The following is a 59,911-nucleotide window of genomic DNA, read 5'->3' as shown; positions in this document are numbered from 1 at the left end:
TGGTGAGATGGAGGTGGGTCAAGCCCGAGTGGCTTTAGCCTTTGGGTGAGAGAGAGGGCGAGGGTTTGTAGTTGAGGCAGTGTGTGTGGTCGGTGGCTTGGTGCCAGGGTGGATGAACTTGAGAGCGTAACGGGCTGCTGCAGTTTTGTGGTGATTCCACATTCCACTGACACTGGTTTATGCAGGTACAACCTTATAAAGTTGTTTCCCAACATCAGTTGGACTTGGACAGCACCGTGGACTTTCAGCCCAACTCACATTGGTCAGGTATTCATCCGTATCCTTGGCCTTAGGGCCCCACGGCCCATGCTTAGACTGTTTCTGAGGCCCACTATTAAAATTAAAATTAAAATTTGGAAGTTAGAACTAAATTGTTTCTGCGGGCCATCTCGCAATTTACCATATATTATGTTTATATCTCATGAATCAGTGTACTTCATAAAAGGGAAAAAAATTATATATATATTTGACAAAAGTGTTCACACTGTACATATAATGAATGATACAGAACGAACGTCTTCACAGAGTATGAGTATGGTGTGAATTCAACCTCTCCACAGTGAGGCCCAGCAAATTGAACTACAGTACAAAGCAACCCTTTAATCAACGATATCTACTTTGCTGGGAGTCTGGGACCCATTGAGAGTGAGACATATTCCAACATTGCTCTACATCTAATCTGCCCAACAAAATATTCTTGATATGTGCTGTATGATGCGTTTGTATTGGCTATGAGTTTGACAAACAACGTTTACCATTGCTTCAAATATTTATTTATTGGAGAGGGTTGGAACATACATGTTTCTTAATTTGGCAGAAAATCTCAACTCATTCTATTATGAGCTAAAAAGTGATTTTCTGGGCCCAAGCCTAGAAAGCTAAAACCAGCCTAGCCCGTTTATCCACTGTAATCCAGAATCCGAATGAACAAAAGAACTTTCCGACTTCCGTGTTCGATCGGTATAGTGAGTCGTACTGACTCGTTCAACTACCCCGGCCCTTTGATTTTTTTTTACCGGATTTTTAGAACTAACTTGTTTTGAAGGCTAGGTAGCAGAATAATGCGTTTGCGATCAACATCAACTACATCTGAATCTGATCTGCAACTGCAAGCAGAATTGATATTTCTATTCACAATAATGGGAAAGCATAATTAACACAATCCTGATAGAGTGCGGAGCATTATCTCTATCAGGTCAGGTTTAGTGACATCAAAACACATCTACATCCACATCCATCCACAAGAAAATTCTTCCACGCACTCACTCTACTTCTCCTCTCTTCAATAAAATAACAAACTCCCCATAAGAAACTCTTTCACGAGAAACAAATAAAACACCTTTTCTTCATGACCAATCAATCACATTTTATGTCCCAAGAGAAGGGCCATCCTTTAATTTACATCTAGCACTAGGAGAATGAACCATGAGAGAGATGTTTTAGGCCGTTATCTTCAACAGTTCAACAGCCCAATTAATTAGGGTTTTACTGTTGGCATCGGACAAGAAGTAAAGGATTTTTGTCCAAATTAATTAAGCCAAAACCTAGCAAAAGTTATTTGTTTTCAAGTTGTTCACAGGCCACAAGGAATTTGTGCAGATAACCATCCTCACAAGAGATGAATCATTCAAGGGAATGCTTTTATGTATGATGTGAATGTCACATTAACTTGGTTGGTTTTGATCTAGGGTTTTATGAAGAGGTATTTTGATCTTCTGTTTAATTGGATCAATCCTGAAGGTTTTTCAAACCTGAGTGGGCTCATATTTTTTATTAATGATTCACTTGATGAGTGGGCAATTTTAATGAGAGCAACTGAATGGCTTGACTTATTGCTTTGTCTTCTAATGGATTAAATAATTGAATAATAAATTAATGTCCAAACAAACCGCCATGATAACTTAGCCTAGATTTGGATAAGCTTCTTCTTTTGAGCTTTGGGCTGTGGTAACTGGTAAACAAAAATGTGACAAAAAGTCATTTTAATTAAAAATATAATAAAATCAAAACACTTTTAAGCTCCAAAACACAAAGCCTAAAATTGGGGCTTTGTGCTTTAGGGCTTTAAAAACACAAATTAATCCTGAAATTTATCCAAATGCAAGTTAAAGACAAAAGCCATAATTCTTTTAATTCAGCCACTTCAGCTGTTACCTAATAGCCCCTGAAATTCAAACCAGAACCCTAGCTATTCTAAGTGGAAACTAACAACAATGATATATATATATATAGTATCTTACACCATACATGAAAACTAACCTACTTGAATTCTAAACAGGATATATCATTCAATCGTGATAGGATACACTAAACTTGGTCTCTTACTGTCTCTATATAGATATCCTTGATTTATTGTTGTTTTTAGGTTTGTAAGGTACTAAAGATGAAGAAAAAAAAGGTACTAAAGAAGCCAATGGCCCCCTTTGCTTCAGTTCTCAGATGTACCAACTCCTAACCGAAGAGTACTCTATATTTAAGACCCATGGTTAACTTTTAGGGTGTGATCAGTGTCCCCATACGAGTAGTTGAGCTCTGGGAATGGACCCCTACTGCACATTGAGGCATGAACAGTTATAAATGGATAGTACCTACCTGTTCTGCTTTACACATCATGTCATATGTGGTCCTTCTTCACCTTGTTCTTTTTCCTTTTCTTTTGGATTAACTTTCTTGCTTAATCTGAACTCCCAGGAGCCAATTCAAGAACTTCATTCTCAACAGATAATAATAAATATAATGAGTACTTTATCCAGTCTTTTCTTTCAATTTTAATTTATTATCTTTTCATTGGCAGTCTGGCGTGTCCTGGTGGGTCCAGTTTTATGAATTTCATTCTGACCCAAAAGAAAAGTTTCTAAAATGAGATTTAAGTAACTGTTGCTCCCGTTATCAACTTTTCATAATAAGCTAGCTTGTCTACCTTGTCCTCATTCATGAACCTTTCTCACTTGTGTTGTCTAGCTGCAACGTACCTATCTCACAGTGCCTAACTGAGGAAACCTTTCTTGCTCGATTATAATGCTTGGCCACATTGGATATCTTTCAACTGTTACGTTTGGATGTAATACAACTTCTCCTTATTGGCGTCTAGCTCGGCCATTGTGGATCCTATGCGATTGTTAGAGAAAGTTATTTCACAAAGTCAAGTCTTCCACAATCACTTGATTGGGTGAAACTCACCCACAACAGTCATCATCTTTACATATTTCCATGTAGGTTAAAGTATGGGTTGATGGGTCGTTTACTATATTCATCTGTCATGCATCAATTTTTAAGCAATTTATGGAAGTGCTAGAACCCATCCACAGTCTTGAAGGGATATATAATTACTTGATTTGGTTTTTCGTTTTTCATAGATAGATGCTTTGGTCTTTCTAATTTGCTGCCAATTAATGTAATATAATTCTTTAGGCCCATCTATTATTTTTTTTTAATTTCTGATTTTACATTTTAATATAAGTTAGTTAGATAATTGATACAGCCAAAACCGACCATCAATCAAAAATCACCAACTGGTAGCAAGCTGAGGGCAAAGTTGTTAATTGATCAAACTTACTTAAGGCAGACTGACTTGGTCGAACTGACTTAACTTGGCCGAGCCAACCTAATCCCACCAAGTCGACCTAATAACAGATCATAACATGCACAAGGACCATATGGACATAAGTGTTATATGTGGTTGTGCTTATTAGAACATCAGTATTAATGCACATGCAAGCCCATTTTCTATCACATACACATAATGTATCAACCAAGGGCATAACAAGTGGACCGAGCTCTAACCACATGTGAGTGACGTATCGATTATTGAATGAAGCTTCTCTCCTATAAATAGGTGAACTCCTCATTTGTTTAATAATATTACATGACACTATTACGCATAGGACACACAATGGACACCTTGGCATACATCTCACATCACGTCTTACTAAGCTCTCTAGTTCATCTTCCTTCTTTTGATGTTACTAACTTAATTGTCTAAGATCACGCCCCTTGGATATCACTTCGAGGCTTTGAATATCTCTTCTAATCACATGTGCCCCTTAACAATTGATATTCCGAGCTGAAGTGACACCCTATCAACTGAGGTTTATAACAACTTTCCATTTCTATCTTTGTTGCAGATTTCAACGTCATCACAAGCCATATAAAGGATTAATTGCTACTTAAAGTTCCCAAAACTATCGAGCAAATGTCTTACTACCCTGGTCATAAAATTATATTCTAACTCTACGATAATAATATATAAAATGGTCATGTGGTGATGAGTCTCATTAAGGGAATGTAGTCAGTTACGAGTGCTTTGTATATATAAATACTTTTAATGAAAAAAAAGTGGGATGATGCAATTAGTTGCATCCTGATTTCTTATGACTGTTTTCCCACCCCCAAAACAGATGTTATGTTAAATTCCAAAACCACACAATTTAATAGTTTTATACCTAATTATTCTTCTTTATGCCTTCTAAGGAAATGATTGATTTAAAACTGATAGCCTTCTCTCATTGTCAATGGTTGGTTGGTAAAGTTGATATTTCTTTCTCGCATGATAACTGGACAGGTTCTGGACCTCTTATCTTTCAATTGGACGATTGTTCATGCCTTTTCTCTCAATCAAGTCTTACTTTATAATGCGGATTGGCATGTTGATTCTTACAACTCTGTCCCCCCTCACATCATTGACATGGCTAAAAACTTAGATATCTCTTTATGTGAAGAGAATGATAAAATTATCTGGAATGCAAATTCTGATGGATTGCTCTCTTTGTCATTAGTTTGGAATATCATTAGAACTTAGTCTCCTATGGTTAATTGGTACAAAATTGTGTGGAAATCAGGTCTTCCTACTAAAATTTCTATTTTCATGTGGAAATTTATACACGGAGCTATTCCTTTTGATGAGCTAATTAAAAAAAAGATGAATCTATCTTGCTTCAAAATGTTGTTGTTGTGCTCATAAAAGGTTTGAAAGTTTCAATCATTTGTTTTCTCATGGTGTTATGGCCAATAAAGTTTGGAATTATTTTGGAAGTTTGCTGGATTTACCAAAGTTGCCTATCTCACAACATTTTGGAGGTAGAGATTGAAAGTGATAATCAATGCTTAAATTGATATTCTCCTTGGAAAAATTCCCCACCCTTGGCATCTAACTTATATCCATTGGAAAATGGAGAAAACATGTGTGGTTATGCACCTTTCTTTCTCCCATACATTAAAAGAAGGGAACAAATGTGTCCACTCCTTTGCTAATGAGGGTATTAATGAAGGAAACTACTATGCTTACAATTCCATGAATGAGGTTCCAAGAGAGGCAAGATTACTTCTTAAAGAAGACTATTTTGGGATTCCTTTGCTTCGTATAGGTTAATGATCTTGTTTATTTTTTATTGGCTTGTAATTTTTTGTTTCTTGAAACTTATATTGGGTTGGGATGAGGGGGGTAAAGTTGTGTGTTTTTGTTGTTGGGTTTTGGGGCAAGGCAGGCTACGTCCTCCCTTGTTTTGATTTACCTCCCATTTGATAATGGCTAATAAAATTTTTAGGTGGCCACCTAGAGGTGTAAAGCATGGTCGGGCCTGGCACAGCCCGTAGATTGTCGTGCTGGGCCACGGGTGGCACAGCCTGATTTACACCTCTATGGCCACCCTTCCACCTAGAATAAACTTAGGGGTAAAAAAAGATAAAATAAAAGTATCTTTGAGGTCAATGATATTTTTAATAACTGTTTTCCAATTCTTTTAGCATTTGAAGCGAGTAGCCAAGTGATAGTGATGGTAACTTCTACAACAATCAGATGATAGAGATATTTGGAGACGGCATGGAGTCGAGTGCAACTTTCTTGGATCAAATGGTCACATATTGGTGGCTAAGTTTGATAGAGATGTATATAGGAGGCTAGGAGGAATAATGACAATGTACTGTGATAGTTTAAGCTTTTAGGTTGAATGATTTCTTAAGATGGTATTAAAGTTACTTTGACCAAATTATCTAGTGTTCGATCCTTATTGCCCCCATTTAATTATATTGGGCTTTCACATAGAAGGCCTGTTAAAGAATAAAAACCTATTAGAATTTTCAACTAACTTAAGCTTTTAGATTAAATGGTTCTTTGAGAGGTTCATCATATTATTTGATACTCTTTTTTTTTTTTTTCTTTACTTTCAAATCTTGTAGAGTGGATCAAGTCAAGGGTGATTGGGGGAAGAAGAAAGGCAAGCAGTGGGAAAGAACAAGGATTTTTTTTTTGTTAGTTTTAAACAAATTATCTTGCAATTCCAACGCATAGAAAATAGTAGTCTTGGGCTGCATCTCTGATGAAATGAAAATTCCTAATACAGTAGTCAGGGCTGCATCCCATGCATAGAATTGATGACACTATAACCATTAGGGATGTCAAACGGTTTGGGTTTAGTACATGTTTGCCTCTACTCTAACTTAACCCTCCAATGTTCCCACCCGGATACAACCCGACCCAAACTTATAGGCTTCAACCCGATGGCCGGGACGGAGTCGGGGGTGGCGGAGGTGAGCCATGTGCCCCCTCCCCTATGCCTTGAAAGTCTCCTTATTACCTATTTAAATCCCGCTTAGATTTTGGCCTCCCTACCATGCTTGCTAGCTTTTGACCCTCCTCAATATAAAATGCAGCCCTGCCCCTGCCTAATGGAATGGGTCAGCCAAACCCAAACCCAACTTGAGTTGAAGAAAGCCCTAACCTGACCCCACACTTGAATAAGCGTGACCTTGACCTAATTAAGTCAATTTGGATTTACCCGTTTGGGCCAACGTGGGTTATATTCTCCTCCATATTAACTACCCTCCCCTTTAATAATAGCTAATAAAATTTTAGGTTATCTTTGGTTTGAAGGAAAATGCAGAAAAAAGAAAGGAAATGTAGAGGAACCTTTACAAATCTTGTATAAATTCTTCTTTTTTTTCCTTCTTTTCCCTACCTTATCCTTTAAACCAAACATAGCCTTAAGATTACCACTCCACCTAGAGTAAAGTTAGGGATCTGGAAAATTTCTTTCACTCTCTATGGGAAGATAATAGATGTGCTAGCCTTGTAGCGAAAGGTCTTTTTGCCTATATGAAAGAGAGATTACCCTCCCTAGGGAGCTCGCTAATCTTCTCAAAGAAGACTGTACGAGTCTCTCAATCTTTTTTGTTTGTTATTTTTTTCTGTTAGGTTGTGTTTGATTGCAATGCAATTTTATTTGCACTAGTACAAATGCATGGGAATGCAAATTCTTATTTAATTTTGTTGTGTTTTACTTTATTCTGCTTCATGTCTTAATTACTTCATTTGTACTACAATCAAACAAGATAAGCTAAAATTTGAAACAAAAATAGGTCAGAATTTACATTCAAATCATTTTTATTGACATAGTTTTGCATTAGTGCAAATTTATTTGCATTGCAACCAAACACAACCTTAATGATTGTTTTTCTTTTTTCTTTGGGGTTTGGAGTGTGTGAAGAAGTGAATTTTGCATGTGTCTAGGGCAAGGCATGCTACATCCTCCCCTATACGTCTTTTAATTTTAGGGTGACCACCCTTTCGAAGTCACATCTCCCCCCCTACAGAATGCTCCCCAAAAACATCCCACAGCACATCCGAACCATGTATTATTGGGAGCATCTCCCAATGACAAGTATTGGAGATGTTCTTAATGCACGCTGAGATGTGCATGTGGGGCGTTTTTGGGTTGCATTCTGTGGGGGCAGAAAAAAAACTGCATATTATCTTCTATCATGTTGATATCCCAATTCCCACCAAAGAAGAAGCAAATTTGCTTCCTTCCTAATATACACCAACATCACCTCACATGGATCACACATCTCATGTATGATAAGTTCCACTTTTATGGTGGGTCCTAATTTTATAGTGAGATGTTTGGTGTTAGATTGCGTTGGTAGAGTGTTGGAACAGATTTTGTTGACAGGAGATCCCAACTCGAGTTTGGGTGTTAAAATGACAAATTAACAGTACCATACCATGTAGGATACTTGTTGGCACGTGAGACCACAGAGAGGAACAGGGAATCCTGCCATATTGACGTGTGAATGGATAGGATGCACAAGGGTGCAAGAGTAGCCATCTTCCGTCTTCCAATTCCAAGTGATGAACACAAGAGTATTTCTCCAAGTTGAAGTTTACTTTCTGTTGTTCAAATGTTTGACCCCAAAACTCATTAATTGCTAATTCAAATGCAAGTGGTTTGCTTCTTTTATGAGCACAAGTTCATTGTATAATGAATCAATTTTCAGTTGTTAAATTCTACAACTAAAATCAAATAATTTCCATCCACGTGGCCTTCCTAGTAGCAACACCCCCTTCAATGTTAATTTTATTCACCATCTACACCCAGGTGAGGGCCAGGGATGCAACATGGGCCAGAATTCTTCAAATCACATAGGTTGTCCGATTTGTAGCTATTGATAGTTATTTTCTTTTTCTTTTTTAGTGGTGGGGTAGCCGTTAGGTAGACCTGTTCATGGGTTGGGTAGTCCGTCGGCCTGTACTCGATTAGGCTTGAACATGTAATTAAACCCGTGAGCTTGACCTCGAGTCCAAAACATCAAACCCGATTGTGTATCGAGTTGGGCTCGGTATTTGTCAAAAAAGCCCAGCCCAGCCCGATTCATTTATATAATATATAATATTAATTATAATATATATACTAATAATTTAATATATACATTTTTTTAATATTTTTCTTTATAATTTCTCTCTCTATTCAGTTGCTTCAGCAGCAGCATGAACTATATACTTTGGGCTCAGGCCCAGGCTTCGGGCTTTTTATGAGGACCGAACACAGGCCCAAGTTATAGGCCCGACCTATGAACAGGTCTACCGATAGGTGAGGAGAGGTAAGTGGTAAGGAAGAGATTTGAAGTTAGCTAAGGTTTATTCCGCCGGGTGGGTATAGAAGATGAATGGCACGAGGGTAGCTAAGTTGAGACAAGTGAAGAATGATATCCAATATTTCCAAAGAATCATTAACTAGCATTATATATCATAAGGGTGCAACTTTTTTGGGTTAGGGTTTATATATACATATATATATGTGTGTGTGTGTGTGTATTTTGAGAAGTTGTTAAAGCCCACAACCCACTACCACCATTCAAACAAATTGATTTTTCATTTTCTGGAAAGTTAGATACATGGCAATTTTTGAGAAATTCCTACTAAAACCCACTACAACCCCCCACCATTCAGACATGTGGTTTTTTCATTTTTCTAGAAAACTAGACACATGACATTTTTTAAGAATTTGTTCCTAAAGCCCATAGCCCACTACCACCATTTAGAGACGTGGCATCCTATTAATTCAAGAAATAGGATTCAAAAAGTGGGTAGTTTCACTCCTAAACTTTCTCAATAGTCAATTATTCATTAACTTAACACATATTTATCCATAGGCTATTAAATACAAATGATGGATTCATTAAAAGATTACCATAAACCCATGTTTGTTTTCAAATGATTTTTTTTTTCAAAAAGAAAATATTTTATTAATTATAAACTTGATTTTAACTTTTAGGAAACAACCTAATTTAACTTTTAAAAATAAATAACTCAAAATAGATTTATTAGATAAATAATAAATACCAAATAAAGTGGTTATTGTTTACTAATAACATCTCATTTAATATCTTAAATCAAATTTAAAAAACATAAATTAATAACGAGTATCAAATAAAACATGTCAGAATAGATTGTCAATTATAAAGATGAAAAACCCATATTAGTTTTTATTTTTTAATTTAATTTTTGATAACTAAATAGTAAACTTCAAACTAAATTATACACACATTTAGTTATCACATACTTAGTATGGGGGTCATTCTCTAATCATATAATTAAAAGAATTCTTAGCTTATATATAATAAGAAACCAATAATAAATATGGCAAAAAATCGATCAAATAAATAAAATATAATAAAAGATCAACCCCAAGTACACATTCATGTTTAATACGTTGTTGTTCAACAAGTCGGAAGTAAAAAAATCTGTCATATTTTATAATACAAAATGTATATAAGATGTTAAGTACAGTTATAATGTATGATTTGTCTAAGTATGTTTATTACTAGATTGCTCAATGATGGAACGTTTATATATAAAAATCCAATTTTGAATTTGAGATTGAACATAATTGAATGAAAGTTGGATATGATCTGATTCAGTTTGATAAACATCTTATATATAATTTAGATTCAGTTTTCCTCATTGATCTCTTCTTTAACTCATTTGAATTGGCATTTTCTGCACCATGACTAGTAGTTCCTGGTAGAGAATTTGCAATTCTCCATGACTGGTAGTTAAAATGGTTCAGAGCCCATCTTTATTAAAAGTTGGATAGAGTAATCAGGATAAGCATCTTAACATCATTACATCCAACTACATGCCTAAATGCCCCTCCACTTATTAGGCTCTAGATAACAATACGTGATACACGTATCACGTCTCCATCAACGATGGATGGCAGAGAAAAATCGCAACGAAATACACGACTACTAACTCATAGAAATGTCAAAGAGCAATGTCACCGACTGTGTAGGAAGAAGAATTATTAGTGTCAACAAAATCTCTCTCTATCTCTTATAATTATCTTAGTTTAAGGCTGCAAATCGGGTCGATTCTAAGAATTTCAACTATGTCAAGTTCAGGTTAAGGTTTGGATCCATTAAAAATTTAATAATTTTTCTGTCCGATCAAAATTACACTTCTATTGTGGTTGCTGGTTTTAATAGACACAACTTTTAGTTTTTCTCCTATATCTTTTATTTTTTTTTTTTTTTTATCAAAGCAGCAAGCATAGGCTCAAGGAAATCATGGAAGAAGAATTGAAACGATTTAGAAATATCCTTTGCTTAATTATTGGAGATAATTTGCTGCAAGATTGAATGACTGACAACAGAATTATGTCACCTGAAAGAATAAACCAGAGGTGGAGCAGCCCACGGGCCCATTGTTTGATTTGTTCCGTTTGGCCTTCTTCTTCCCAAGAGATTGTTTGAAGATTGGGTTTGGTCAGGGTTATTCATTAGGGTACAACTTGCACGGTCTCAGGTTGAGAATTTGCTAAAATTTGAATAAGCCCCACCAATGGTCACTAAAAGAATAGGATTGTGGTCTCTCACAAATCACAATAATGGTTGGTAGATATCTAACTGCAGCATTAAGACAGTATTAATAAAGAGGTGGAGTAATGGGAGCTTGATCTTCCAAATCAACAAGTGAGAATGCCTTTTATTAGTCCAGGTGTAAGCCCAACGAAATCAATAAGCCTACAATCATCTACAAAGTCTAAAAATTATGAGATTTCACCTAATGGTTCAGAGCATTTGTTGGATTTATTTTAGACCGTGTCGGATTGAACCAATATCTAAGACCGTGTCAATAGACCAAATTTGTATTGGACCTAATCTAAATTAAAGCTATTTTGAACAGATTGGCTGGTTCAGAAAGTTGAATTATATTGGATCAGTCCAGAATGATTAAAGTAGTATTCATCGAATTAGATTGAACCTAATCCATCTGTAATTGACTCATATTGGATCAGGTCGGATTAAATCAATATTCAATATCGGTCCATTACAGCCCAACTCCTATATACTTAATCTAAAGTTTTATATAAATCTATAAGCATTGTATCAAATATCTACAATATATTATATATACACATTTATATAATGATCGATATAAACAATGAATTGCCTTTTTCATTGATCACACATTATACATGTCTTCTTATGGTTCCCACCTTGTCTTTAGGGCAAAGGAATCCAAAAGTTACACAAAGTCGTCGTTTACTGATTACTAGCAATTCTTGTATCTGACTCAGTCACAAACAAAATGCCTTCTGCTAAAAAAATTGTTATTGTCAAACCATGTTTTTTCTTCTTCTGTCTCTTTAACAAATAAATATTCCCTCATTAAAACTTTTCAAAGAAATTGTTCCATTATGCAAATTCCATGGCATTAACAAAACATGCCTAGGAAATATCATTATCCATAAGTCATTAATTTCTATTTTATTTTAAGTATTTTTTTTATAGGGCCATTTGATGACTGTTGAAGTTGATGAATTGAATGCCTTATCAGATGAAGCATGCAATAGTCACAACTTATTTAATGACTTAATTGCTAAAATATATATGTCAATAAATAGGAATGGAAATGGGGCGGGTTTGGGGCGGGCATTCATTCTCCATCGGGGATGGGGAATCCCTGAATTTTTCCCGTTTCAAGGTAATTTTTTAAAAGTTATCTATTTTATGAACAATTTATACATAAGATATAGGAATTTGGGGGTATTTTAGGAATTAAATTATAATACTTTAGAGGTAATTCAAAAATAAAATGATGGGATCCTAGGATTTTAATAATTTAGGGAAAACTTAGTGATATTTTAAATATCACTATTAAGCATAAAGATATTTTACTAATTTACCTTCATATTCGAGGCGAGTTCAGGGAATTATATATAAAACTCGTCCCCGGTTCAGGGAAAATATTTTTTCCCCATCCTTGTTTAGGATCAGGGAAAACCCGACCCATTATTTATGGGGGAAATTGTCATCCCTATCAATAGATCATCCAATTCAGCCATTTCAGCCATCCCTAAGTGTCCATTTGGGAGGGCTGAAAAGCAGCAGCTGGCTTTTCAAGATAGGCCTGACTTGGATGACCTATAAATTATGTTTGGTGAAAAATCTAAAGATCCCAAAATTAAGCTGATTGATGGACTATCTGCTTCGCTGAAGCCCTTCCAAGCAATTGAATTAGTGTTCAGTTTGATTAGATAGGGCTGAACATTATCTATACTATTACAAAAGTTGATACCATGATTTTGGTGTAGATCATAAAAATTAAATTTGTTAATATATTATTAATTAAAAATTAAATTTGATAATATATTATTAATTAATACATTTATCTTTACTTGCACACGTGCATAAGCATATGCCCCTATGCTAGTTCAGTTAAAATCGAAAAGTCAAGTAAAACATGTTGATTTTCGGTTTTGGTAAAAAAAAAAGGTTCAATTAATTTGGTTTTCAAATTTTTTGGTTTTTGATTTTTAGAATTGAAAATTCCGTTAACCAAAAAATCTAAAATAACCAAATCTTACTATTATATATATATATATATATATATATATATATATATATATATAACATTATAATGAAATTCTGTATTAATTGAAAATCAAACCAAAAAATTTGAGTTGATTTTTTTAATTTTAAGATATTTCAGCTTTTGATTCAATTTTTAACTAAATAAATCAAATGTCCACCCCTCCCACACGGACCTTAAGTTGTAAACAAGTAGACATTAAAGACAATAAATTACGCATACAGGATTTTTTTTTTTAGGTTGAAGCATAGAGGATTATAGAATATGGTTTATGAGGTAAATTAATTATCAAAACCTTAAATAAATGGTATTAAACATTACAAATCAACATTCAGAACGAACAAAAAATAAAATAAATAAATAAATAAAACAAAATGTCCCTGCGTGGAGATGAGTCATGGGTCAAGGAAGGGTGATGATGTATTGTCGAGGGTGGGAGGGCGGCTCTCATTCCACCACTCCATCCCTCTCACAGCAGATGGCTCAAAGTTAGAGGACACAGTTTTTGGTGATAGACATAGTAATCCGATTCATCCAAGCTACAAAAACGCCTCAACAAGAATGTTTTGATGAAAAAGAAATAAAAAATAAGGTAAAATACAAAAACCTCCTGATCTTTCTTACAATCATAAAAATCTTCCCTATAATTTCACTTTAACAAAAGTCTCCTTAATATTTTTTAAAAAAATTGACAAAAGCCTCCCTTCCGTCAATAATTATAACGGAAAATGTTAAACTGATGATTAAATCTTTTCAAGTACCTATTTTACCCTTTCCAAATACGCTTTGACGATTCCATCTGTTGGAACATTCCGCCATTGATCATCTGTTGGAACATTCCGCCATTGATCTCAATGCACTATAATTCCCTCCAAATGCTTCCAGCAGAGTCCGCAAATAAACGCCTTGCGCCTGTGCAAGCACCATTATTCCCTCAGCCTCTTTCTTCTTTGCATATAGTTCTGCGTCTGCAACTTGTTGGCGAGCATTAAAAAAAATGCCTCTGCAATTGCTTTCTGTACCTCGGCCTCTTTCTACTTCTTGTACAATACTGCAAAAGTACAAACATATATATATATATTTGGACGTTAATTCATCAGAAATCGTAGAAATTTCATCAAGAACAGTTGGATTTATTTAGAAAACAAAGAACATAAAGGACACGATTGGATTGATCGGCAATGCTCCATACCCGGGTTTCATACTCCACCACCGGCCTTACTCAGTAGCTCGGCTTCTCTGTACGGGTCAATGCGTTCATCCTCTCAACTTCTCTGCAACTCAGCCTCTCGTATGGTCACCACCTTTGCTGACTCCACTTCTGCCATCTGAGCCTGCCGAGTCCACTCCGCTTTCTTTGCCGCCAACTCCGCGTTGGCCTCTGCAACATCAGCCTCCTTCTGGTTCTCGTATATCCTCACATCTGTCTTCACCTTAATCTCTTCCTTCTTCCCTTCTTCTTGCCTTTGGGTTGATATGATCCTTGTCTGCCCTTCACGAAGCCTTGCTCCGATCTCACCTTTCATCTTGGCCTCAGCCACATCGATCTGAGCCTAGTTGGCAACCTTCATCTGGGCCTTCTGGCCAAGGTACGAGAAGTACTCATGACCAAGCATGTCAACCAACTACTTAACGTTGGCGTTGTAGATGAGAAGGCCAAACTGGTTGAGTTCCAGTTGAACTTTTTCGAACACTTTTTGCTTGAACTCCTTGGTTCCTCTGAAGATTTCCTCCATGGTCATCGACACTGCTAGAACTTGAGTCTCACCCTCGATGATCCCTTGAACAATCTCCTTAATGTGGCTAGAGAGATGGGATTGAAAATCTGGTTTTAGCCATTTATGACTTGCCAGTTATATGTGTAGTATTTCCTTTTTCAGTCAGTTTGTTTTCTTCCTATAAGCCATGACAATTTCTCTTCTGCAGGGATTGAAATTGATGATGAAGAACTTGCCCGTTTTGTGGAACATGTGGACAAGGATAACAATGGAATTATAACATTTGAAGAATGGAGAGATTTTCTTCTACTCTATCCCCATGAAGCTACTATTGAGAATATTTATCATTACCTGGAGAGGGTATTGTAGATATTGGGGAGCAGGCTGTTATTCCAGAAGGCATCAGCAAGCATGCCCATGCAAGCAGATATTTAATAGCAGGAGGTGTTACAGGAGCAACATCCCGTACTGCGACAATTCCTCTTGATCGCTTAAAGGTGGTTTTGCAAATCTAGACAACACGTGCTTGCATTATGCCTGCCATAAAAGGATTTATGGCGGAAATGTGGTTTTTTGGGATTTTTCCAAGGGAATGGATTAAAAGTTCTAAAGGTAGCATCTGAAAGTGCTTTAAGGTTTTATACTTATGAAATGCTGAAGAGTTTGATTGTCAATTCTAAAGGGGAAGAAAAGGATTATATTGGCACTTCCGAGCGCCTTGTTGCCAGTGGTATTGCAGGTGCAATTGCATAGCAGCTATTTGTCCAATGGATCTTGTAAAAACTCGATTGCGGACTTATGCTTGTGAAGGTGAAAAAGTTCCGAAACTCAGAGCTTTAACATAAGACATATGGATTCAAGAGAGGCCTCAAGCCTTCCTTATGCAGGAACAGACCTTGCTGCATATGAGACCTTGAAAGATATGTCAAAAAGTATATATTCTCCATGATAGTGAACACCGCCGGGAGAAAGAAGGGGATTTTTTCTGCGCTCATAGCCTCTACGTCGAACGTGTAGTTTACCGGAGAGATGTCGAAGACAGTGTAAAATTGCCCCGGAAGGATCTATGCTTTCTTGGCAAGCTTGATGTCTCGTATCCCGATGCCGATGATCACTAACTACTCCGATGGGCTTGCCACTTTATACATGACTGTGGGCGAATACAGTAAGAGACGTATTAGAAGAAGAAGAAGAGAGAGAAATGGATAAATCAGATATAAATGGGGGGCAAATTTGTATATTTATAACCAATGGGGACCCGTCCATGGCATGGGTTTTTGTTACAAGATGACGGTAAAGAGGTCGAAGGGAGGGGAAAGACGACGGTATATCGACAAGGCGTATTTTAATAAAAACATGTAAAAGAGTAAAATAGGTATTTGGAAGGATTTGATTAACGGAAGGGAGGTTTTTGTATTTTACCTAAAAAATAAGTAAAATCAACAAAAGGCCCACCCTTTCGGCACCCACCCTTTGCAGCAAACAGATGTGAGATGTTGCCCCCTCACCAAACCAACCAAATCCAAGCCCAACCTTCCTCTCTCTCTCTCTCTTCCTTTTTTTTTTTCTCTTTCTCTCTATCTATCTCTATTCCTTATTATTCCTCCAAAACACTTCAAAGACTGCTGATGACTCTGATTGCTGAGAGGGACGTTGAACATCAGACTGTAGCCTTCTTTGTGAAAGAGAAATAGAGAGAGAGGATCGATATAAAAGAAGGGAAAGGGTGAAGGCGGATTTTTTTTTTGTTCAAATATTAATATTTTAATCATTTAAGGGAAAATGAAAGCTTTGCCGGGAAAAATGGGAAAGCAAAGTGTGGTCGTGCAGTTTGCGATGCTAGCCGATACCGAGAGAAAGGGAACCTTCTCCGTTCTTCTTTTTCTACTTCTTCTGTTGCTTCTCTTACTTCACGTTATTTAGCGGATACCCACCTCAGATAAGTTCTTCTTCTTCTATATGTTCGTCTGTTTTTGATATTATAATTTTCTTGGTTTTTTTTTTTTAATTTTTTTATTTTCTGAGGAATCTGAGGAGACAGGCATTTCTGACTACTGGGCTCCTGAGGTTTGATGGATTCAAGTTTGGACTTTTTGTTGACAAACTGAAATGAAACTCTGTGGTCGTAGATTTGAGATTATTTTTGATTTAGGGATCTAGGTTTTTTTTTTTTTTAAGTTTTGAGAACTAGGTTCTACTCTACTAATGTTTGAGTCGTTATTGGGATGCATTCTTGACGATTCAGGGATTGGTTAATGGGTTTTGTCTAGGATTTGTGTTCGTTGCTGTTTCTGTTGTTGTTGTCGTCGTTGTTATTGGGAGCTTGTGGTAGGGTTAATTGGGGAACTGTGTTGTTGCTGTAGGAGGTCTTGTGGCGTTTTCTACAATTTGTTGTAAATAGAAGATCAGTTTGTGTTTTACCGTTCGGTGTTGGATTTTCCTCCCTTGAGACTTTTTTGTGATTCGCTGGAGGGATTGGTCTTTGTTATTACTAGTTTTTGTGAAATACCTCTGATCGGTTTGGACTCTTTTCCGGTTAAGGATTTAGCGGGTTCGATCGAATGTTACTTGTTTGGATACCATACAGTCAATACACTCTTTTCAGTGTAGTCTGTCTCTGATTTCCTTAAAAATACCCACCATTTTTATTGTGGGTTCTACAGATTTTGCCCACTTTCGGATTTTCTTTCTTTTATTTTTCGAGGAAATTGCTAGATTTTCTGGAAATTGTATAATTTTATCTTTCGATTGAACTTTTTTTTTTTCTTTAAAAGAAAGTAACTATACATCTTGAAAGAAGAAGAAGAAGAAGAAGAAGAAGAAGAAGAATCTGTAACGGGTTTTGTTTTGTGGGGAGCCTGATTGTTTTATTTGGGTGGGGATTCTCTCTATGGGAATACCTGATAGTTCACTTCTAGATCTAATAGGGAAGGTCAGATCTTGGATCCCGTGGGGAGGAAGCGATCTATCTGGTTTCTCCAGGGAATTCTGGATGACTGATAACAGTTGCAGGATGTGTTGTGACTGTGGAACACGCTTCACACAGTTCAGTTTTCAATACCATTGCCAAAGCTGTGGCCGAGTATTGTGTGGGAAATGCATGCATGGTATGAGCATTTCTATTTCTGTATCAGATGGTTGGAGAAGTGTCACTGAGGATGGTGGGCATGTCAAATGCTGCAAGTTCTGCTTTCATGCCAATTCTGGGCATGAAGCCGGCAGAGAGTATGAAGAGAAAGATCTTTCTTCTACATTTCCTCAGCCAAGTAGCAGAAGTGTGGTTTCCTGCTTCAGCAATGGAAATTTTGATAATATTAACAGTAGTAAGCAATTACTCAATGATCACCTTACACGCTTTCTTGAAGCACAAGAACATGGTTCTTCTCCCCATACAGCAGATAGTGGTAGCTTGGCCTCAATCATGAGCCAGCCATCTCCAGTTTCTTTTTGCCACTCTCCCAGCAGGTACTTGTTTCTTCTCTTCTGGATTAAATACACACGTTGGTTGCATGCAGAGAGAAGCAATTCTTTCTGCAAAAGCTTTTATTTTATTGCATCCTCTTAACCTTGTAAATATAACTTGCTCCTTAATGAAAGTTTTAATTCATAATTTCATCATGGATGTAGGAGTGATGAGGAAGATGCAGAGGATTCTAGGAAGCAATTTCTGAGTCCATCAAGTGAATACTGTCAATATATTTCTGAAATAGATTCTAGTAGTGTTAGTGGTAGACATGAATTTTATGGTTTGAAGTCAGTAGGTTCTAGTCCCTTGGACAGCCCTTATAGGATTGCAAATACTCTTAATAGAGGTGGGTACTCTGTACAGCAGGAACAAGGAGGAACTCCAAGGTCTCAGAATGAGGCTGACCTCGGCCAAGAAACTAGGGCTGTTGTAAGAAGGCCTGGAACAGAGGCTGAGGATGTAGAGAACACTGATGATTGCTCAGATTTGTCAATATTCCGGGAACAATGTGAGAAAGTGCAACAGACATTGGATTTTGAAAACAATGGTCTCATATGGTTTCCTCCTCCCGCTGAAGATGGCGAGGATGAATCTGAAAGCAATTTCTTTGACTATGATGATGAGGAAGATGATGTTGGGGAGTCGGGCATTCTTTTCTCATCTAGTAACTTTAGTAGTGATACATTCCCAGTCAGGGAGAAACCAAAGGAGGAATACAAGGAACCTCTTAGAGCTGTAATACATGGACACTTTAGAGCTCTTGTGTCACAGCTTCTTCATGGCGAGGGCGCCAGTGCAGGGAATGAGAGTAGTGTGGATGACTGGTTGGATATAGTTACATCGGTCGCATGGCAAGCAGCATCCTTTGTGAAACCGGATACAAGCAGAGGAGGCAGTATGGATCCCGGTGACTATGTAAAAGTTAAGTGTATTGTCTCAGGAAGTCCAAGAGAAAGGTATTACTTGGAATATGCTAAATTTTATCTAGAATTCATCTTATTCTTATTATGGGCCCTTTTCTTATGGAAATGGTAGGATTTGATTATTTTCCTTTTTTAATTTTTGCAGCACCCTTATTAAGGGAATAGTTTGTACAAAAAATATAAAACACAAGCGCATGACATCACAATACAAGAATCCTAGATTACTTCTCTTGGGAGGTGCGCTTGAGTACCAAAGAGTTCCGAATCAATTGGCATCTTTTAATACTTTACTTGAACAGGTTCTTCTTTTTTCCTTTTCGACTGCTGTTATTTTTCACAAATAAAGCTTGGTTTACATGACTGAAGTGCTGATCTATTGTTTTTAATAGGAAATGGATCATCTCAAGATGATTGTTTCAAAGATAGAGGCCCACCGCCCAAATGTTTTACTGGTGGAGAAATCTGTATCTTCATATGCTCAGGAATATCTGTTGGCGAAAGAAATCTCTCTAGTGTTGAATGTAAAGAGGCCCTTATTGGAGCGCATAGCCCGGTGTACTGGTGCTTCTATTGTTCCATCAATTGATAATCTTTCTACTGCACGATTGGGACACTGTGAAATCTTTCGACTAGAGAGAGTTTCTGAAGAATGTAATATTTCTAGTCATCCCAACAAGAAATCGAGTAAAACCCTGATGTTTTTTGAGGGTTGTCCAAGGCGTTTAGGTTGCACGGTAATTTGAACTTTACTTCCAATGTATCATTTCCTGTTATGGCATTTGGAAGATATGAGGTTCATTGTGAGGTTGCATTGCATATGTCAGCTATGTATATCTATGGATCTTTCTGAATAATACCTGTTTTTATGTAAGTTGACTGGTTTGTGTGAAAAATGTTATGCTACTTCAGTTAATGACCATGAGTGCATGGTCACTGGGATCTAATAAAATTTAGCTTCATGCTGTCAATAATCTTTTTTTTTCCTTTTGTTTTCAAATCTTACAAAGGAAGCTTATATTTGTGATTAATCTATGTTATGATGTAGTATGGGTAGTATTTATAAATGGAAGTGCACATTTTTGCTTCTGCCAACAGTTTGTGGTAATAGCTCTAGTTAGGATCTGCAAAATTATTGCAGCAATCATTTTCTATGTTTTAAGGAATAGTAAGTATTTTCTTATTCTTATTCTTATTATTATTCTGTGAGTCCCAGTATCTTTTTACTTCTTTTGAACAGCTTTATCCCTCGCTTGAGGTTGATTGACCTTTTGAACTCAAAGTGCATTCTTGAAGATGTGGGGTTGATCTATCCCTTCCAGTCATATTTCTGCTTTTACCTTTTTTGTTTGTTAACGTTTAACACATCTGGTGCTCATACATCCTATATAACTGAACAATCTTAAACATTTCTGCATCTATACTGAATAGAGTTTTAAATAATAACAAGATTTACCATAATCAATTTTACTTTACCTCTTAAAAAATGATATACCATAAACCTACTAACTGCAACCCACTTTATTTTCTTCAATGAGAGATGTTGCTGATTTGTACATGAATACCAGATTTGTTCTAATACGTATTTCACAGTGCAAAATGTCATAAACAAATGCAACCTTTTTGCATAAGCCTGTGGTTGGTGTAAGTCATGGTAGCTTTCTGTTAGATATGGCACTCCTAATGGGAATCTAGTTACTGAGAATTATATGCGGAGGTGTATGATAGTATAAAACATGGACATGCTTTGAAGAATTTAAATAGATCTTGTGCTGTTATTGCTATTAGATACATAACATATGCACGATTGGGAAGGCATTTTATTTAATTCTCATTTCTCAGTATATTGATGCTTGTAGTTGATTAGTTCTCTAGGAATGTCATAATGTGGTGACCTCCTTTTAAGTGTTTGATGGAACCTCGCCCTCCTTTTTAGTGAAAGATTTACCATTTATAAAAAAGGCACTAGTATTTACATGCTACTTATTTATTTTCACCTAGAAAGGATGTGACCTGTCACCTATTACTGAAAGCATTTGCCGTGGTCTTGACATAAATGCTTTACAGCTTGACCATCCTTATTGTCCAATTTCTGTCCTATTTCTCTAATTATCTCTTTTTTGAGTAACAGATGATTTTCATAAAAAAGAGTTGAAGTAGAGAAGTTAGAAAAGAACATATTGTAGACAGTTTTACATGGATATGGACATGGGAGTTGGAATCCAATGCACGTCCAAGACTGACTTGGAAATATGAGAAAGCATGGACTCACCAATATATCTATGGAAGAGTCTATACTATTAAAATAATATGTATGCATGCCAATAAGCTAAGCATGGACTTACCAACATTCATAGTTGTCAAGGCGACGCCTAGGCGACAAGGCACCCTTTCTTGCCTTGCCTAATCGCTTAGCAGTTTTCTACTTCCTACTATAAAATACTTTTTTATTCATTCTTTTTTTGAGATTATAATTATAAAATAGACATTATTAAACTAAAATAATTGTTTTATGTGTTTATATACTAATTTCTTTTTATTATTTTCTTATTTATTGGGGTTTAATCAACACAAACATTGCTAAATGCTGTATTGAACCCTCAAAGACTTAAAAACCTGAACCAATAAGTATGGAAGAACTAAAAATTTTATCTAATCAGCACATTTTCCTCTTCCATATATTCTTCTTCTTCTACTTCTTTTTCTACTACGACTACTATCAATACTTTTTGTTTTCTTCTTTTCCTATAACAAAAATAAGGGCTCAGCCCCTATATTTTTTGAATTTTATATTCCTTCTTCCTTTTCTTCTCATGAATATGTTGATTTTCTATACTTTAATATGAAATTTATACCTTTCTTATGAAAATCATGAATAATTATTAAAGAAATATGGTTGTGGTACCTAGGGAGCTACCCTAGGATCTATGTTTTTAACATAAGAAATCCATCGCCTAGGTGACTAGGCGACAAGGTGCCCCCAGTCGCCTAGCCTCGCCTTGGCGCCTTGAAAACTATGCAAACATTATAGACCTGCAAAAATGTTGCTTCATTTGTACGTTAGCTGTTTATTTATGCCAATAAGCTAAGAAATGAAAAAGGAAATGATAAATAGAAGTGTCCTCAAGAATCCATTGAGTGCTGGAATCTGATGCATGTCTGACACAGACATGTCCATTTAGGAGAGTACATGCAACATTGGCTTTAGATCTTGACTGTCATACCTCCATTGGTAGTTAATGAGTTGGAAATTTCTTTTGCAGTTAGCACTGTATAAAAGCAAAAGCTATTCTGTTACTCTGTTACTAAGTAACATTTTACCTGAAAAATGACATTGTGTTGGACTCTGATGCATATCTGGCACAGCCACGTCCATTTAGGAGAGTACATGCAACACTACCTTTATATTTTGACCATCGCGCCTCTGTTGCTAGTTAATGAGTTGGAAACCTCTTTTGCAGTCAGCACTTTATAAAAGCAAAAGCTACTTCTATTTGTTTTTTTTTTTTTTTGTTTTTAACTCTGATCCCGCTGGAAGACAAACCTGATACCCTCAAGTGCCACATGTCTCAAATTATTTGGGGGGGGGGTCTTCAACCTTAGATAAACTGGTTATCTTAATACAAGTCCAGTTAAAATTCAGTAAGAGATACAATTCTAGTTCAACAATCCCAGCCAGGTTTTTTCCACATGCATAATTGTCGTTACTTGGATTTGCTTATCAAAAACTAAATACCATTACTTGACTTGCAGGCTATCTGTAGACTAGCATACATGTATGTTTCTATGTACCTCTGCAGATGTTTTTTTATCAGCAACAGAAAATTCCACTGATTAATTAAAATGCAAAAGAGTACAAAAGATTTAGGGAATTCTCCAGCCACCCATTTTGGTTTTACAATTTTATTCTAATTACAATTCAGCCTAGAAAAGTTGTTCCTTGTTAACTCCTTTCTTTACCAAACAATCTGCCATTCCATTTTCTGTTCTCTTCTAACCCATCTAAAAGTATCTCTCTCTTCTTTTTCAATTGTATCAATCTCCTTTAGTGTCTGCCTATAACTCCAATCTCCCAGAGCATCGTTGCTTAGACAAGAGATAGCAAGTTTTTGAGTCTTCCTCCACTTCCAACTGCTGAAACCCCAGCTGCTTAGCTAACCTCAGCCTTTGTTGCAGCGCAATACTTTTGCATGTGTATATGAAAGATCTTTACCAAGGCCATGAGATTGCAGAAGCCAATAAATCCTATTGATGTGTTTCGCTTTCCCCTGTTTGAACTGGATAGGGGTTTGCCAATAATTTAAGTTTTATTTGTAATTTCTGTTGATGTGTTTGTGTTCTTTTCTTAGCCAATCTCACATAGTTTGGACAAAGCTTAGATGGTGATGTTGTTGTACTTGATTTCTTTGCTTGTCTACTGGCTATGAAGTATATTCTTTCTGGAATTAATGTTTTCTTTAATTAAATTGGTGTACTTTTCTATGTAGGTCCTTCTCAAGGGTACATGCCATGACGAACTAAAGAAGGTTAAACATGTTGTTCAATATGCAGTATTTGCAGCATATCATTTATCCCTAGAGACATCCTTCCTTGCTGATGAGGGTGCAAGTCTTCCTAAGATACCATTGAAATCTGCAATTTCCATACCAGAAAAGATGATTGGTGTTGATAATACTATTTCAGTAATCTCTACTTCAGCTGTGACTCCTACAGATGAACATCAATGTGGAGCTGCAGGCAGCATGCTAGAGACATTATCCCCTCATGTAAGATCAGATGTATCAGGCCAAAATGGTCTGGTGAGCCTTTCTTTGAAACTTGCAGAACAGGAGCCATTTTTTGAGCATTTTAATCCTAGTGATATTTCTACCTCATCTCTTTGCTTCCTGGGCTCTACTGTTGGAAAGGCTCACTATGATCTATGCGGTAATCATGTGGTTATGCAATCATGTGTTCAGTCACGACCTGAGGGACTGGTTCACTCTTCTGTGGTTCCTTCTGATATTAAAAATCATTCCCAACATGAATTGCTGGAATCATTAGTTCAAGATGGTGAGATTACATTAAGAACTTATGGGCAACCTGAGGAAATCCATGAACTGGCAAAGAACGATGGGGCTGATCGGATTGAAATCACAGGTGAAATTTTCTCAGCTGCTGAAAATCATCAGAGTATATTGGTCTCCTTTTCAAGCCGATGTGTTCTGAAAGGAACTGTTTGTGAACGCTCTCAACTATTGCGCATAAAATTCTATGGCAACTTTGATAAGCCACTTGGGAGGTTTCTTCGTGATGACTTGTTTGATCAGGTATATCTTTTGTTCATTTAACTTTTTAATTTTAGTTTTGATGTTCTAATTTTGAAATTGGTACATTCAAATGTGTTGCGTATTGCCAGATGTCTCTCTGCCGGTCTTGTAAGGAACCTGCAGAAGCTCATGTCCTATGCTATACCCACCAGCAGGGTAGCCTTACAATAAATGTTAGACGCCTTCCCTCAATGAAGCTACCTGGAGAGTGTGATGGGAAGATCTGGATGTGGCATCGTTGCCTCAAGTGTGCATATAAAGATGGAGTTCCACCTGCAACACGGAGAGTGGTTATGTCAGATGCTGCATGGGGACTTTCTTTTGGAAAGTTTTTAGAGCTTAGCTTTTCAAATCATGCTACTGCTAATCGTGTTGCAAGCTGTGGTCATTCTTTGCAAAGGGACTGCTTGCGTTATTATGGGTATGTATTTTTGTATTTCATCATCCATTTTCTTGTTGTTGGCTGAGATTATTGATTCTATTTCATTGAGCAGATTTGGGAGCATGGTCGCATTTTTCCGATATTCCCCAATTGATATTCTTTCTGTTCGTTTACCTCCTTCAGTGTTGGAATTTAATGCTCACATTCAACAAGAGTGGGTTAGACAAGAGGCTATAGAGGTATGCTTTGACACTTCTCCTCCCATAGTTGTTTTGAATGCCTCTAAATACAGAACATCTGTTCTTTACTTTTTTTCCTTCTATCCTTTTTTTTTTCTTTCCTCGTTTTCCCAATTTTTTTTTTTCTGAATTGGAATACAAAATTTGATTTCATGGTCATTTCTGTAGTTTTCAGCCATTTTAGATACTTGCAGGGCCTACTGCAGATGACTATATTAATCTTTGGAAAATTCTTGTGAAGTTCTATACTGAACCTATTTTACTTCTTTTTGCAGCTCTTGAACAAAATGGAATTTCTATATGCAGAGATATTTGATGTATTGCACAGCATTGAACAGAAAGGTATATCTTTTGGATATGAACTGACAAACATGAGCGAGTTTCATAGTCATATTATAGAGCTGAAAGAGTTGCTGAAAAAGGAGAGAAATGAATATGATGTAAGTACTCTATAGGGGTTGATTCTTTTACCTCTCCTCGTATCTTGAAGATAGCCTATTGTTTTCCATGCGTCAGTTTAAACCCTTAATTGATTGTTATATGTTTATGTATTCTGCAACCAAATATTCATGTGTTCTGCAATGTTTGATCTGTTTTGTGTGCATTTTAACAGGGCTTGCTTCAACCAGATGGTTTAGACAATATGCATCCAGATCAGACAGCAGTGGACATTTTAGAACTCAATCGCTTGAGACGCTACCTCCTAATTGATTGTTACATTTGGGACCGACGCCTTTGTTCTTTGGACTCTCTCCTTAGAGCAAAGAGTTCTATTTCCAAAGTTGATTCTTATATGCATGATGCTACAGCTTGTGCCAAGCGGGTGGAATTGATAAGTGAATCCTTTTGCAAGGATGGAAAGCTTAACCATGAAGACAATGGTTCAAAGCCATTGGGGGAAAGACCTGCCTTGAAATCAGAACAGACAGAAGAGCATAGTCCTCAACACTTCGAGCCTGCCCAAGATCATCTTGTTGATTCCTTTAAGGCTGTCAATTATGATGGTTTTGAAGATCTTGAGCTGGCCTTGGGCCATGGCAACAAGCATGAGATGTTTATAGATGGTGAAGTTACATCCCAGAAGACACCTGTGGAGTGTGTTCTACCATCTACATCCAATCTTTCTGATACAATTGATTTAGCATGGACTGGTACAGGTCATCAACTAATAAAAAATCAATTTCAAGCTTCCCAACCAGATGGGCAGCAAATGGGTTCAGCTGGGTTAAATCAGATGGGCAATCCATCTTGCAGAAGGCTCATGTCCCCTGTTCGAGTATATTCTTTCAATTCTGCATTACGGGTCCAAGACAAGATTCACAAAGGACTGTCCCCTACTTCATTGAGCTTGACCTCATTTAGATCATTCCATGCCTCTGGAGATTACAGGAATATGATTAGAGATCCAATTCCAAATATGTTGAGAACCTATTCTCAGGTCTCACCTAGGGAAGTGAAGAAATTGAGCTCTCTTTTCAGCTCCCCTCCCTCATTCATTACATCAGCATCTAACATGGCAGGTGAAAGGGTTCGATTGCTACTTCCACAAACAGGTCACAATAACATTGTTGTTGCTGTTTATGACAATGAACCCACCAGTTTAATATCCTATGTGCTTAGTTCCAAAGACCATGAAGGTTGGGTTGCTGACAAATTGGATGAGCATGGAGGAGGCTGTGGTGCAAATGACATCATCAATAAAGAGGATGAATTCAGCAATTTATCAGGATATCCTAATTTAGCAGGTTCAGCCTTTTCAGTCTGGCAATCCTTTGGTTCTCTGGACTCAGATGATCTCCACTACAGAAGTTATGGATCTGATGACTCATCATCAACAATTGGGAGCCTTTTCTCAGATTCCAAGAGATCTCCTCATTTCAAGGTTTCTTTTGAAGATGATTCATCATCTTCTGCTGGCAAAATGAAATTCTCCGTGACCTGTTATTTTGCAAAGCAGTTTGATGCTCTTAGAAAGAAATGCTGCCCTAGTGAAGTGAATTTCATACGTTCTCTTAGCCGCTGCAAGAGGTGGAGTGCACAGGGCGGGAAAAGCAATGTGTATTTTGCCAAGTCTTTAGATGAGAGATTCATTATTAAACAAGTCACAAAGACGGAGTTGGACTCTTTTGAGGAATTTTCTCCTGAATACTTCAAGTATTTGACAGATTCTCTTACTTCAGGAAGTCCAACTTGCCTTGCAAAAGTTGTTGGTATTTATCAGGTTAGGTCTTTCTTTTTTGTCCATCTCTAGTTTTTGTATATTACTAATGGTCATCTCACTCGTAGATGATGGGTTTATCAGGTTTCTATCAAGCATTTGAAACGTGGAAGAGAAACCAAAATGGATTTAATGGTGATGGAGAATCTCTTTTTTAGGAGAAGTATTTCAAGGGTGTATGATCTTAAGGGCTCTGCACGATCTCGCTACAATCCAGATACAACAGGGAAGAACAATGTATTATTAGATTTGAATCTTTTAGAAACTCTACGTACAAAACCTATATTTCTTGGGAGCAAGGCAAAGCGAAGTCTCGAGAGAGCAGTCTGGAATGACACATCGTTTTTAGCGGTAAACCTCCTTCAATTCTATTCTTCTTATGTGCATACACATATACTATGGGATATTATGTGTGTTTCCCTTCGTTCTTATTTTTGGTTTTGTTACTTTCAGTCGGTTGATGTAATGGATTATTCATTGCTGGTTGGTGTGGATGATGATCGTAAGGAGCTGGTTTTAGGTATCATTGACTTCATGAGGCAATATACCTGGGACAAGCATTTGGAGACATGGGTTAAGGCATCAGGTATCCTTGGTGGCCCAAAAAATGCATCCCCAACCGTTATTTCACCCAAGCAGTACAAGAAAAGATTCAGAAAAGCCATGTCTACCTATTTCCTTACTGTGCCTGATCAGTGGTCTTCATGAGTTGCCTCATTCAATATTTCTTCTCAATAGCAATCCGTATCTTCGTAGATAAACCGAAAAGCCAGAACAAATAAAGAGGGAGGGAGGGGTTCGTTTATCATTCTCCGTTCCATCTTTTTGTACATGGGCAAAAAGTAGCTACAACATGAGGCTTGTATAAAAGAAGGGGAAGAGACATACCTTCTTTGTCAATGTTCAATTTTTTTTGTAAGGGCAAATTAAGCCCAAGAAATGGGATTCCCAACAAATTAATGAAGCAATTCTTTCATCTGTTCATGTTGTGTAGTGGAGGAAACAGAGGGAAGCCTCTTTTAGTTGGGGGAGGAGGAACTGCGGAATTTTTGAAGGCAAACCTTTCATACAGATGGAAATTGTACACATCTGTTGGCAAAAATTCTATCTTGGGTAAAAGGCACACAATATCTCAACCGACGCCTTTCTCCCGGGGAAGTTTCACCCGTTGTACACCCATCCATTTTCACATCTTTCTCAGAAAAAAAGTCTCCAAAGCTTGCCTGCGTAAAAGCCTGTGTAAAGCCTTCAAAGCCATGTTCCTCCCATGTGATGGCCGGCTGGGTTCATGGATATGGAAAAGCAGAAAGGTTTATATGTATGATGTATCCTCTTTTTTGTTGAGAGTCTGCATGTGCCCACTGACCCAAATGGATCAACATGTGACTTACAATTTTATATTATATTTGCATGCTTTTGTTTATATTTAATTAAAATATATATAATACAAAGATAGATGTTGGTAGCTATAGAAAAATGTGTAAGAAATGGATATCTTACAGATTAAGTTGAATTGATTTGTCAACTTTCAGCTTTCATTATATATTATAAGTTTGTAATTATATTTAAATATTTGTATATTAATTTACAGTAGATTTACAATTTACTTGTATAATATATTGTTTGATTTTGGAAGCTGTAAACATTTTAATTTGTAAAAGTGAATTCATGTATGTTTAGCATGCAAAAATTACAATTTGTTCATATTGATTGCAATATATAACTTCACAGAGTTTGTTAAATGTAATATGTTTTTAAATTGCCAATTGCACTGACGAAGTGTGATTGTTGCATTTGTAAGATTCCTGTGGGTTCCCTACAATATCTCAATTATCCCACTGTACCCCTTGGTCTCCTAAACATATCCCATCCCTTAATTAATTGCCATACAGACACGAGTGTGCGTGTATTGGAAACATCTCCCGATGATATGTCAGAAATGATGATATCATCATTAGCTATCTGGACTTGGATAGATGGTTGAGGAAGGGTTTGAACCATACCATTATGTTTCAAAACCAATTGATATCGAACATCCCCTTGAGTCCTTCGGAGTCCGGGCCATTATAGCTGGTTCAGGTATTCAACTACAGCACTTTGGTAAGGTAGGCACAAAGAGAAGCCTCTGTTCAAACTGTGACAAGTGCAACTTGGGCTTCAGCATCTTTGTAAGACCCCTATATTTTGTTCAGGGAGATGGAAGGAGTTAAATGAAGGATCAAGATGAGTGTGGCCTCGTCGTCTTGAACTCTTGACCAGCAGCAGCAGGTCAGCCAGCCAGTTGCCTTTTTCTGAATGGACAGCCATGTCCATGTGTAGCCTCTCCAGTTTCCACGTGGATTGCTGCATTCCCAAGGTCTCTCTGCTCGACCATTGATGCTATCCACTCCACGAACACGACTGATCTTCCAAGTTCCAACATTGTTTCAAAGTTCCATCTTTAGGCCATAATTCGAAGGATTTGGCACAAAGTCTGTTCTATATATACATAATCCAATTATGAAGCAAAAGATATATGACAGATTATTACCTAACTTCTCCCAATAATTTTCTTTTGCGCCCGCCCATTATATCATTTTATAAAAACCTCTAAATTGATGTTCTGAATCAGAACCACAAAAATAGGTGGCAGTTGATGATCCAGAAACAAAGCGTCCCGTTCAGGCGTTCAGTAATAGATCATGACTTGCATCTAGTACTTCATATACGCGTTTTTTAGTCACCACAGGGCTCCTCCTCTTGCGTCAATATCTGGTCCTGGTCGTATCCACATCAAACACCTACCAGCAGGTGCTTTTTCAGCAATATCAAAAACCACGAGAAGATGAATTTATCTATTATCCATTACATATTACAGGTAGGTGATGATAGGACCTCCATTACATAATAGTTTAATTTCCACAGCTCTTAGCGAGTTTTTCATGGTTTTTAAAAACGAATCGGTGATGGAATCGGTCAGGGTCCGGTTATAGGTTCGAACGTCTGATCATTTAACCTGAATGGCCGTTCCGTTCTGATGAAAAAAATAAAAAAAAGTTAAAAATTTGAAAAATGGTCAAAACCGTTCGAACTATTAATCAACCGGTTCAATGATTTGTTGACCAAAATCAACAGTTTTGGAGGAAAAAACGAATTTGAAGAAAAACAGAATCGATCAGGTGTCCGATTCCCGGTTTTTCCGGTCCTGTCTGATTTTGAAAACAGTGGAATTTTCAATTCCTTCCACAGAGACGAGTAGTAGTACTCCAAATTAAGGGTTCTACATTTCTTTACCCAAATAAAAAGAGGTTCAATATTTAGAAGTTGACACAAAAAAAACCAGTACATACATGCAATTTCTTCTACATATAGAGAAAATAGTACGTAGTTGAAGACTCATTACTTAGACCAATTCAATTTCTTTTCTTTTTTTTTTCTTTTATTTTCATTAGAAATCAACATGCATGATTTCCCTATGGCCAATTCAATTTCTTTAGTTGAGACAGAATTAGCAGTCAAATGCTTGTTTATCTTCAAGGGTTACACTTGGGAATAAGTGGGCCGAAACATGAAAAACGTTTTCCACTGCTATTTTGGTCCAAGTTCTTCTGAACATCACCCTTGAATCCAGATATATTAGAGCTGTCGTTATGGACCGAGTCTGATTCGGGAATAATCACCCGAATTGATTATTAATCCGTTTGATAAGATAAATCCAGGACTAGAACCAATTATTAATCGGGATAAGTGGGTCTCGCCCAATTAGACCTGATTAATTATACTTTTAACATCTATAATTACCTACGCTAAAAACAACTTAAAACCTTACTTTTTGATAATATAACCTCATATAAAATAGTGAACTTTTTATATAATGAAAAAATAAATGCTTTTAAGTTTTAACCAAAATTAATTATTTTGTATACTGTTTATGAAATTTATCCCTTTAAACATAAATACAACAAAAATCACATGAAAACCAAGAGACCTTTATATATTATTAATTATATAATCGATTTGAAAACAGTAAGAACCAGTCCCGACACAGTTATTAATGTATAAAACATGTTTTATAGACATATAATATGAAATATTATATTTATATTTGACATTTTATACATAAAAGTTATAAGCCCGGAATCAGGCCCAACCTAGTCCGGGGCCAGTCTGGATCATGATCACCCCTAATTACTAATTGGGACAAAATCATATAATCAGAACCGATAATCAGATCAGTTGGTTGGTTGTGTAGGGTAAGATAAAAGTTTGGATCATAAACAGCAGGCTGGAAAATGCTTACTTTTGTAGGCTTTTAATGGTCTATTAGACGACATTTATTTTGTTTCTGTGCTTTTGTAGTTTGATTCTTCCGTTAATTTGCATCAAGAGGGTTATGGGAGCTTATGAGAAGAACACTTTGCATCTCAATGGTCCATCAACAACATCTAATCTTCCTCGTAAAAGCAAAAATGCTTACTTTTATTTATTTACAGATGGGTCATATAACCTAACACAGGTACAGCCGGAATTGTGTATGTTCTCCCGCATGCTTCAACAAATGTTTATAATGCTTCAGGAGGCTATCGAATTAAAGCAATAAACAGTTATGATGCAGAAGTTCAAGCTGTAATTTGAGGACTGCAACAAGCCAGCAATCTACAGTTTAAGCAAATATCAGTTTTTTCTAATGCCAAAGAGCTTATAAATAAGCTTAATGACTCCAGCAAGGATTACTCATAGATAGATCAAATTAACGCGAACATTTCTTTGATCTTGTAAAGTTTCGATTCATAAGTAGAGGTTGTAATGCTTTAGCTCACGCCTTGGCTTTTAATGCAAGGCTCACATGAAGTTAATTATACTTTTGCCTAGGAAAAAAAAAACTGCTATTAGTTTTAACTTTTTCATATCATCTATTACCTTGCATACATACTGTTTCAATTTTCAAAAGAGAATGATGTGTCTATTTACCAATTACCTCTTTATGATTCTTTTTTGGTGTCCAATTTTTTCCTGGAGGGAGGTAGTCTTTTATCCATAATTTAGCAGTCAAAGAAAGCAAGAATCATGACTCATTATGTCCTCGAGGTAGTTTTAGATGTTTTTGGTTTGAAAAAATAAAATCATACAGTTTGAAACCTTAGAGATGCAAGGCTATGGAAGAACCATTTGAATCCTTGCATATGCATATGTCATATGCATGGCCAAAACAAAAGAGAATGTATGAGCCCATCTGATTGTGAGAGATGCCATACATATACAGATTGATTCCATTTTTTTTTTCCGTTAATTCTTTGTAGTTTGATTCTTTAATTATTAATACACTTGAAGGCGTTTTGTGTGAAAGAACTTTGCTTTATCCAAAGAACTCAAGTTTCTTTGTATGGGCGATTGGAGGTTTCATTTTGTGGTTTTTTTGATAAAAAATTTAAGCTGCTAATTAAGCTTTAATTAATCTTGTATGATCAGTGTGGTTGAATAACTTGTGTAGAACTTTCTGCTAAGGGTAAGAGATTTATACTATTTCCATTTTAGGTGTTACCATAAATTTGCTATAAAAGATTTTTTTATGTTCTTTTATTGTTTTTGTCATTTATATGGATTATAGAGGTGTAAATCGGATCATACTGCCCACGGCCTAGCACGAACTTGGATTGGCCCGGTATGACGGTCCACAGGCCATGCCAGGTCCAGCACGATCATGTGGGCTGTGCTGGGCATGAGGTTTTAGGTCCACGGGCCAGCATTCTATATTTATATAACTTTATATAAATTATAATTATAAAATAATATATAGTATATATTATATTAATAAAATAAATATATATTTTTAATTTTATTATACTAATTTATTTAATTATTATATATATAAGCAATTGTATATACAAAATCCATATAAAATTAAAATTTTAAGTTTTTTTGTAATTTTTTTAAATAAATAGCTTTGACCTGATGCATGGTCCAACTTAGCCCAAGGTTCATTCCACGGGCCAGCCTGGACCGTGGCACAACACAACACGGCACGGGCCTGTATGGGCTTAGGTCGTGGACTGTGCTTGGCCAACCCCCAAAATTTTCAATGGGGAGGACAACACGGCCCATATGGCATGACCCATAGGCAGCCCGTGCCATGCCAACCCAGCAAAACCCACTTTACACCTCTATGGATTTATCGTGGAATATATACAACGCTTATGAGCTTAAACTTTTTCCACATCTTTACTTTCATGCATTCAGTGTTGACTTATTTCTATCAATAAATGGATCATACTCAAAATGAGATCCAAAATGAGGAATTCATCACCTCTAGAAATGGAGAAAACTGAAGAAATATGGGCAAATTCTGTCAAGAAGTCCAAACCCTTGATAGCTAATTAGTATTTTTAATGGTAGTTTAGATATAGATAGGAATATATTCTCGCCAACAACTCTACAAGTCAAAAAATAATGGGCATTCATGAATGTTGACATCTTACCTCAAAATTTAGGATCATGTTGATGGGATGAGGGATGCCAATGGGTCGGGTTAAATGGTAAATCTTGCTTGACCTGACCCTATAGGGTTGGGTTAGAATTAATATATTTGGCTTTAGGGTCGGATTAGGATTTTGATTATTCAACCTAAGTGGGGTTCGGGTTTTGGCTAACACGCCCCATGGGGTCATGATACCATGCATATATACAAATTATTCTTATAACTTTTTGACTTTTAATTCTATAGCTTTAAAGTTTAAGATTTATTCATATGTTGATTTTGATTTTTTTTAATGGATTTTAGGTCTTTAACGTGTTAAAAAATACAATTGAAATGCTATGGGTCAGGTCAGGTCGGTATCAGATTAGACCCTATAGGGTTGGGTCAGGTTCGAGTTGAAACAGTGTAGGGTCAGGTTAGGGTTGAGGCAAACTAAAACCGTTGACACCCCTAGACCTAGCCTCTAATTTTTGAAAAAAAAAAAAACTACTTAGGCCCTGTTTCGTTTGCAATAATAGTGGGGGATTTCCTTTTTTATCCCAATTCCAAGTCAAATTGACCCTTAATTAGGGATGTGCTTCAATAACAGAAAACAAGGATTAATTCAGGGATTGTCCCTCGGGGGTTTGCAATTAATTCTTTTCAAAAGTTTTTGTTCTATTAAATTGATCTAATTCCGTAGCCCAGGAGAATTTGAAAATTTGAAGAATTGTTGGGAAAAGAAAATAAAAATACCAAAGGAATGAGCAAAATATATGCTCTCACTTTTGGTAGACCAAGAATCATGGCTTTAGATGGATTAATGTGGTTCCACCAAGACATCATTCATCTAATTCAAGGTGGGGCGTCCATACCATTACATCAAAGACTTTGATTTAATTGTTTTAGCATGGTATCATGACAGTGGTAGCAAAAGTGGTTTGGCCAAGAAAAAGGCTTGTGAAATAGATTTTGCTTTTTACGGAGTGTGCTTTGTGCATCACAAAAGCGCTTTTTATAACAATGCGATTGAAAAATGGATTTGAGATCATTTTGTTGTCAATTAAAACATTCCCTCGTCCATATGTTAATTGAAAAATGGAATTGACTTCGTTTCTTGAACCACTAAATTAACTCATTTCATTTTTCGTAAAGATTCCCCATCAGAATCGCCCATTTTATGTATTAAATAGATAATTGGACACATGGCCTCAAAGTCCAAGAAATGCTAAAATGAACTCATTCTCATTCTTTGCAGCGCTTCCAAGCAACTCGTATCATACTCACCTTTAATATATTTTTTTAGATGAACTCCAAATTACCTTGAGCATATTTTGAAATTAATAAAAACTGTACATACAAAAAAAATGATGAGGATTCGTTAATAATACTTGTTTTTTAAAAAGATAGTGGCAAAAATTCGGAATTGTTTTCTTTTTAATAAAACAAAATATATTAAACTTACGCATTTGTGATTATATATGCACATATTTGATATATTAAACATAAATTGACATTAAAACATATTTCTGTAATCGCTTTTTTTTTTTTTTGTAAGCCAATGAAACATGAATATATTTGTAAATGATCTTGTGCTTTGTTTTGCTTGCTTGCTTGATTTAAATTTCCAGAATGAATATTTAAATGCAAGATTTCCGGTTCATTTGTTTGATGTATGCCCAAAGAATTTGCTAACTTTTTTTTTTCAGACATGTTGATCTCATTAAATCATTTATTTTCCTTTCTTAAGGGAAGTTGCCTTACTATTTATTCAGTGACATTGAATTTCTGAGAATTTTGTTTATTACTCATATTTCCGTGAACTGAGGGAATTTTGACTTCGATCATGGAAAACACAAGACTTTTTTTTTTTTTTTTTGTGGTTTTGAACTCGAAGTCCTTGAAGCATTTCCTTTCTGTATCCATGGAAACATTTAATAAATTTCAAATATAAGATTTGAGATTCTGCTCTTCAATTCTTTGAGCTTTCTTGCAAAAGAAACCAAAAGCTCTTCACGCTATTACAGTCAACTTTACACATAAACCGCCACAGAGGCAGATATAGAGAGAGAAGATTGCAATTGCAGGTTCATTAGTATTGTTCTTCAAAGTTTCCAAGCTAAATATACTCTCCTTCTATAATTGGTCGGAAACCCACTCGTTTCTGCAGTTAAATCATTCCAAACAAGAGAATTAGGAGAGGTATCCATAAAAAAGTGGAAATATTACAAGAAAAAAAAAAAAAACCACATTAAGAAACGCATCAAATAATTATCATACCACAAAAAGTGAGACTACAGTTTGAATATCTTTTTATGGGTTAATTATCTTATAAATGGTCGGGTCAAAAACCCAAACCCGTACTAGATATTGACCATATATAGAAGAAGCATCTATTCCATAACCCCCCAAAAGTCACAAGGTTTGGGGTCGGATCTAGAACAATTAGCGCCTTCCCTTCTCATCTTCTCCATATTTCCAGTCAGTCATGTCAAAAAGGTTGACAAAATAAGGCAAAGTAATTTGAATTTGTGATTCCACAGACATTGTCACATGCAGCAGAGGGCCCTGCCCAGATTGGAATGACAAATTGACAATTGCTAATTAAAACTTTCACATGGTTGGGGTGGAAGCCTGGAACTGAAAAGTCAAAAATAACTCAAAATCGATCGATGAATTTGAGTGCACCACGACTATGTATGTGTTGAATCATTATTCCACATGCAGTTTATACTTGTTAGAAGGCTAAGGCACATCACATCACATGCATGGTAACTTGTAAGTAATCCAAAGTCAGAAAACAAAAGTAGTAGTAGGTGCTGTGATCGAGCATTCACGAATTTGACTTTCCGATTCAGCTTTATATGTACTATGCAGGTGATCTACCTACCTGCGTTGGATTGACGTCACTAACGACCTATTGCCAGGTATGCCACATGTCATCCATCATGTATGTGGTTCGTGTAGAAATGGCCATGTCTGCCTGCTGCTGACTCAAATTCATCTCAATCTCATCCGAGTTGATGATGAACTTATTGACAGACACTCTCATTGATTGACCTCCTGAAAATCTATCTAACATGATCTATCAGTTATTTTGACTTCAAAATTGAAGAAATTTGTAACCCTTAATTCCTTTTCTTCTCTCTTTCAGTTTCAGCCAATGGACAATGAATTAGGGTTTTCATCACTCTTTGGGCTAAGGATATGAGTTCAAGTTCTCTGCTCTATTGGTTATATAGCTTTATCTAGCCAGGTTGGTGGACTTTTGGGGTTCCACTCCCGGCCATCTGCGTGTTGGGTCCACATTGTGAAGCCCAACTGCCAATTAAGGACGATGACTGTCCTATGTGGTACTAGTACCCGACAACCCACAGAGACCCAGCCCAGATTTCAGATTCCTCCACCAAAAAATTAAAGACGATTAGAAATGGAAAATAATTCAACAGAACAGGTTTTTAGAAGCTAACCAACCAGGTAACCACAACCAAATAGTTGGAATATTAAGCCCACCCCTGCGTAAGCATAATGCCACTGAAAAACTTCAGAAAATTAAGAATATAGACCATGAAAACGTCAATCTGGTTCCTCTATTACTTTAGTTGGGAAAATGAGTAAACGCCAACAGACTAATCATCCACCAACTTTGTTGTTTAATACTTTAATAATTCTTATCTTTCGTTTTTGCTAGGAAAAATTCTCACTTTCCGTTCAAACGTCGCGGCAGTTCACTGTTCACACCCATTCCATCTAAATCTAATAAAAAATGAAAAATTTCACCAACTGAGACCAGGTCATGGAAACTCGGTCAGTGACTCAGTGTGCTAAGATCAAGATACGTACCACACGCGGCTTGCAAGTCTCGGTGATGCTACCGAGACCAGGCTTCCAATGTGTTTCTTGGTTCAACAACGAAACCTCATTGCTGTTTGGTCCAAACCCATCGGCGTTGCCGTTGTTCTTCGATATACAGAGATCCACGATCTTTGCTGCTGCATCGCTAACATCGTTGCTGTCTTGAACCAACTTGGCCACCTGTGACTTGGGTAGCCTCAGCTTTATCCGCACGGCCCCGGCCGTCGATTCGAGCCCGGGTTCGTCGTAGACGGCGCTAGACGACTTCAGGATGGAAAGGTCCGACACAGACCTTCGAGCCAACATTAGACTCTCCAGCCTGTCCTTTGCGCTCATCTGTATGCCGGAGCGCACCCTCCTGGGCAACTTTTGGTCGGGAAGCTTTGGCAGTTCTATTAAGAAATAGAGCTTCTTGGGCTTCAGCTCCATTTGCGGTTCTAATGGCTTGGCCCTGACGCCAAAATGTTTAACTGCCTCAGACTCCATTAAAACGAAACCCGGGTAGTCCTTAACTACCTGCCCGACTCGCACCGGAGTCTTCAACTTGAATGTTTCGCCATCTACCTTCATCACCTTGGCTGTCTTTCTTCCTCCAACAAAACTATTACCCATTTGGTTGCAGTTATCTCAATTCAATTTCAGCTTGTTGTTTTGATTGATAAACGTACGAGCGCTAATTAATCAGCTATTTCTGGTTGATACTCTACCTTGGGTCTATTTATAGGCTCTAGCTGCTCTTCTCTTGAGACGTTGGGCTGGTGTGTATATATAGAGGATAAATATGAGAGTTTGGCTGGTTGAAGTGTTGCCTTAAAAGGGTCTCGAGGAAAAATACAATAAAAAAAGAAGGCAAAAATTTGAATCTCGATGAATAAATTTGACAAAAGGAAAAGCACGTGAAGCCTCCTTTCCAGCTATAACTGACCATGTTGGTCTCTTTAACCTCTTCAATCTAAGACTGGCCGGTTTAATTAAACATCTCCGTTACAACCCTCTTCTCTTTCTTTGTTTCGGTCCTGCGATGTGGGCTAACTATTAAGGGGTTAGAAGTAGATGATTAAAAAATGATATACGATTTCTTCTTAATTTACGGAATTGCTCAGCCGTAATTGAAGGTGTGGAATCAAGAAATTTTTCAGAGATTCCATCTATCATGCTAGGTGCTAGTCGTGGTCTGAGATGGGTATTCAAATTTTATCAAGGAGTTGTTTTTTTTAGAGGAAATAGGTTTTTGTTACACCAAACTACTTATCTTTTAAATTTCTTATTGGAAGGAGGTTGGAGCCATAGTGTTTTCTTTATTTGACTGGAAACAAAGCCTGACGGGGGTGGGCCTCAGCTCGTGCTTGTGTGTGAATGATTTTCGGTTTTTTAAATGAAAGACTGGGTCTACTTTGATATCCCGCACATCAAGTAGGAACTGCGCTGATTAACACATCATTTATCAATAAAACCAAGGGAGCAAGAGACCATAATCCCCTTGACTGGGAGATCGCAGAACCTCTAATATAATCCTCTGTTCAACCTCGTAATTATTGACCAGTAAAATGATGATCTATGAGGGAAGAGGTCTTAATGACTTCATCACTACCCAAATGGATACTAAATCAACTTGACTTAAAGAGTCTTCATCCACAGTGACGAAGTAATGATCTTGTAAATTGTAAATTGTGGGAGACGATTGATTTAACCTGTTAAAGCGCTTCTTTTTCAACTGGGTAGACGAAGCATGTAGGCCATTTGGATTAACTCAACCTAAATTAATTGGCGCTTGCTTTCTTTTATTCCCGACTCAAATTTGGGTGGCGCTCACTTTGCATGTATGTAATGGCTTGTTACCACACCAAAAACAACATCAGAGAAGAACGGGTCCAACTTGAAAAGATAGCTTTACTTTTTTTTTTTTCCTTTCGTCTCTGTCCACCCTTTTCAATCCATAATCACTTTTCGGAACCCAATTTCAAGTAAAGCTCAGGTAATTCAAAAAAACTGAGGTTAGGCCCGGTCCCAGCTTAACTATACGTACAGATATTACTAGCTGGAGCCTGGAAATGCCCGTGGTTTCTCAAATCAATGGGACTGATGTGATTCTCTCTCTCTCTCTTGCTATTGACAATCTATTCACTCTGTAACCACTGCCACTATAGGGCCAATAAGGAACTCTTGCATTTAAATATGTGTTCATAATTCAATCTTCTTTTATGCTTGGTAGGTAATGGGTATTCTTTAAATAGGGTTTTTATCGGATAAGGCCAATTTTTTGCCTTTAATATCAATAAAAAATAATATTTTCATATAATAATCAAGTCGGGATAGCTTTTTTTGGAAAAATATCAAACAAGTTTCTTCTCAGTGAAATTAACTGCACAGTGAAGTTCTTAGTTCGACCAACATCCAACAATGTCATCGTCTCCTCTTGAAGCAACATAGTATTTTTCTATCTCCCCTTTACTCCATTGTCTTCAAAATTTTCAATCTATTTACCAACTTTGCCTTGGGATTATCTATTTTGAGAAAATATATATTGTTTGAGATTGAAATGAATTGATTAAAGGGTAAATTTTTTAAACTACCTTATGGTTTAGCGAATTGACTAAGTCTACCCTTACTGTTTGAAAATTAACTAATGCTACCGCTACTATTTGAAAATTAACTAACAATTGACTAATACTTCCCTTACCATTAAGACCCCTTAATTTCCCATTAACAAAAAGATAAAAGAACTATTTTGCCCTTTAGATCTGTTTCTCTCTTTTTCCCCACCAGTCTCTCCCTCTTTCTCTCTCATTTTTCCCATCGTTGTTGGGTTCACGGATAGAGTAATTAATAGAATACATAGGAAATCTGCTGCTACTTTGTTGTGTGTTTTGGCTAGACCAAGCTATAGAGAGTAGCTACGGGTTGGCCGGCTTTTGGAGAGATTCAGCAAGGCGAATAGGGGAGATCCGCCGTTGCTCTCTGTCACTTGGTCTAGCAAAAACACGCAGGTAATAAAAATGAGAAGGGGAGATCCGCCACCACTCGATTTGCCGCTTGGTCCGACGAAAACACACAGGAAAAAAAAAGGAAAAGGGGAGATCCGTCGGTGGTTGTCGCTGTTGCCAATGTATCTATTGAGCATGTTGCCAAAACTGCCAGTTTGGGTATATTGTCGAAACCACAGCTGTTGGTGAATGGAGGGGAAGAACGGGGAGAAGAGAGAGCTTGCAGCGGCGATTGAAGGAACTGCCACCTGCCTTCTCCTCCACTTTCTCATGCAAGATGGAGAGCTCGAAATTGCTTTCAATTCCTTTCCTGATTTTGTGTCCCAACACCAAAAACCACCCAAGCATCTGTTAGGATTGAATTCTGAATTACCGATTAAGTAGTATGGCAAACAAGAAAAATAATTGAGAAATATGTGAATTATAAAGCAAATAATAAGAGCAAAAAGGAAAGGTAAAGATGGCACTAGATTTATGTGGTTTGGTCAAAGGGACCTACATCCACGGGAGAGGAAAGAAAACTTGTTTATTCATATCCTTGATAAGAGTATTACAAACTGACCACTTTACAAGTGCCGAAATGCCTATAACAAAGCCTTGATGCACTTCATAGCATAGATGACTACAGATCTTTTTCGAAGATGGTGATGGAGTTCTCCCAATCTCTTCAGCTTTCTAATGCTCTCTCTCCATGTACCTACTACCCCCAGGAGGCACCCTTTTTATAGAAGAAAATAGGGAACATGGTCCCTAAAATTCTGGCGAAAGAAATGGAGGGGCAGAAGTGGAGGAGGCAAAAATAAATGCAACAGTTTTGGTGGAGTTATTGTGACTGTTGAGTCACAATAGTCATATCAGAAGGCAATAGTTATTGTGGCTGTTGAATTCCTTAGCCACACCAAACGTCAACAATCTCCACCTTGGCAAGAATTCAAACAGCAAATATTCCTCTCCAAATACCCTAAGGGCATCAAGCATCAAATGAGACAAGACCCACCAAGTTGATGCAAGCATCAAACTTGGATGATGGTAATGGCTTTGTCAACATATCTACAAGATTCTTAGCGGAAGCTATTTTGTTGACCAAAATACGACCATCCTCAACAATATCTCGAACAAAGTGATAACGCACATCAATGTGCTTGGTCCTCTCATGAAACATCTGGTCATGAGTCAGATGTATGACACTCTGACTGTCACAATAGATCACTATAGCCTCCTGACTACCTGTGAGTTTACCAACTAGATTTCGCAACCATAAAGCTTACTTAGCAGCATCAGCCACCACCATATACTTAGCTTTAGTCATAGACAATGCAACAGTTAACTAAAGTGAAGCTTTCCAACTAATAGAGGTACTACGCAAAGTGAAACAATAGCCAGTGAGAGATCTCCTCCGATCAAGATCTCCAACATAATTAGAATCACAATAACCGACAGGCTTCTCTATGGATCTTCCAAACTTAAGGCAGAAACCAGATGTACCTCTTAAATGCCTAAGTATCCACTTCACTGCTTCCCAATGAGCCTTCCCTGGACAGGACATATAACGACTCACAACACTAACTGCTTGAGCAATATCTGGACGCGAGCATACCATAGCATACATGATGCTACCAATAGCACTAGAGTAAGGCACACGAGCCATATATACCTTCTCCTCATTAGACTTCGGTGACTGTTTTGTCGACAATTTGAAGTGAGCTGCTAGAGGAGTGGAGACAAGTTTGGCATCTGACATGCCAAAACGATCAATAACTTTCTCAATATAGTTTTGCTGATTGAGAAACAGTTTCCTGTTCTCACAATCACGAATAATCTCCATACCCAAAATTTTCTTCGCTGGACCCAGATTCTTCATCTCGATCTCACTATTCAAGAGAGACTTCAACTTCATAATTTTAGACTTATTCTTAGAAGCAATGAGCATGTCATCAACATATAATAACAGATAAACGAAGGAATCATTAGAGAGCTTCCTAAAATAGACACAACTATCAAAGGCACTCTTGGAATAACCATTAGAAGTCATAAAAGTGTCAAAGCGCTTATACCACTGCCTTCAAGACTGCTTAAGGCAATGCAGAGACTTCTTCAACAAGCAAACGTGGTCTTCCTTTCCTTCCACAACAAAACCATCTATTTGTTTCAAATCACCATGCAAGAATGCGGTTTTAACATCTAAATGCTCTAATTCCATGTCATGCATAGCTACCAAAGCAAGTAAGGCACGAATAGAAGAATGTTTAACAATAGGGGAGAAGACTTCGACATAGTCAATACCTACAACTTGACTGAAATCCTGTGCCACTAACCTTGCTTTTGTCGAGCATCTTCAACACCAGGAATACCCTCCTTAGTCTTGTATACCCACTTGCACCCAACAATTTTCTTCTTTGGTGGTGGCGATACAAGTTCCCATGTGCCATTATTTTCGAGAGATGCAATCTCCTCTTCCATGGCAACTAACCACTTACCACTGTTCGGACTGGATATGGCTTTATCGTAAGTGGTTGGATCGGCAACCTCACAAGTAATGACCAATGCATAAGACATGCAATCATCAAATCTCCTTAGTGGTCTTATCTGTCACCTCAGTCTATCTTTGGCAATAGTGTGCGACTCCTGACTGGGCTGAACATCATCCGATGTGATTGGCTCATCTGAAATAGGCTGTGAAAATGGACTGAGCTCCACCTCCACCTGCATCTGGGCATCCTGTGATGTACCTGAATCACCAGCAATAGAATCCTCCTTCCTTGGAGATAACATGTGTGATTCATCAAATATAACATCACGGTTAATAATAATTTTCTTGCTCGAAGGGCAATACAACTTGTAACCCTTTACACCGGAGCCATAGCCCACAAAGATACATTTATGGGCATCCTGTGATGTACCTGAATCACCAGCAATAGAATCCTCCTTCCTTTGAGATAACATGTGTGATTCATCAAATATAACATCACGGTTAATAATAATTTTCTTGCTCAAAGGGCAATACAACTTGTAATCCTTTACACCGGAGCCATAGCCCACAAAGATACATTTCTTGGCTCTAGGTTCCAACTTTCCATCGTTAACATGAGTATATGCAAGACAACCAAAAACTCTCAAAGATGAATAGTTAGTAGTAGTACCTGACCAAATCTCAAATGGGGTCTTAGCCTCGAGAGCTGAATGCGGAGATCGGTTCACCAAATAGGCTACCATGGAAACTGCCTCAACCCAAAAGGACTTATCCAAACTTGCATTGGACAACATGCAACGAGCCTTCTCCAAGAGTGTGCGGTTCATCCGCTCTGCCACACCGTTCTGTTGAGGTCGACCAACATAGGTGCGGTGTCTAATGATACCTTCCTTCAAACAATAATTTGTAAAGTCAGACTCACAAAACTCGAGCCTATTATTAGTTCTCAACATTTTAATTTGCCTCCCTGTCTGCTTCTCGATCATAGTTTGCAACTGCAAGAAGACTCCAAACACATCATTTTTATTTTTGAGAAATACACCCATACCTTTTTGGAGAAATCATCAACGAATGTCAAAAGATAATTTGCTCCACCCTTCGAAGAAACACGGTAAGGGCCCCATAAATCTGAATGGATGTAATCAAGTGTACCTTTGGTCCTATGTACCCCTTTGGCAAAGCTAACATTTTTGTGTTTAGCAAACACACAATGTCCACAGAATTCAAGAGTACTTGTGACATGCCCACAAAGTAAGCCCCGCTTGCTCAAGGAAGTCATCCCTTTCTCGCTCGTATGCCCATCTTTGTAAGATCTTCCTTGGCCATGGATGACGAAACTAAAGCAGAAGATTCTATCACAGTACTTCCTTGCAATACATATAATCTACCAACCTTGTTAGCTTTCATAACTACCAAAGCACCTTTGGTTACCTTAAGAACTCCACTTTCAGTTGAATATCTGCAACCCCTGGAGTTGAGTGTACCCAAAGAAATCAGTTCTTCTTCAGACCAGGAACATGACAGACTTCATTTAATGTCCTCACAATACCATCATGCATACACATCCAGACGGTCCCTTTACCGACAACCTTGCAAGCTGTGTTATTTCCCATCAAAACAACTCCACCATCAAAATTCTCATATGTGGAGAATGTACTTTTGTCAGGACACATGTGGTAAGAACATCATGAGTCCATAATCCATTCTAAACCCTTCCTTGCAATTGCATCTGTGATTAGCAGAAAATCATTCTCTGACTCATCCGCCACAACACTTGCTTTGGCTTGAGGATTTTTCTCTGTGTCACCACTTGCCTGATGTTTCTACTTATTTTGCAGCTTGAAACACTCAACCTTAACATGACCTTTCTTTTTGTAGTAGTTGCAAGTAAAATTATGATGCTTTGACTTAGACCAACCCTTTGACTTACTGCTGCCACTTCTTTCAGATGGCCTATCACGAACAATGAGACCCTCGGCTGTAGAGTTACTTGAGTTATTGGTCAGTTGATTATCAATTAGTTCGTGTTGTAACAATGCATTCTTTACATCTTCAATTGTAATATCCTCATGCCCATACTATAAGGTTTCTCTAAAATGCTTATATGATGCGGGTAAAGAACATAAAAGAGTGATAGCCAGATCTTCATCATCAATTACAACATCAATATTTTGTAGATCCATGACAATCGAGAAAAACTCATCAAGATGGGTTTTAATCGAGTTACCTTCCCGAAGACGAAGGTCTTTAAGTATGCTTTTCAATAGAAGCCGGTTGGTCACACTCTTTGTCATATAGAGTAACTCCAACTTGAGTCACAGTTATGCTGTAGAGGTTTCTTTAGCAACTTCACGAAGAACCTCGTTCGATAAGCACAAATGAATAGCCAACATGGCTTTTGATGAAGGAAGATTTGGCCCAACCTCATAGTTATGCGACACGTGGCAAAAGCAATAGCTCGGCACAAAAGCAAGCCTAAGGTGCGAGCACCAAGGGGAGAAACCAGTGGTCTGAACTCCCTACTAGGGGTCCGAACTCACCCTTGGCCCCAAACCAGAAAGTAATCCAAACTGGCCTGCCTTGCAACAGTTTGGGATACACCTCGCCGAACTGGCCTGCCTTGTAACAGTTCGGGATACACCTCGCTGAACTGGCCTGCCTTGTAACAGCTTGGGATCCCCCTCGCTGAACTGACTTGCCCTATACATACCTCTGAACTCAAGACTTTGCCTCGCTCACCACTCCACCACATCACCTTTAGGGCACCAAAACCAAACAAATCGTACTATGCCTGACACTGAGGAAGTCCGTACCCGAGGGCACTGCACCTGACTGACTTGGGATCTGACGCTTGACAGCCGCACTCTAAATGGCCACCTGCCACTGCTTCCTGACACCGCCATCTCCCGTTAGAGAGACGGTTTGGCAGTGGCGGTTCTGTCCCCGTAGAAAGGACGACGGCCGAATTGACAGACGCAAGGGTAATCATACCCGACCTAACAAGGGCCTTAGAGCGAGTGCGCGAAGTGGTTATAAAAGGCCCCCTGCCCCCAACAAACAAGGTATTTGAACTTTGCGCTATCTGGTCTACACTTTGCCTTTGAGAGATTACTGACTTGAGCTTCAGAGTTATCACACTGGGTTCCCCCTGGAGTTCTCTCATCTTTCCCGTTTCAAGCTCCCCGACGCTCCAACTCAGAGGCGAATTCGTTGACAGCTAAGACCAGCCGGATTGCGCTCCATCAATTGGCGTCGTCTGTGGGAATGCTTCTAAAAGCCTCCCTCTAAATCTCTTTTACCTACCTTTCTTTCAAAAACTCCAACACCCATTCCAACACTGAAATGGCCTCCTCTAGTAGTGCTGGACGTGGAATCGAAACAGTCACTACCGAAGAACAACTTCATGTTCCGGCGGTGTGCATTGGGCAGTTCACCATCCCCCTTTCAGTGGATGGGATCCCAAGTTTGAATGTGCCACAGGCGGTGGCACCTCTGAACACTCCCTCGCTGAACATTCCTCTTCCACTCCCCATTGAAACCAAATTCGCGGAACCAACTACTGTCCCACTAGCAACCCGCCAAAACCAGCTAGATGATCTGATGCAATGAATGCGGGCAATGCAAGCCCAAATGCAGCAATTCCAGCAGCACCAACTCTAGCAACACCAGGTGTTGCACCACCTCTCCCAACACCATTATCAACAACAGTTCCCTCAGCTACCCTTGAACCAACCACTGCTTCCCCCCGGCACCCTGTTTCAAAGCCGGTCAAGGCCTCCCCTCAAGGTGGACGACCTCACCAAGGAGAGGCTTCCCGACCACAGAACCCCCCTAACAGTCAGGCCTCATCCCCGTGCCGAAAGCAAAGAAAGATCACCCCCGCCTCGGAGCTCGCGGGTGGGTCGAGAACCTCGCCAACAAAGTCACCTCGGCGCTCCAAGCCCGAGTTCCCACTCACGGAGAACCGCTTCAGCGCCTTAGCAGTAGGCCAACATTCCGGGCCCATCGAGCTCGACAACACGGAGGCAAGCAGTGCCAGCACCAGGCCCACTCAAAGAAGGCACCAGCGAAGTCGCCGAACTGCTACCCGCGTGCTACCCAAGCTCAGAGGCAAAGAAGAAACGAGCTTGGGCGAGGTAAAAGCCGTCCCCATTCTCTCAGTTCCTTCCCCCCTTTCAACAGAACTTCTGGCAGTCCCTTTGCCTAGAGATTTTAAACTCCCATCTCTGGACAAGTATGATGGGTCCTTTGACCCCAACGACCACGTCGACGCGTTCCAGTCTCAAATGCACCTCACTAGGGCCAGCGAGTCGTGTATGTGCGTGGCCTTCACCACCACCTTCAGAGGGGTGGTCCGCACCTAGTACCAGAACCTTGCTTCCAGGTCAATAAGAAGATGGGCCCAGTTCGTGTAGATCTTCACTGTGCACTTCGTTACCAACAAGAGGTGCCCCAGAACTGAGGAAAGCATCTTCGGGGTAATCCAAAGAGAGGGAGAACTGATCCGGAGCTACATCAAGCGGTTCAATGAAGCATGCTTGTAGATCCCTCGGTTAGACCCCATGGTATAGCTCGCCGCAGCCAAAAGAGAGATGACGCACAAAGAATTCAAATGGCACATGGTGGCCAGCTAGCCCGCAATCGTAGCCGACTTCCTCAAGCTTGTAGACAAGTTTATGAGAACAGAGGAAGAGATCAACCAGAGGGCCGAAGGCGGGGTTGAAAAAAGAAAAAGATAAGGCGAGCCCTCCAACCCCAGCGACAGAAGAAGCCAGAACCGAGAGGCAAAGCCACCTGTCTCGAGCTCCCTTAGCAGTTCGGACGGATTACACGCCGTTGAACACAAGGCGGACCAAGATCCTGATGACGATCAAGGACGCCCCTTACGTAAAGTGGCCACCTCGCCTGAAGAGCAACCCCAACGAGAGGAACAAAAATTTATATTGTAGTTTTCATAAAGATCACGGTCATAGCACCGAGCAATGTAATAATCTCTGCGACAAGATAGAAGGACTCATCCGTCGCAGGTACTTAAGAAATTTTGTACAATATGACAATAGTAATAAAACAGGTCGGCAAGGGGAACACGGGAAAGATGTCCCCGAGCCGAGCAACAGACAGGCTGAAGCCTTGCAGCGACCTCCCCCAAAAGAAAGGCCAGTCCGGGGAACCATCCACGTGATAGTGGGCGGTTCGGTAGTGGCAGGATGCACTTCGGCGGCAGCAAGGACGTCAGTTCGCGAAGCAGCCCGAGAGGAGCTGAACCCTCCCAAGCGGCCGAAGAAGGAAGAACCAATCCTTTTTATAGAAGACGACGCGTGAGGTGTTCACTACCCCCACGATGACGCGCTCGTCATAAAACTAAGGATCAACGACTTCGAAGTGTGGCTCGTATTGGTGGACTCAGGCAGTTCGGCGGACATTCTATTCAAATCGGCGTTCGACCAATTGCAGTTGCAGAAAAGCGATTTGAAACCCGCTCACACTCCTCTGGTAGGCTTCAGCAGAGAAGAAGTCAGGCCCTTAGGGAAGATAACAGTACCTGTGGAAGTCGGCACATGGCCATGCGCGGTAAGACTCAACCATGATTTTCTGGTGGTCGCGACCCCCTCCCCATACAATGCCATAATAGGGCGACCAATTACGCATATTCTGCATGCTGTGGTCTCCACCTATTATCTAGCAATGAAGTTCCCAACGGACTTCGGTGTGGGGTAGCGCAGGGTGACCAACTTGAGTCCCGCAAATGCTATGTTGCCGCCCTAAAGGGAAAAACCAAGGCAGCCGACGACCTCGAACTGGAGCGGCCTACGGAGCAGGGCGAGGAACGAGCTTCGCCCACTGAGGAAACAGTCGCAGTCCCGACCTCGGCTACAGATCTGGCGCAATACAGATCAGTGCCTCTGTCAAGGAGCCTTTGCGAACTGAACTGTCAAGTTTCTTACTCCAAAATTTAGATATTTTTGCATGGTCCGCGGCAGATATGCCCGGTATTGACCCTGGCCTTATAACTCACAAGCTTAACACTGACCCTGTAGTTAGACCCATTAGACAGAAGAAACGCATCTTAGCCCCAGAGCGTTGGAGGGCGGTCGACGAAGAAGTCGAAAAGCTCCTCGCAACGGACTTCATAAGGGAAGTTCATTACCCGAGCTGGGTAGCCAACCCAGTGCTGGTGAAAAAAGCCAACGGCAAGTGGCACATGTGCGTCGACTACACCGACCTGAACCGAGCTTGCCCAAAAGACTGCTTCCCCCTGCTCCGAATTGACTGCCTAGTGGATGTGACCTCGAGACATGAGCTGTTAAGCTTCCTGGATGCCTACTCAGGCTACAACCAGATCAAGATGGACCAGTCCGACCAAGAAAAAACTAGCTTCATTATCGAGTTCGGCCTGTACTGTTACAAGGTCATGCCCTTCGGGCTAAAGAATGCTGGTGCGACCTTTCAAAGACTTGTAAATAAACTTTTTCGGCCTTTAATTGGAACAAAAATTGAATGTTATGTAGACGGCATGGTCGTCAAAACACAGTTTTTGCGAGAATTAATAAAAGACTTGGATTTTGTCTTTCACATTCTGCGTCAGTATAACATGAGACTAAACCCAAACAAGTGTGTCTTCGGTGTTACCTCGGGTAAGTTTCTAGGATACATTGTCAACCGGCGAGGTATCGAGGCCAACCCGGACAAAATAAAGGCCATCCTTGATGTGAGACCACCTCGGAAAGTAAAAGAAGTTCAAAGGCTAAACGGCCGCATAGCTGCTCTGAGCCGCTTCATGTCTAAGTTGGCAGACCGCTGCCTGCCTTTCTTTAAGGCAATCAAAGGCAAAGGGTTCGAATGGACCCGAGATTTCCAGCTCGCGTTCGACGAGCTAAAGACTTACCTCGCCACCATACCAACCTTAGCCAGACCCGAGGAGGAAGAGGTCTTAGAACTGTACCTCTCGGTGAGCGACGAGGTGGTCAGTTCGGTATTAGTAAAACAAGTAGATCGGGTCCAGCGGCCCGTCTATTATGTTAGTAAAATTCTGTAGGGAGCAGAGACGAGGTACCCGCAGATTGAGAAAATAACCTACTCACTGGTGGTATCATCTCGAAAACTCCGCCCGTACTTCCAAGCTCACATAGTCGTTGTCTTAATTGACAAACCCCTAAGGCAAGTCTTGCTGAAGCCCGAGGTCTTCGGTAGGCTGACAAAGTGGGCCATCGAACTCAGTGAGTATGATCTCCAGTACAAGCCACGGACCGCAATTAAAGCCCAAGCTTTGGCAGATTTTATCACCGAGTGCACTTTCAGCCATGAAGCCCAACAGGTTGAGTCCGAGGTCCCCAGTTTGGGCGAACCCGAAACTCCCAAGGCAATAGAGTCTGAACCCCGTGAAGTAGCAGCCAGTGTGGCATCTCTCCTGGTCAGGCAAAATGCGAACTGGGATGAGGAGCCTTGGATCCTTCACGTAGATGGTTCCTAGAACTAGCAAGGTAGCGGGGCTGGAATAGTCTTATGCGGCCCGGACGGCACAAAATTGGAATATGCACAACGCTTTGAGTTCGCGGCATCTAACAACGAGGCAGAATACGAAGCACTGATAGTTGGGCTGAACTTAGCGCAAAAGGTAAGAGCAAAGCACTTGGTCATCTACAGCGATTCCCAGCTCATGGTTAACGAAGTCACGGGTGAGTATGAAGCCCGTAAGCACTCTATGATTGCATACTTGGCGAAAGTAAAAGAGGCCCTGCTCAACTTCCAATCGCACTTCATCAGGCAAATCCTGAGGTCAGAGAACACTGAGGCCGACGTTCTGTCCCGGCTAGCCAGCACAAGTCACAACAACATGAGAACCGTGTACATAGAGAATTTACCTCGGCCTAGTATTCTTGGGGGGCAGAGGAGGTTGCTCCCATCCTCGAAGCAGAGCCGAGCTGGATCGACCCACTCGCAAGCTTCTTGATAGACGGAACCCTCCCTGTAGAATGCAATGCGGCCAAGAGGGTGCAGCGCTAGGCAGCCAAATACGTCATAATTGACGAACGGTTGTACCGACGGTCCTACATGCTCCCCTACTTGTGTTGCCTGTGACCTGCCAAAGCCAAGTTCGTACTCAGCGACACTCATGAAGGTCTATGCGGCAGACACCTGGGTGGTAGAGCACTTGCCCAAAAAGCACTTCGACAAGGATACTACTGGCCAACGATGAAGGCAGAAGCAGTCGAGCTCGTCAGAAAATGCGACAAATGCCAGAAGCACGCCAATATCCACCATCAGTATGCTTTCGACCTCAATTACCTCGCCAGCCCATGGCCCTTTGCACAATGGGGCATCGACCTCCTGGGGCCATTCCCACCAACAACAGGAGGGAGAAATTTCCCAGTTGTGGCAGTGGATTACTTCATGAAGTGGATAGAAGCCGAATCTCTGGCAATAGTTACGGCCCGAAACATACAAAACTTCTTTTGGAAGAACATAGTATGTTGTTTCGAGTTACCTCGGGTACTAATCTCCGACAACGGCAAGCAATTCGAGGATATCAAGTTCCAAGAGTGGTGCCAGAGCATGGGGATTCGGCAGAACTTCACATCAGTCGCGCACCTGCAGGCAAACGATCAGACGAAAGTTATTAATAGAGCCATCCTGCGCGGACTGAAAGCATGTTTAGATTGAGCTAAGGGATTGTGGGCCGAAGAGCTACCAAGCATTTTATGGGCTCATCGAACTACAGAAAAAACCGCCATGGGAGAAACCCCCTTCAACCTCACCTACGGCACTAAAGCAGTGATCCCGGCAGAAATCAAAGTACCAATGTTGCGACTAAAAACATACGATGATCGGACAAACGGAGATGAGCTACAGACCAACCTTGACCTACTGGACGAGGTAAGGGACCTCGCGCACATCCGGACAATGGCCTATTAGCAGCAGGTAGCTCGCTACTACAATGCCAGAGTAAAGCAACGAAGCTTCCGGGTCGGCAACCTGGTCCTTCGTAAGATTATTGTGCCCGAACTCGGCGTGGGAAAACTTGGACCAAACTGGGAAGGGCCCTATAAAGTAAAGAGAGCGCTCGGGGGGGCATACGAGCTCGAAACCTTAGAAGGAAAACAAGTACCTCGAGCGTGGAACATTGTGAACTTAAGGCGATACTACCTATAAACCGCCAAGCGAAGTGGATGAAATCGCTTCAAGGGCCTAAGGGCCATGATGCAGAGCCAAGAGGAACCTCAGCGTAAGCAAGCAAAGAAAAGTCGGGCATATTATCAGCTCGGCAAAAAATCAGTTCGCTACAAAATCCTTAGCTCCGAAACAGGTCGCGTAAGTACAATAACCCGGGTGAGAGTGACATATTATCAGATCGACAAAGAATCAGTTCGGGAAAAAGAACACTTAGGCAAAAAGATTATCTATTCCATTGCAAGAAACATGAGTACATTGGCCATCAGAAGGCACTTCAAAAAAAAATCTTTACATGCCCGGAGCTACCTCTTCACCATTAGAAGGCACTTCAACAATACCCGAAGGCCCTGCCTCTCCTTTAGAATCCGGCTCACCATCGACAACATTGGCCATCTCCTGAGTTATACGCGAAGTGGATATGACACTAACATCGAGGTCGGGGTACATGTTCCGGATCATCCACCGGCTCAGCTTGAACCCCCTTCTATAAGAATCCACCATCAGATCGTCAAAACGCGGAGACAATATAGTCTTCAATGGCCTTCTTCTTGGCGTCTTCAATGCCTTGGGAAAAAATCTGCATTTTCTTCCTGATGTCCTCTTGAAGATATTCGACTTGATGCTGCAAACCCAACTTCAAGTTCGCCATGTGCTTGACGACTACCCCCATGGCCTCGGCATCACGCTGAGACATCGCCTGCCTGGCCATGACGACGTGAGCAGCCTCTTCGGCAGCATAAGCGGGCGCCTCAGCAGCTCAGGTATTCCCCTCGGCAGCACGGAAAGCCTCTTCAGCAGCGTGGGCGGCAGCCTCAGTAGCTCGCGCCTATCGCAAGCTCCTCTCCACTTGGGCTGCTAAGGCGTGAATTAAAGAATTCACCTACCGAAAGAAACAAGTGAGCAATAATAGCAAAAGCGATAGAAAATGAAGAAGGCAGACGAAATCTGACTTACCACCATAGCATGTGTTACGGTGCTGCAGACGACCTGATTCAAAGGAAGATCGGTCCACGCCTCGATCTCCTCGGGGAAAGTAGCATCCCTACTCTTCTGAAGAGCATAGTTCGGTGTGAACACGCTTCTGAACTCCCCTTGAGCTCCCAAGCTCGAGGGCCCAGCTCGCGTATGAGCGGACCCAGAGTGAGCAGGAGCATTGGAGTATGCAGGAGCACCCGTATGAGTGGTCTCAACGTAAGGCGCCCCGATAGTTTCATGCATCGACGGAGTCACCTCGGGTTCCTTGGGCAGATCCTCCGGCGTGTGGCCTAGAACTCGAGGCTCCTCATCCGGGGGCAACTCGGTACGAGTTCGCTTGGCGACCCACTTCCTCCTCTTCATGCCCTGGAACAGGCACCCCCCACGAGTCCTCTCCGCATCCATCACACTTGCAAAAACGAGTTCGACATCAGAAAAAATGAAGGAACAAAGCAAACAAGAAACCACAGAACTAGAAATCTACCCGAACTCAGGCCAGCCGCAATAAGCTTGGCTTCCGTTAAGTATTGATGGCACTTTAAACCTTGCCGTACCCATTGTCGGAGGCCCTTCACCGTCTCTTTGTCGAGAGTGACACCAGAATCAGGAGCGGCCTCACCCCACCCGGTCTGAAAGGACCATCCTTGTGCACTTTGCACACTGAAGTAGTCCCACTTCCATGCTGGGACCTTATTAGGAAGATCGTGCAGAAGCTTAAAGCCCGGGCGAGGAGAAAGGTAATACGCCCGTTTTCCCCCAGGAAGAGGATCCGCTTGTCTCTTGAGCATCAAGATGGAGGAGAATATCTCCAAGTCTAAAGGGAAATTTTGCTCGCAAAAAAGGGAAACTATCCCCACTAGGTTTCGAATAGAGATCGGATGAAGCTGGCCAATGGTAACACTAAAGTGGTTTATGACTTCAACTAAAAGGGGGTGGAAAGGTAGTCGCAGCCCCGCAGCGAGCTGCTCTCGAAAAATCACGATCTCGTCAGGACTGTGTTCCTAAGGAAAACTACCTGAAGGAATGAAATATGTATACCCCCAGGCAGAATGTAAGACATGAGTATAGATTGGAGCCCCTTGGGCGTCATGGTCGAGGGACCAAACCTGTCTAGCATCCGACCTCGGCGAGAGGTAGACGCCAAGTTCCACCTCGGGATCACTAAGGCAGTCGGGGGATACGGCTCGGTTTGTAAAACCTACATCAGTCCTACTTGAAGAGTCGTCTGAGCTATCAAAGCTAGACATCGAGGAAAAGAGGTGGATTCAGGAAGGTACTCATCGGAAAGTTTTGAAGGCTTCGGAGACGGGAACAAGCCAAAAACTTTGAAGGCTAAGTAACCAGCCTAGACGCGAGCTGAAAAACCTGGACGCGAGCTGAAAAGTTGGACGCGAGCTCAAGAGACAAACCGCAGAAGTGACAAATCGACTAGGGTCCCCCACTATTTATAGCTACAGTAACCAAGAACCGATCGTGCAGATCAAAGACGATCCGACAACCCACATTCGTGCTGACCGCACGTCCCCTGAGGTCGAGACGTGATTGGCGCACGTCTTTCCAAAAAGAGCGAAACGTCAGCGCACATCTTTTTGAAACTGACGTCGCACCGGCGTACATCTTTCTAAAACTGACCGTGCCACACGTCCCCCTACAACTGACAAAATCGCCAGTGCACGTCCCTTTAGAATGACAGTGGCGCGCTTTTTTCAAATTTAAATGACCCGTTGTCACGTCCTAGCGGCGCGAATTTTTGAAATTTAAATGCACGCTATCACGACCGTCAACATTTATGAGCAGTAGGCACGTTTCCCGCCTTCTCGGAACCGAAGAATCCTGGCAAAAGCAACTCGTGCAGTCAAGATTCGAAGAACGGGACAAATCCACCTACCACCTCGCAAAACTCCCCGCACCAGGGCAAGACCCTTGGCGCGAGGAGTGGGGGGCAATTGATGAAGGAAGATTTGGCCTGACCTCACAGTTATGCAACACGTGGCAAAAGCAACATCTCGGCACAAACGCAAGCCTAAGGCGCGAGCACCAAGGGGAGAAACCAGCGGTTCGAACTCCCTAATAGGGGCCCGAACTCACCCTTGGCCCCAAACCAGAAAGTAATCCGAACTGGCCTGCCTTGCAACAGTTCGGGATACACCTCGCCGATCTGGCCTACCTTGTAACAGTTCGGGATACACCTCGCCGAACTGGCCTGCCTTGTAACAGTTCGGGATACACCTCGTCGAACTGGCCTGCCTTGTAACAGTTAGGGATACACCTCGGCGAACTGGCCTGCCTTGTAACAGCTCGGGATCCCCCTCGCTGAACTGACATGCCCTATACATACCTCCGAACTCACCCTTGGCCCCAAACCAGAAAGTAATCCGAACTGGCCTGCCTTGCAACAGTTCGGGATACACCTCGCCGATCTGGCCTACCTTGTAACAGTTCGGGATACACCTCGCCGAACTGGCTTGCCTTGTAACAGTTCGGGATACACCCCGTTGAACTGGCCTGCCTTGTAACAGTTAGGGATACACCTCGGCGAACTGGCCTGCCTTGTAACAGCTCGGGATCCCCCTCGCTGAACTGACATGCCCTATACATACCTCCGAACTCAAGACTTCGCCTCGCTCACCACTCCACCACATCACCTTCAGGGCACCAAAACCAAACAAACCGTACTATGCCTGACACTGAGGAAGTCCGTACCCGAGGGCGCCGCACCTGACTGACTTGGGATCTGACGCTTGACGGCCGCACTCCAAACGGCCACCTGCCACCACCTCCTGATACCGCCATCTCTCGTTAGATTGATGGTTAGGCAGTGGCGGTTCTGTCCCCGCAGAAAAGACGACGAATGAATTGACAGACGCAAGGGTAATCATACCCGACCTGACAAGTGCCTCAGAGCGAGTGCGCGAAGTGGTTATAAAAGGCCCCCTGCCCCCAACAAACAAGGTATATGAACTTTGCGCTATCTAGTCTACACTTTTCCTTTGAGAGATTACTGACTTGATCTTCTGAGTTATCACACCGGGTTCCCCTCGGAGTTCTCTCATCTTTCCCGTTTCAGGCTCCCCGTCGCTCCAGCTCAGAGGCGAATTCGTTGATAGCTAAGATCGGCCGGATTGCGCTCCATCAGCTTTCATATCAATCTCCTCCCACTTTTCATCGGTCATGGGTTCAAGCTTTTCAAGCTTATTCTTTTGTCATGCCAAGGCTTTCTCCAAGCCGTTCTGAATAAGAATCGCTTTCATCTTGAGCTTCCATAGGCCAAAATTCACAGATCGATCAAATTTCTCAATGTCAAATTTCATTGATGTCATTTGTAACAAAATTAATCAGTAAGTAATCCAAAAAAAAAAAAACTCTGATACCAATTTGTTAGGATTGAATTCTGAATTACCGATTAAGTAGTATGGCAAACAAGAAAAATAATTGAGAAATATGTGAATTATAAAGCAAATAATAAGAGCAAAAAGGAAAGGTAAAGATGACACCAAATTTACATGGTTCGGTCAAAGGGACCTACATCCACGGGAGAGGAAAGAAAACTTATTTATTCATATCCTTGATGAGAGTATTACAAACTGACCACTTTACAAGTGTCGAAATGCATATAACAAAGCCTTGATGCACTCCATAGCATAGATGACTGCAGATCTTACTGGAAGATGGTGATGGAATTCTCCTAATCTCTTCAACTTTCTAATGCTCTATCTCCATGTACCTACTACCCCCAAGAGGCACCCTTTTTATAGAAGAAAATAGGGAACACGGTTCCTAAAATTCTGGCGAAAGAAATGGAGGGGTAGAAGTGGAGGAGGCAAAAATAAATACAACAGTTTCGATGGAGTTATTGTGATTGAGTCACAACAGTCATACCAAAAGGCAATAGTTATTGTGGCTGTTAAATTTCTTCTTTTTTCTGTTCCGAAGGCAGGAGACTACAAAATTGGGAAATGTATCTTCTTCGGTGAGAGTTGAAGTAGAAGAGAAAGTGGTATCTCCAAAGTCTGTAGATAATAGGGCACTCAGAAGGTCGAGCAGTAGCAATAATGCTAATAGCCCAAGGTACATGTATGGTTATGTATTCAATAGGCAAAGGCAGGATGAGAGGCTAAAGCGAGGAGGAGAGCAGAAGTCTGTGGTCATATTGTCTTACTTTCCGTTCTCGAGTGTGTTCAGGCCTTTGTCACAAATATTGGGTCCTCTATTTTTTGACATTGGTAAGAGCTCTCGAGCAGATTGCTACTTGTGTCTCAGCATGGCCTTCTCCTGTACCAGGTAAACTAGTGGAACTTCCCATAGGGAACGCTACACTTAAAAGTAAACCTACCGCCTGCTCATAGCTTGCCATTGGAGTGGGGGGTCGTGTCGGATGAGTCTTTCTCCTCCATAGCTCCTTCTCTTCCTACAAACCAGTCAGTCCCACAGGGTCTCTTCCATGATGCTGATCTTTTTGGTATATTCAGGGGGATTCTTTTGCAGCTTTGGGTGCTCTGGGAGCTCTTGATTATCGGTGAGCCCATTCTTATAATAGTGCCAATGCCACCTCAGCATTGTGAAGCTATTGCAAGCCTTGTAAGTCTAGTCACCCCACTCTTGTCAATTTCAGACCTTAATTCACCATTCACGACCTGGATTTTGTTTTATTCCCCTTGAAATTTCTGGATTTTGTATAAATCGATCATTTGGGTTTTCCAAGAGAAGAGAACGAACGGAAGGCAACATACCAGGCACAGGCATACACACATACAAAGAGAGAGAGAGAGCGAAATGTTCTCTCATTTTGTTCCTTCTCGTGCCAATACATTGATGCAGATGTAGGTGTCGGTGCTGGAGATAACCGAGCCTTCTTTCTCTCCCTTTCAGGCTGATACCAAAATGTCTCTCCCAAACGAAAAGGGTATTTTTGAACATAAAATGGTAAATTGGGTATTTTTGAAGTTATAACAATCACATGACAGATACAGCAGTTTATGACGGAATGTTAATGGCAAGGGAAGTATTAGTTTATTGTCAAAAATAGTAGGGGTAGTGTTAGTTAATTTTCAAACAGTAAAGGCACACTTAGTCAATTAACTAAACCATAAGGGTAGTTTAAGAAATAAACTTAAAAAGGGATTTAATCGCCATACTTAAAAGGGATTTCAGCATAAACCCAGTTGAAACCACTATAACCCATAGCAAGATTCCAACAATCTTTGCAATACAAACGACAACGAGCTGCAGAAACGAATCTTTTTTCCTGCATCGTATTTCCGGCAGTTTGTTGGATTGTAGAATGACTGGTAGCTTGTTGCAATAGAACCTTTGCGTCACATGAGTAGTAAGGCAGGCAAGGGGCTCTTCTCTCATTCTCTTTTAAAGCTTGATCACGAATTCATTTGCTAAAGCTCTTTGGGTTTCTTGTAAAAGTTCAGTTCGCATGAATACAGAGGAAGAGGAAGACAGGCAACAATACCCGATGCCCTTATTTAATATTTTTTCAGAAAAGCTATATCATTCTGGTTATTATATGAAAAACATTATTTTTATTGATATCAGGGGCAAAAAGTTGCCCTAAAAATACCAAGGTCGATGCATAAGAGGATAAAACATAACCGGAGAGAAGATAAAAAGGTTTCAAAAGTTGTTTAATATAATGAGAAGCCATGCAAAGAGTTGAAAACATGATCTTAAGGTTTGAAATGAATATGGTGTCTTTTTGACGACAACGTAAATTGTATCACTATTCCTATTTAATAAAATTTTACCCTACCTTTTGTCGAAGAAAAATCATTTTTCCCTGAAAAAGTGTGTACAGCCCTCCAAGCAATGTTTAGTAAGCTCTGTTTCAGTAAAAATCCAGTAGTTTCCCAAGAGTAGAAAGAGAAATCAAAGTGCAGAATTCCATGATGATACTAGAAAGATCAGATTCAACCAACCTTCAAATGAAACCCAAATCTAATTATAGATCTATAAATGCGCTCAGACACTTTGTAAAGTGCATCATGTCTACACCATCCATCTAAAGGATGGATCATTGTGCAAATTGTTATTTTTCACCCTGCCCCTCATCCACACCTAATGTTTTGAATACAAATCCATTTTGACATGTCATCCTCCACTGCATGATTGCCCCTACAGGGATCCTCTTTTTCACTGTTCTGCTTCATGGGTTTAGCCAACATCCAATACAAGTCATTTTCATGATCATGGTTGACCAAATTTTCTTAATAAATGTAAAGAAGCTATCTATAGAAAATCAATGGATTCATATTTAAGTGAAGATATGGTAGCTCATATCGGCAAGCACTATTTGTGGAGGGAGTCAAAGGTCAGGCGAGTAGGTTTTGTCAGTTGCATGGGCACTCAAGGTGATGTTTCCCAATGCATAGAAGTCTCACAGTGGACAATAGTGGACCATTTCTCTCTCTCCACACACAAACTAAAGTTTTGAATGTTGAATGCATCTTTGCTTAACAACTTTTTCCCTTTTATCTGACTTGCCTATTGGATATATATATTCTAATAATGTCATATAGTTGGTGGGACGTGCATCTTTTGTAAGTCAACCATGGATTGGCATAATCACAATGAATAGAGAAATGCCACTGAATTTTAATAGAGGACACGAAGGTA

General features: G+C 39.9%; 2 protein-coding genes and 1 pseudogene across 3 annotated transcripts; 2 read left to right on the top strand and 1 right to left on the bottom strand.

Moving 5' to 3' along the window:
• The first annotated feature begins 13,414 nt into the window (after positions 1-13,414).
• LOC148863816 (calcium-dependent mitochondrial ATP-magnesium/phosphate carrier protein 3 pseudogene) lies at positions 13,415-17,325 on the top strand (annotated as a pseudogene). The gene is made up of 3 exons (XR_016109571.1): positions 13,415-13,426; positions 14,292-14,559; positions 15,077-17,325. The product of XR_016109571.1 is annotated as a calcium-dependent mitochondrial ATP-magnesium/phosphate carrier protein 3 pseudogene (transcript).
• Positions 16,399-28,384, top strand: LOC148863815 (putative 1-phosphatidylinositol-3-phosphate 5-kinase FAB1C). Its single transcript, XM_088980227.1, has 11 exons — positions 16,399-18,333; positions 18,496-19,290; positions 19,403-19,556; positions 19,647-19,991; positions 23,742-24,563; positions 24,653-24,984; positions 25,058-25,184; positions 25,460-25,624; positions 25,798-27,405; positions 27,487-27,753; positions 27,856-28,384. The coding sequence occupies exons 1-11, from the start codon at positions 17,759-17,761 to the stop codon at positions 28,108-28,110; spliced, it is 5,445 nt and encodes a 1,814-aa protein (XP_088836353.1). The 5' UTR covers positions 16,399-17,758; the 3' UTR covers positions 28,111-28,384.
• Positions 28,385-35,735: 7,351 nt separating this feature from the next.
• LOC148863814 (uncharacterized protein At1g66480-like) lies at positions 35,736-38,473 on the bottom strand. The gene is made up of 2 exons (XM_088979527.1): positions 37,679-38,473; positions 35,736-35,999 (listed from the first exon to the last, which is right to left on the bottom strand). The coding sequence occupies exons 1-2, from the start codon at positions 38,300-38,302 to the stop codon at positions 35,955-35,957; spliced, it is 669 nt and encodes a 222-aa protein (XP_088835653.1). The 5' UTR covers positions 38,303-38,473; the 3' UTR covers positions 35,736-35,954.
• Between the last annotated feature and the right edge of the window lie 21,438 nt (positions 38,474-59,911).

The sequence above is a fragment of the Nelumbo lutea genome, chromosome 3 (genome assembly GCF_056320005.1).
Source record: "Nelumbo lutea isolate HS-2025 chromosome 3, American lotus-T2T, whole genome shotgun sequence".
In the NCBI taxonomy this organism is placed as follows: Eukaryota; Viridiplantae; Streptophyta; class Magnoliopsida; order Proteales; family Nelumbonaceae; genus Nelumbo; species Nelumbo lutea.
This window is presented reverse-complemented; position numbering and strand designations above follow the sequence as displayed.

Bases quoted from the DNA above. Each gene is read 5' to 3' on its own strand.
- LOC148863815 (XM_088980227.1), top strand. From the start codon at position 17,759: ATGGGAATACCTGATAGTTCACTTCTAGATCTAATAGGGAAGGTCAGA. The intron at 19,291-19,402 runs GTATTACTTGGA...TAATTTTTGCAG, and splicing joins TCAGGAAGTCCAAGAGAAAG to CACCCTTATTAAGGGAATAG. The intron at 24,564-24,652 runs GTATATCTTTTG...GCGTATTGCCAG, and splicing joins GTGATGACTTGTTTGATCAG to ATGTCTCTCTGCCGGTCTTG.
- LOC148863814 (XM_088979527.1), bottom strand. From the start codon at position 38,302: ATGGGTAATAGTTTTGTTGGAGGAAGAAAGACAGCCAAGGTGATGAAG. The intron at 36,000-37,678 runs GTACGTATCTTG...ATTTAACTGCAG, and splicing joins AGACTTGCAAGCCGCGTGTG to AAACGAGTGGGTTTCCGACC.